The sequence below is a fragment of the Euphorbia lathyris genome, chromosome 2 (genome assembly GCF_963576675.1).
Source record: "Euphorbia lathyris chromosome 2, ddEupLath1.1, whole genome shotgun sequence".
NCBI lineage: Eukaryota > Viridiplantae > Streptophyta > Magnoliopsida > Malpighiales > Euphorbiaceae > Euphorbia > Euphorbia lathyris.
The window spans coordinates 123,131,410-123,203,498 of record NC_088911.1 but is presented as its reverse complement, the minus strand read 5'-3'; the positions used below and the strand labels follow the sequence as shown (position 1 = coordinate 123,203,498).

Genomic DNA, 72,089 nt, shown 5'->3' with positions numbered 1-72,089 from the left:
TCCGCCATGCAGATCGCGGATAACTTTTTCGCGGATGGAAGTGCAAGGTAAACAAAGTTGGTTACCCCTCATTAGATACTCATCCGTGATGTGATACGCTCCATCTCCATGCTGGGTTTTACATTTCTCCCAAATGCTACCGAAATCGGGATTCGCCAGGTACTCTCCTCTGATATGTTCGAAGCAGTCGGTCTCCAGATTGACGGTTTTTATTAGTGCAACCCTCCGACTCAAGGCGTCCGCCACTACGTTTTGTTTTCCCGCCTTATGGATAAGCTTATAGGGGAACTTATCTATGAAGGCGGACCATCGGGCATGCATGGAGCTTCGAAGTTGCTTCTGACTTTCTAGATACTTGAGGGTCTGATGGTCAGTGTAGAGAATGAATTCTTTCCCCACTAAGTAATGCTCCCATACTTTCAATGCCCTCACTATGGCATAAAATTCTTGATCATACGTTGCCCACTTTTGCCGTGCGTCACATAGCTTCTCACTGAAGTACGCAATGGGCCTTTTTTCTTGCATCAAAACACCACCAATCCCAATTCCACTAGCATCACACTCAACTTCAAACAGTTTATCAAAATCAGGATACGCCAGCACTGGCGCTGTACTCAGTTTTTCCTTGATCAAGGCGAAGCTCTCTTCTTGGGCGTCCGCCCACTCGAACCCCTTTCCTTTCTTCAAACATTTTGTCAATGGGGCCACTATGGAACTGAAGTTCTTAATGAATCTTCGATAAAATGTTGCTAGCCCATGAAAACTCCTGATGTCCCCCACATTCCTCGGAGTCGGCCATTCTCGGATGGCTCTCACCTTCTCTCCATCCACTTGGACACCGTCGCCACTAACCACGAATCCAAGGAAAACCAAACTTTCCATGACAAAGTCACACTTCTTGGTGTTGGCGAATAGCTGGTGTTTCTTTAACAGATCAAATACTGTCTGCAGGTGCTTCTCATGATCCGCCAAGGTCTGGCTATGAATCAAAATATCATCAAAATACACAACTACGAACTTCCCAATCACCGGGCGAAGCACCTGATTCATTAGCCTCATAAAAGTACTAGGGGCATTGGTCATCCCAAATGGCATCACTAACCACTCATACAATCCATCCCTAGTCTTGAAAGCAGTCTTCCATTCATCCCCAGCTCGAATATGTATCTGGTGATAACCGCTCCTGAGATCAATCTTGGAGAAGACTTTAGATCCGCCAAGCTGGTCCAGCATATCATCCAACCTTGGAATGGGGAATTTGTACTTGATGGTGATCTTGTTGATGGCCCTACTATCAACACACATCCGCCAAGACCCATCCTTCTTCGGTGTAAGTAAAGCTGGAACGGCGCAAGGACTCATACTCTCCCTAACGTATCCCATCTCGATGAGTTCCTCCACTTTCTGTCTCATGATGTCATTCTCCTTCGGACTCATTCGATAGTGTGGGAGGCTTGGTAAGCTAGCCCCAGGCACAAGATTGATATGATGTTGGATGTCCCTCAAAGGTGGTAACCCACTGGGTAGCTCTTCCGGGAACAGATCTTGATACTCGCCAAGTAGGCGGATCACTTCATTTGGCATTTCCCTCTGGCTCCTTTGTGCTGATTCGTGATTCGCCTTTATCATGACCACATATACCATCTGGCTCTCTTCGCATTCGTTGACGAATGACTTGTGTGTGGGACAGACTACCAAGGTGGACTTCTCATCGGCCTTTGATTCCCTCATCATGGGTGTGAGTACGAACTTCACCCCATCCTTTATAAATCTGTAAGTATTCCTTCTTCTGGCGTGGATGGCGTCATTATCAAACTGCCAGGGTCTGCCCAATAGTAGGTGGCAGGCATCCATATCGACCACGTCACAACAGACTTCATCCTTATATTCGCCGATTTCAATAGGTACCTTACATCTCTGGCTTACTCTGAGTTCACCCACATCCTTGATCCATCCAACCCTGTAGGGGTCAGGATGTGCCTCCGCCAGCAATCCAAACGGCGCTGCTACTCACAATGTTCTCATGACTACCACTATCAATGATTACGTTGCATCGCCCTTTGTTCACAAGGCAACGAGTCCGGAATAGTTGATGCCTCTGATCGCCCTCTAGTCGGCTGGAGACTAATAAGCGTCTAACCACATGAATGGCGTATCTCCCTTCATCCGCCTCATCATCATCCTCTCCCAAGGGTTCACAATATACTTCATCCCCTTCTTCATAGTCTTCTTCACATCTTTCCACCATGTTAGCACTCTTCCTCCTAGGACACTCGTTGGATCTATGGCCTGGTTCATTGCACCTGAAACATTTAAAAGGCGCGGGCCTCGCATATGGATTGTTGCTCTTAGGTGGTGTAGGTACCTCCTTGTATGGCCTAGTATCTCCAACAGATCCTCTTCCCACACTGTTAACCCTGACTCCACTGGCACTCGCCACTTGCTTGCCTTTGTCATAAGACTTCACGTTATCTCTTCCTCCAGGCGTATACTCAGTAGCGGCGGATCTCCGGGTTCGCCCGCTTAGTTGAGATTCAGCCTTCATGTCCAAATTCCTGGCATCTTGCACTCGAACCACCATCTGTGTGCCAATACGATCCTGGATGTTGTATCTCAACCCTTCTAGGTACCTAGAGGTCTTTTGGCTTTCAGTTTCAGACAAGTTGGCCCTAGCCGATAGCCTTAAGAATTCTGAGGTATACTCATGGACACTTCGGGCACCTTGAGAGCATCCTCTGTAGGAGCTGTAGATATACTGCTCATAATCCGGCGGTAAGAACCGCTCCCTCAACATCGCCTTCATTCGTAGCCAAGATCTAATTGGATCTCTGCCCCCTCTTCTTCTTTCTTCCCTCATCTGATCCCACCAAACTGATGCGCCACCCTTCAGGCGATACGCCACCAGCCTTACTTTCCTCTCATCAGGAATCCCAGCATATTCAAAGAAGCGCTCAACTTCCGATAACCAATCTAAGAACCCCTCTATATCCAGTTCACCACCAAAAGACGGTAAGTCTATTTTTAACTTAAAGGCATCATCCCTGTCAAAGTTTTCTAGATCTGGTTCTGCCCTAGCCATACACACACGTCTGTTATCATTCGGGCCAACACCCCTCATATTTCTAGAGGCACCATTATCCCCAATATCCTCAAACTCATCACTATCGCTATCAGCGTTATGCACAAGGACAAAGTCAGGCCTTCTTACCTCAGGATCCCTAGGACCCATTTGTGGACGTGGTTGTTCAAGGGCTCCTTCCTTTCTCTGAGTTGATCCTCCTGCTGCGGATTGGATTAAGGACCGAACCTCCATTTTGAAGTTTTCCAGGGAGGTGGTTAACTCCAGGAACTTTTGATCGGTCTGTCTCTGCCGCTCATGGCTGGCCTGAATCTGTTCCGCGAGGTGCTCCCTTAGCTCCTCATATCTCCGATCACTGGTTTCCATGGGATCTTGCGGTTGTCGGGGTTGAACCATTGCTAAAAGAAGTTTCGGGTCAGGAAACGATTGGCTCTGATACCAACTGATACGGATTGAAAGCGAGAAATGAAGGTTTTAGTCGTAAACCAACAAAGATGTTCTTCTCAAGCTTAACTTGAAGGAGTGAATCCCAATAACAAGGTATAAACCTTAATTCTCAAAGAGAAATGATATTTGATTGATAAAAGTTGTTCCATTCTTACAAAATGAGGGTATAAATACATCCCCTAATGACCGACGCTACCCTTATTAGGGTTACAAAAAGGCATAAGACAAAGGGCAAAATGGATAGTCTGCTCAGACAAGGAGTACGACGGTGCAGGTACGGAATGTCAGATTGTCTGTTGGTCGACTTCCTGAGGAAGTAATCTTGGCGATCCGCCCATGCTCATATGTGGATACGCCTTCTGGCGTACTCCTAGATCCGCCTTGCTCGCATGTCTTGGGGATCCGCCCTTCCAGGTGCATCCTCTGTGAGCTTGATTCTTGAAGACCCGCTAGAGTCCGCGCGATCAGTGTGGCCAGTTCGGATGTCCGCATCAGTCTCCAAGGGGGTGGGGAAGAGCTTTTAAAATGTTAGGAGCGGCGTTGCCCAATGAGGGTAATCAAATGGTCATAGAGATTATAGATTGTTTCTTACATTTAGCTTTATTAAAAACTGATTTTGACCTAGAGTTTTCTTTTTTAATTTAATGACTATTTGAAGGAGAATTTTAGTTCTTTAAATAAAGCTATTTGCCTAAATTTACTTCATAATTGAGTTTATGATTCACCTCTTGAAGGGAACAAATTTCTTAGCTTAAATTGTTTTGCTTCATCTTTTGGAGTCCCTGTTGATTCAGATGCTCATCAAATCAAAGAGGCTTACAAGAAGTTGCAGAAGAAGTATCATACTTATAATGGACATTTGAAATGATTTTTTAGACCAGTGCATGGTAGAACTGAGTTTGAAAATGAATTTTTTTACTGATAGGCTATGTGTGGCTTGGACAAACATGTCATATTTCTAATTACCAAACTTGAAGTTGTAGATTTTAGATTTTCCATAAATTTTCTTTTTGTTGAACCTATTGACTCTGTGTAAGGTGTTTAACATTATGAAAAATATAGGTGCACTTATATGCAGCATGCAACATATAAGGTAAATTTGGTGCTAATTTTGCTTCTTGTTTTAACCAGGTTATAAAAAATCAGGACAATAAAAAAACCTGTTCAGTTTAGTGATTATAGGTGCACTTTATATGCAGCATTGCAGCTATATTTATATTTGGCCATTATACTTCAATTTCAGCACATTTGACCGTTGTACATTATTGGTACAAAATGAGTTTTATTTGTTTTCATGTTTGATATTACTGTTTGATATGACTTTATTTTATATCTTGTTTGATATTACTGTTTGTTTTCTTGTGCCTATAATATTTGTTGGTTGTCTTTTGTTTGTTTTTATATTTTAATTCTACAGTCAAAGATTGAAGAGTTGTCATCTGCCGGGGAAAACATTGAGTAGATTGATGACATACTCAGAGGCTCATCATCCCATGGTCGTGAATATCTAGTTGGTAGGATGAGCCCAATGAAGAAAACAAAAGGTTATAGGAGCGCTGAATCTTCAGCTACTACGAGTAAAAACCCTATGTCTGAAGATGCAAAAGAGCAATTCAAAATGGAAATTAGAGGGGAAATCAAAGAGGAAATTAGAGACAAAGTGAAGAATGAGCTTAAAGAGGAAGTGAAGAATGAACTATCAGCTCATCTTGAAGTTCTTGTAAAAAAATTGAGCCTTATGAACCCATCACTCAATCTAAATCTGGATGGTGTCCTTTCTACAGTTCCTTAAAATGAACACGATGACTGATTTACTTATGCTTGTGATGGTGCTTTCAGATTCGGGATTTTATTATTTAGGTATTGTTGTTGGATTTTGATATTTAAGAACTTTTGGATTTTGTTGTTTGTGGATGTTTATTTAAACAAGTGTTGCTTTTTGGATTATAAATATCATTGTTGCCTTTATGTTATAAGCAACATTGCCTTTATGTTACAAAACATCGTTGCCATCTACTCTAAACATCGTTGCAATTGTAAATTAAAACACGGTTGCCTACTGTTCTAAATGTCGTTGCATTAGTAAATAAAAACTGTTGCCTTAATGTTACAAATCGTTGCATTAGTATGAGAAAAATTGTTGCTATAAAATATAACCGTTGCCTTTGCCAAATAAAGTCGTTGTATTTGTATAATAAATGGGTGTTGCTAAAGCTTAAAAAATCGTTGCCTATACTATAAAATATTGTTGCTTTAGGACTCGAAATAATGTTGCCTTTGGAATTAAATCGTTGCCTCTAATTTGCAATAGTGTTGCCTTTTATTACTTAAGGCAGCGATTAATAAATCTAAAATCGTTGCTGAAGGTTCATTTTTGTTGCCTTTTAATATTCCTCAACCGTTGCAATTGTTGTAAACAAAAGCAACGATATTTTCATTGTTGCATTTGAGAACATTTTCGTTACCTTTGAGAAAAAAAGGCAACCATGAATTAACCAACGAAAATAAGTGGACCAAAATCGTTGCCTTAGCCCATTTTTGGCCCTAATGCAACAATTTCGGGTGCCAAACGTAACGAATCAACATCATTGCAATAGACATTCTATGGTGTAGTGAGCGCATAGTGGCTATTTTAACCAGCGACTTAAGAAATCCTCGGCGATTCCAAAAAGAATTGGTGAGAGGGGGGTCCTATTGCCGGACCACCTATCGAGCAAGAGAAATAAATGTGACCACTCCCATGATGAAGTACAAAAATACGGGCCGAAGATAAAATGCTCAGTATCCATTCCCGGAAGATGATTGAAAACCCAATGGCATCAAACATATCAAGTAGAAAATTCCAATCCGTAGCATCAAATACCTTTCAGATGTCTAATTTGATCATCATATTCCTACCAATGCACTTCTTGCTCAAAATATTAACCCTTCCGATGCCCCTGCAATGCAATGGTGGATATTGTGCCCCTTGATGAAACCGAACTGATTAGGGGAGACAATCTTCACCACAATTTGGGCAAGATGATCTGCAATAATTTTAGAAATGATCTTCAAGCTGAAATTTCCCATTATATTCGGGAGGAATTGTTGAATCTGAATGGAATTCAAGACCTTTAGGAGAATGATCATTAAACTATAAAATCATCAATTGAGTCTTCATCCTATCCTAAAACAAGAAACTATGACTATTTGATATATATATATATATATTGTAATAATTTTTGTGTTGGTTCAAAATGAGTTTTAAAAAAAGGGTCTGAAATTGTTCAACCGAGTTATTCTCGATGAGGCCTTAGTTGATGATTTTTGTTTAGAACATGGACTCAAATTGATGTTTTTTTCTTAATTCAGTGACCTGGTTAATGATTTCGATAGTCAAATATGTATTATGCCCAAATTTAAAACACAACATTATAGCAATTGAATTTTATAATTTGCGTGACTAATTTTACCATTGATCAAGATTATCACAATAGTAATAGGTAAACTTCTGTCATAGAATTTAGAGGTGTCAAAAGTATCAACCATTCAATCAGGGCTGACCTTAGTAGGTTAGATTCCGGCTTCGGTCTTGAGTTAGAGTAGGCCAAAAAATACTAGGTCTATAAATATAAATAAAGTAAAGAAAAAATTCTACATATATTAGTAGGTTTTAAAAATAATTGATATTTTGATTCAAAAGATGTCAGATTGAGTTTTTGAATATAAATCGAGAGTTAATTTACAGAAATTGTAAAATATCCTTTTAGTTTTGAATAAAAAAAAATATTTGGTGAATATAATAACATGTACCATACGATTATTAATAAAATATTTTTTTTTGCTTATCATTTATTGGAATATACTTAAAAAAATTACATACAATTTTTTTTTTTATTTAATGGTCACGTATCTCTTATTTCCGCTAGGGACCATAAATTGTCAAGATCGGTCTTGAACTCGATTACACGATATGAAATCACACATAACTTTAGTGTTTGAGTTTAATTTAATAGGTAATGTGTCAGTTTTAGATTGACACGAAATTCACACAAAATTTTTTGGATTGTGTTAGAGTTGACATACTCACCCGAAAACGACACGAAATGACACAGATACGTAAAATTATTGTTATATAATGATGTTTTTACATGTCACGTTAATAAATGTAATAAAAATTAGTAAACTTTTGGATGAGTTTTTTTTTTTTTTGGGAAAATTACACAGAAATTCATTTTTTAAAAACTATTTACAATTATTTCAAATCATAATTTTGGATCATATCAAACTAGTAAAATCAGTACTTTTAATACATTTTAAGGATTGGAATTTATAAATTAACAGTCTAGAATATATTTTCTACGGTTTATGATTTATGAATTGAAGTCTATAATTTTTAAATTATGGTATAAAATGATAATATATGGAGACTAATTACATATTAAGAATTAAGTTTGGTTATATGACTTAGTTGTAATTTTGTACTTAATTATGATATTCATGTATTTGACCCTTTTTTTTTACTTTACCCAATATTTAAATATAGTAGCATACCCTCCTACAATTTTAAAAGTCATTATTAATATACTTACATAGTAAAATTACATGTGACCCCAAACCACGATACAAAATCGACACTAATCCAATTAAGTTAACACTACGTTGACAAGAAATTTTTTGGGTCGGGTTAGGATTGACTCATTTCATGACTAACTCGAAATTGACACATGCACGATACGAACCCGGTCATTACCACCATGAACTAATGAAAGTAATACTCTAAAAAACTTTAGTTCTTGAATTTTTAACTTTAGGGTCATTTTTTTTAAGGAAAAACAATTAATCGGCATATACTATCCACTCCTAATTTCCGATAAGAAGAGACGTCAACTCCTTTCCGCTTGAGCTAACTCTCATTTACAGTTTTTTGTGTTTATAATTGTTTGTATGGTCGTTAGCATTAAAACTTAGAAATTGTAATTTATAGATTCCATAAAAAAAATAGGGTTGAATTAATTTTGTTCAACTTTTCGGAATTGGTAATTTTATTTGAAAAACAGTATCTTACAAAAAAAAAAGGAAAAATTGAAAAACAGAAAGTACAGCCTTCATGTCCAATTTTAGAATATAATAAAATAAAAATTAGGGCAAAACAGAAATGACAAATGCAATGTATTCTTTCATTTTCATTATATAAGGTTACTGTCACCTTCATCAACCTCACTCACCATCTCTATTTCATCACTTCCATAATCTTCTTGTTTCAGATATGGCTATTTCATTCAAAAACCTTCCTGAAGAAATCATAATGGATATCTTTTCTCGTTTACCTCTGAAATACCTAGTCCGATGCAAAGCTGTGTCTAAGCCATGGCTTCACTTCCTCACCTTCTCCAGTTTCCCTCAGTGGCTCCTAAAACGCCATATTTCCTGTGATCCACTTATCCCTTGCCTTCATGACCAGAGCTTTCTCATTCTCACATCAGACACCTATGATTACATAGACAACCAACTCGAGTGCAGGTCACTCTATATGGGTGGAGGAAGCCAGGAAAGCAGTTTTACAGTTGCTTGGGAGATCAATTCGCCTGTCATCAGGGGAAAACTTTCGTACCGGATCAAAAGTGCTTGCTGTAATGGATTGTTGTGTGTGGCAATAGATGATGATAATTCTCTTGTTTTATGGAATCCAACAACAGGAGGTCATAAATCAGTACCAGTCCCTGAGGGTTCCTGCTTGCACCGCGGTGTTTGTGGCCTCGGATTTGATCCGATAACCGATGATTATAAAGTGGTAAGCATCACTCATAAGAAGGTTATGCATATTTTCTCTGTGAAAACCAACGAGTGGAAAAGAATTGAGGATTTTCCTAACTTTATTGGACTGCCCTATCTTTTATTCGATGAGGGAATTCCCATCAATGGCAGTATTTACTGGACTGGTACTAAGACATACAAATTTGAGGATCTGATTATCCGACTCAACCTCTCGGATTACAAATTAACGGAAGTCCCTCTTCCGCCATATGAATGGAAGGAAAAGAAGGAGAATAGCAAATTACTGACAGAACCGAATCTGTTAGCGTGGGGAAATTCTCTGTGTGTTCATAGTCAGTATGATCACTCAATGTGGGTTTTGAGAGAGGATGAAGACAAAGAAAATGGTGGAAGCAGATACATCTGGACACATAAAATGACTCTACCGACGATTTCAGAAGAAGGTTTGCAGTTCCCATATGATTATCGTCTTCAACCAAGGTGTTTCACCAAAAGTGGAAGACTTGTTGTGTTTGTGAAAGGACATTACGTTCTATTTGATGGAAAAAGTTATGAAGATCTTCTTGTTGAAGGTCTCAGTTATGGGTATCATAGCAGTGTTGTCTACACTGAAAGTTTGATTTCCCCTCAATTCCTTGGAGGCAATTGAAGTTGGTCTTTTTGAGTATGTTTGTTTTTTCTTTTGTTTAATTATCATATGTAACAGTCTAAATTTTTCAGTTTTATGCTTTTATCTATCTTCTCTGAATTCATAATTCTTCTAAAAAATGCTGGAGAAATTCCAATTCTCTGTGTTCTGGAAACAAAAAATTTATTCAAATCACTTGTGTTCTGGAAAAAGAAATTCCAATGCTCTGTAATTTAATCGGAATAAATTATTTTAATTAAAATAATCACATAATTAATTCAATTGGACTTGCAACAACGGCTTATATAGTTACAGGAGATTGTGTTTAACAGTCAAATTACAGCAGAAAAAAGAGGAGCGACGGCAGTGGAGTGTAAGGGGGAGGGGAAGCCGAAGAGACTACTGAACTTTTTAGGGAAAGATTGAAAAGTTTAATTTTGACTGGTTTACTGAGTTAATAATTATCGCAAAACTTACATGTGACAAGTGAAGTTATTCAAGAAATGTCTCGCTCACATTTTTACAACATATTTTGCATATCTTGGGAAAAGATATTTTATAGTTTCGAGTATATAGGAGTTGAAGGTAAATAGTAAAGGGTAATTTAGTCATAAATGGTAAAAAAATTAACAAACAGACCGAAGGACTAAAAACTCCACCGAGAAAAAGGTTAGGGACCTTACCATATGTTTTTGAAAATACAGGGACTAAATAGTGTGTTTTGTCAAAATGTAGGGACTAATAAATTAATTACATTACAAATAATGAAGTTGCTACATGATAGAATATACGTCCAACTTTTTCGGTTATAGTAACCATGTAAAAATATTTGAGTTTATACGTTTATTACAAAGTATTAGCACGTTATATCAAACGATCAGGTGATTTCATTCAATCATAAATTTTTTAGTTTTTCAAGTGCCCTCCAATTAAACTACTATTGATTGATCTTATTTGACTTTAGATTTTAATGATTTACTGGGCAGAACAATATACCAATGAACAAACTTACCATTGCAAGCCAAATATGGCAGAACGAACTATAGAAGGATTCAGGCTTTTTTTCGTGTTTTTTTTTTCCAAAAAAAAATAATATAAACAAAATCTGAAAGTGTGCCGGATTATGATCTGTTACATGGATTCAGTCTTTTTTTCTTCTTCTCAAAAAAGAAATAAAAATATAACTCAAAAGGCCAGATTAGGTATAAGATAACTGAAAGATGAGCAGAATTCAGAAGTAGAATTCCACCAGCAGAAAGGCAATCCATAATAGCATTACCCTCTTGGTAAATATGAGAAATGTGGACCATTATAGCATTCCATATGTGCCGAATAATGGGCAATCACACCAATCCAAAGATCCTGAATTTGAGTGAGGGTGCCAGAGAAACCTAACGGATTAAATTAATAAGTAAATTGGAACACAATCAAGTAGTTACCAAAATCTCTTCCAATAGTCATCCAAATTGCTTTGGAGAAAGGGCAGATAACAAGTAAATGATTAGAATACTTGTGTCTACTCGGCAAAGAAAGCACAAAAAGCCATATTTAAAACCTTCTACTACCAAAGATCATTTCGCTCGTTATTAGTTTCCTTAGAACAGAATAAATAGTCGTAGGGTTTCGACTTTCAAGTTTTTTAGAAATGGTGAACTTATACATAATAAAACACACATCAGACTTTTTCAGTTCTCATAATTAACTATGCAAAAATATTTTATTTTTATTTATTACTACTATATATTAGCATGTCATATTCCAACTAGTCAGAAGATTTTATTCGATTATAAAAAATAATAATTTTCACGTGGGCTTTAATTAAACAACTATTGATTAATATTATATGATTTTGTAAAAAAAATTCAGGTCTTAAATACAATGTCGTGAGCTAAAATGTCCGATTGTTTAAAGATATCATAATATATTTATCATGCTTTTTTATTAGTATATAATTTATTTGTGCTTTTAATGCATGCATGTGTATTTAGTTAATGACATTATTTTAATTTAGGGTAAATTCCAAAAAAAAAAAAAACTTTGTGGTTCTATGGATTTCAAAAAAAACCTATGTGGTTTGTTTTTTTTTTTTTTAAAAGGACCGTGTTATATGCTGTTACCCGAAAAACAGAAAATAACTTAACATTATTAAAAGTGATGACGTGGCACATGTTAAAATTTTTTATTTTTTTATTTTTCTTTCCCTCCTCTTCCTTCTGTTATTCTTCTTCTCCTCCTCATTTCTCTCCTTCTTCTTCCTCTTCCTCCTCCTTTCTTTTCTTCTTCTTCTTCTTCCTTTCTCTCTTCTCTTCTTCTTATTGAAATAATAAACTTATAATTAATAAAGTCTTTAATGTGGTTAGTGTATTATGCAGGAGTCATTTCTGTATCTGTATTTATAGAGTGTCCAAGAGTCATATCTGTAATCTATAAATACCTATCAATACAAAGTAGTAAGGCAAGAGAATTAAAAGAGAATTTTCTTCCATCAATTATACTCTTCCTCTATACCTCTGAAAGTTTATTTATTTGATCCAACAAATTGGTATCAGAGCCAGACATAAATTCTCCTGAAAATTGAGAATCATGGTGAAAAGAGAAATCACCATTGATTTGTGGGAAACCAAGTCCCAGATTTGGAAAGCTATGCGCTTATGCATAGATGACATCAAAGAACAAGTTGATTCTTTGACCTTCGAGGAGATCAGAAGGGTGTTGGAAAATGATTTGGGATTGGTGAAATATGCTTTGGATGAACAAAAGAAATTTGTCATGCAATTTCTAGTGGGATCCTTAGAAAATGATGATGATGATGATGAGAATTCTGAGGATTTAAGAGAAATTGGTGAAAGACATGCGAAGGTACAAGAACATGTATCTGATGATGAAGAGAAAATGGAAGATTCTCCTGTGATGGGTCTTTTTCCAGAAACTAATCCAGTCAGTAAGAAGAAAGAAGTTCCAAGTAAGTTCAACATTAGCAAGGCCATGATGAAGAGAGTTTCCTATATTAAAGCCAATTATGAGGAACTTACAACGGTCCGTCTTTGTCGACTGTTAGAGGAAGATATGGGAATTGAGAAATTTGCACTTGATCCATTCAACAAATATATAAACAATCATATAGATGACGTATTGCAATGGGCTGATGAGAATTCGGAGTCTTCAGACAGAGAGATTGATGAGGACAACGAAGATGAAGTAAAATTAGAGAATAAAGCTAGTGCAAATCAAAAGGTGCAGAATTATGAAGTATCTAATAAGAGGGAGAGGCTTGAAAAGGAAGTCAAAGCATCAGGCACGAAGCACATGAAGCTTATGGAAGAAGAAGCAAAGGACAACAGAAGTGCAGAAGGTATTGAGAAAGCCTCTGATAAAATCAAGCATGTGCCAGAAAACATATGTGAAGTGGAGTCAATGAAGGAACCGAGTGAGATGGTTTCCAAAGAAATCATGGAAGTTAAAAAGAGAAAGGAAAGAGTGAAAGAACTTGAGGGTATTGATATAAGTAATATTGTGTCAAATTCACATAGAAGATACACTAGTCATATCCCTCATCCAAACCCCAAAATACCAGTTGACGATAATAATAGTGATGTTGATGGTACTGACGAAGATGATGATGAGGAAGAAGAAAATGATGGAGATACTAATGGGGATGATGGAAGCTACCGTGAAGATGTCGATAACAATGAATTTCGAAGAAAACGTTGGAGATAATAATGGTGTTGATGGCCTCTAGAGTGAAAAGGTCAATGCCGATGAAGTTTGAAGATTTAAACAGATTACAGACTATTTTTGGTGTTACTAAGGGATAAAAAATTTATAAGTTTAAGGGGGTGTGTTGAAATAATAAACTTATAATTAATAAAGTCTTTAATGTGGTTCAGTGTATTATCCGGGAGTCATTTCTGTATCTGTATTTATATAGTGTCCAAGAGTCATATCTGTAATCTATAAATACCTATCAATACAAAGTAGTAAGGCAAGAGAATTAAAAGAGAATTTTCTTCCATCAATTATACTCTTCCTCTGTACATTTGAAAGTTTATTTATTTGATCCAACACTTCTTCCTCCTCTCTTCTCTTCTTCTTCTTTTTTTCTTCTATTTTTTTTTTAAAAATTCTGATGATGTTGGATTCTGAAAATTTCCAGAAATCTAGATTTCTGAAAATTTCCAGATCTCCGATTCTTCAACCGCCCGCATTTCTTACCGCCCCCAATTCTTCAACCGCCTCCACTTTTTCCTCCATTCATTCTCCTTTAATTCCTTTACCGCCAATTCCGTTTTTAACTCCACCGCCACTGCCGCCTCTAATTCCGTTGTTCCCTCCATTACAACCGTTTGGACCGCTTCCTCCATTCCCGCCATTTCCTTTCCCTCCATCTCCTCCTCGTGTACCCGCCATTCTAAGATACACATTTTTCTTTCTTTAAACAAGTTTTTTAAATTAACTTTAAAAATAGATACCAGCAAGCAAGCATAATGTAAGACTCACGAATGACTTGCTAATCTCACGTGTCTGCGTTCATCATTCATCTCTAACAAATTTTCTTTCCCCTTCCTTTTGCCTTCCTTTTTCCCAGTTTCTCCTTTCCAGAGGTCCCCACAATGACGGTGGCGACAGCCACGTACATCGATATTCGTATTTCTATTTACAAAGGTCGATTGGCTGTAATGGATGCTTTAAATATTTATTCGATTGCTTATTCTTTTCAGTTCAGCATACTACTTACGCCCTATGTTGTCCGGACAAGGATACAGATACGGCATCCGACACGGACACGGATACGGGAAACGTCATTTCTATAAAACACAGGACACAGATACGTGGGAGAAACTGTAAATATTAAAACTATTGGGGCACATTTATAAATATTAAAAATATATTTTTATATATGAATTTTTGTAATATAACTAAATAAATACATATAACCGAAATTATAAAACTCTTAACTAAACACGTTAGAGAGGGAGGGGAGTGAGTGGGGACCTAATTGATCAAAATTGATATATGGGGATGTATTTGAATTTTTATGTACAGAATAGGGTTAAAAGGAAGTTTAAGTGAAAAATGAATACTTTCTAATTAGGTCTTGAACCTCATCTTCTTCCTCTAATTTCCGCCGCCTCTCCTTCCTCCTCCATATCATCTTCTTCATCTAATCTCTACCGCCTCTCCTTCATCCCCCATATCACTGCTGCCTCTCCTTCATCCTCCATCTAACAGTCGACTCTTCATCTAATCTCTGTGGCCTCTCCTTCATCCCCCATATTCGCTTTGATTGAAGTTGAACCTCTGTTTTTTCACATTTGAAGAATCGACTGTTTTTTTACTGGGACATGCGTATCCTTCACTGATTCACGTGTCCAACTTTCCGATATTACGGAAACGTCCCCGACACCGTATCCCAGGCGTTTCCGGGCGTTTCCGTATTGGATACGTATCCGAAACGCGATACATTAGGTCTATCACGTGTCCGTAAGTTACGCCTGTTAAACTGATTCTCTCGCTCTAATTTTAGTTTCTCGAGTTTTAGAAGGGAAGAAGAAGAAGAAGATTTATTTATTTTAATTTTCTTTTTATTTTTGTTATTTTAATTTTTTATTTTAATTTGGACTATTTTACCCTTTGCCACATCATCAAATTAACACTGCTAAGTCATTTTCCGTTTTTCGTGTAACGGCGTATAAGACGATCTTTTTTTTTTTGTAAAAACAAACAACATGGTATTTTTTTAAATCCATAAAACCACAGCGGTTTTTTTTTTTGGAATTTACCCTTTAATTTATAAAGTATATATTTATTGCCACATACATAGTCTTTCGCTATTTGTCGACAACTATAGATGTGAGAATAATTAACACGACACTTGAAATTATGCATGGGAACTAATTGTTTGATAATTGAAATTAGGGTTAATACATCATTTGCTTTATTAATTTATTCAAAAAACTTAATTAGCTTCCTGAACTTTCAAAGTATTCTGACATCTCCATCAACTAGCTTGAAATGTGCCAATACCTCGACATTGGTTGTTTTACTTTTTCAAGGCGCGTACAACACTCTTTTCCCATATATTAAGCATTGAAATTAAGTTGGAAAATGATTTTGGGGCCAGGATTTTATAACTCAAATGAGAAGACTTTTCTTTTTTCTTTTTCGTTTTTTTAGCCAATGAGGTATCTAAATATGCATATGCATGAAAGAAAATAGGGATTTTTATACAAGGAATTTTTATTGGAGAAAACTGATTATTACATTCTTAACTTGAGGGTAAAATATTTTTAAATTAATGAGAAATCAATTGTTTTCTTTTATTGGATATTGTTTTAGTAATTTAAATGAAACTTTACAATTTAGTGATTTATTACCAATTACTAAATTGTCACTGCACCCAAACAAGGCACAATAGAAGAACTGAGACATTTTTAAAAAAATAATAAAATAACAATAGACAAAAACTGAAAATATACGTGTGTAGAACCAAATTAGAACAAGAATTGTTTAGACAATTGATATTAATAATACACTGTAGATGAAGCCTAACTCGACAGGCTTTCACCCGTGGGAGATCCGTCGTGACTACTATGGTACTGTTTGGACTCGAGGTCCACTAGAGAAAACGACTAGCTCGGTAGGGCCGGTGTCGAAGAAAGAGTCGCCATCCGGATTTTAGATCCGAAAATGTTACTAAGATTTCTTGCGGGAGGCAAGTGGGTTCGGGAAGTTAGGTACGCTTGTGGAAGGTTAATATCTCCTTGAAAGGAAATATTAAACACTCCCAAAATCGCCCGGTGAACACAACAGCCTCCTACTTAGCATTTCTAAATAGAATGATATTAATAACTCTTTTAAACATTTTAAATTCGTTTTGAATGTGATTTGTTTGGAAAAAATCATTTTTTTTCATGTCATATTGCACAATTGTATACAAAAGAAAATAAACAATAAAATATTACAACCCAAAAACAATGAAATAGGTACAAACTTAAATACAATTATATCCGGGCATTCCCGGGTCTTCAATCCACACCAAAACAATATCGGCATATACTCATATCCACCAAAATAAAAGGTTAGAAAGAAATAACATAACTATATAATTAATTATGGTGTAAAAATGGATAAACGATTAAACTGAAAACTTAAAAAGTTTATTTAGGGACTCAATTAAAAGAAAGTGAAAAACTTCAAATTAAGGACCAAAGTGAATAAAATATAAAGTTCCAAAATAGACACTAAAATGAATAAAATAAAAAGTTCTAAATTAGAGACTAAAACTAATAAAATAAATACGTTATTAGGTTAGGAATCAAATTGATTAGAAATAAAGTTATTAAGTTAGAAATAAAAATAAATAGAAAAGAAAGTTTTATTATACCTATTGATACCTAAAGATTATGAGATAAAATTTATTTCAAGTTGGCTCATTTATCCCAAACCATCTTTATGAACAAAAAGAGACAATTAGATCAATAATATTAACTTGTAATATTATTAATATCATATTCAAAAATAAAAGTATAAAAAGAGCAGATTAATTAAAATAAATAAAAAGACTCAAAACAAATGATTTAACTGGTAAATCATTGCTTTAGAGTTAAATTAGATCAATTTAGGGATGATTACAAAAGACAAACAAAAAGGTCAAAATATAATGAAAAATCAAATCATTATTAGGGCCATGCTTTATACTAAGGGAAATAACTAAAGCCATTGTATGAGGTTTGTTTGAGACATGGGGACCATTGTAAAAAGATGAAACTATTCATTCCGAATGGAGTTAGAATAGTCCAAAACTTTTTACAAGGGGCATTGACACTAGGTAGGCCCTAAGTATTGAATGGATCTTAGAGAACTTTCGTGAGAATTGCCCAAAAGGTTTTCTTTTGTACGCAAATGCTATGCGAGCTTAAAAGAGAATAAGAATAGTTCAAAAAGTACAAAAGAAATTGTTTTTCGGAATCAGCTTCTCTATATCCCCAGCAGAGTCACCACTGTAGACGAAGCCTACCTCGACAGGCTTTTACCTACGGGAGGTCCGTCATGACTACTACGGTACTATTTCAACTCGAGGTCCACTAGAAAAAATGACTAGCTCAGCAGGGCCGGTGTCGGAGAAAGAGTCGCCACACGGATTTTAAGTCCCAGAATGTTACTGAGATTCCTTGCGGGAAGCAAGTGGATTTAGAAAGTTAGGTACGCTTAGTGAAGGTTAATATCTCCTCGAAAGGAAATATTACGCACCCCCAAAATCGTCCGGTAAGCCCACCGACCTCCTACTCTTTTAAATTTTTTAAATTCGTTTTGAATGTGATTTGTTTGGAAAAAATCATGTTTTTATGTCATATTGCACAATTGTATACAAAAGAAAATAAACAACAAAATATTACAATCCCAAAAGCAATGAAATAGGTACAAAATTAAATACAATTGCATCTGGGTATTCTCGGGTCTTCAATCCGTACCAAAACAATATCGTCACATACTCATATCCACCAAAATAAAAGGTTAAAAAGAAATAACATAACTATATAATTATTTATGGTGTAAAAATGGACAAAGGACTAAACTGAATAAACCTAAAAAGTTTATTTAGGGACTCAATTGAAAGAAAGTGGAAAACTTTAAATTAAGGATCAAAGTGAATAAAATATAAAGTTCCAAAATAGAGACTAGAATGAATAAAATGAAAAGTTCTAAATTAGGGACTAAAACGAATAAAATAAAAAAGTCATTAGGTTAGGAAACAAATTGAATAGAAATAAAGTTATTAGGTTATAAATAAAAATAAAAAGAAAATAAAGTTTTATTATAACTATTGGTACCTAAAGATCGTGAGATAAAATTTATTTCAAATTGGTTCATTTATTCCAAACCATCTTTATGAAAAGAGACAATTAGATCAATATTATTAATATCATATTTAAAAATAAAAGTATAAAAATAGTAGATTAATTGAAATAAATAAAAATGCTCAAAACAAATGATTTAACTGGTAAATTATTGTTTTAGGGTTAAATTAGATCAATTTAGGGATCAAATATATATAGAAAATACATTTGACAGCTTATTGACAATAAAAATCAACTATGAAAAATAAAATAAGAAAAAAGGATGAACAATCAATATTTTATAGTACCAAATATTAAATAATAGACAAGATTTGTCCCTCAGAAATCTTTACCTAGATTGTGGGATGATTGGAAAAATCACAAATACGGAACACGGATGATGAACGCAAAAAAACTAGAACTTATTCAAAGTGATTTGGTGGAATTTTGGCTATTTGGAGTCTAATTTTCGTCCTCCTAAAGCTGTGTAAATGACCGCTATTCATAGACTTAAATTAGGGTTCAGGGTTAAACTTGAAATTAGATATATAGAATAGGGATTAAATGGGAACTTTAACCTACTTTTATTAAATGTTATGGCAACCCTAAAGTGGGAAAAGAGGCGTGTGCAGATGGTGATGCGCCTGCCACGTGTTAGGCGCGTGCCTGTCACGCGCCAACACGTGACACCCTGTTTCGTCCCTTTCTCAAATGTATTTTAGCCCCGAAACTGCCTTTAACGAGCTCTGATTTCGATAATTTTTGTTCTGTTGGACTTGTTTCGACGAGATGGATATTTTTGTGTTTAATGGTCTAAGGCTAAAAATGATATGAACTAAGGTTATTACTCATTTTATCCCGAATTCCTCCCAAAAACTTCAACTAGTCACATATTATTCGTTAGACCTCCGAATTGAATCCGAAAAAGTGAGTTATGATATTTTCGAGGGACATGACTCACTTAGATATCCAAAAGTTCTATTTGGTGCTGTAACAAATTTGGTTTTGAATGGAAAATGGTTGACTTTGACTTTCTAACGAGAGATTTTTCCGTGATCCATTTTCGATCATATTTACAATCATCTTTAAAAGGTTTTCATCATAGAGTTCTGACTCGAATGTCTACAGATTGATATTAATAGTACACCTAGACCAATGAGAAAACTTCATTCAAACAATAACCCAGTTAAATAGAGTCGTAAAGAAGACATATTTTGCATTTATTTATTGTCGAATAAGTGGAGCAACATATACATTTGAATGTAACTGCAGATTTATTAGCTAAGGGATCACCATGTGCTAATCTACTAAAATATAGGACACCACTTATGTAACGTCTGTGTCCAAAAGTTTCAATCTTTATATCCCGATATAGATTATAATATATAGAATATTAATTAATTAATTATAAGTTTAAATATATTATTGGGTTTTATTGAGTTTAATTTAATGTTTTTATGAGTTAATTAAAAGTTTGAGATAAGTTTAAAAAAAAATTATAAATTAAAGGGACCTTGACTGATATTTTCTTAATTAGTTATGTTAATAGTTTTATTTACGGGTTAAAAAAATAAAGTAAATTAAAGTTTCATGTATTATATTATTATATATATGAAATTATGATCAAGTGGTTAATTAATGTCTACTTTTTACTCTTTCTAATAAAAATGTTTATAATTAGTTATGGGTCTTTTCTTAATTAATAGTTATTAAATATTACAAAAAGAAAAACCAATGTGGGATGAAAACTATGACTAAAACCCTTAATATAATAATAATAATTTATAAATATATATGTATATTTGTGACATGTAGCAAACATGTGTCTTATATCTTGTTGCTTTTATTACTATGTTAACATGTGTCAATATTAGTTACCATGTGTCATATTTAAATAGATATTATATTTACCATATTCTTAAGGATTATAAACTTAATACATATTATATATTTACCATATGAATCTTATGAATTCTAGAGAGGAAAAAGAAGAAAAAAAATACTTTTAAGTTCTCATATATCAAATTTTGGGTGAAGAGGTTTTTGGAGGAAAAACGTTTTCTTTGGCTGATAACGGATCGCACCGATTAATTTTCAGTGACTGACGATCATATTTCGGTAACTGTATTTTATATCTAAATAACTGTATTTTATATCTAAATTATTTTCAAGTACTCTAGGTATGATTTTGAGTAAGTTCGGTTTCGATAGTTTCATCAAAATATAATAGAATTATTTAACGTCTATCAATTACTAATAAAAATTGATAAAAATATAAATTTTAGACTAGTTGTCCTTTAGATTTATTAAAGTGAAATTCGGTATTAGTGGGCTTTTAGTAACATCACCGATTTAAAGATATAATCGGTCCAAATTAGTTATGTCGGCTCAAAATTACTATCTCAGTGATTGAAAAGAATCCAATAAGTAAAGTTGTTAATGTTAATAAATAAAAGGACCAATACTAATATTTACCAAGTAGAGTCGGTATCGAATATAAAATTAGTATAAGACTTTGGAATATAAAATTAGTATAGATAGACTCCTAGTAGTGTTACGAATCTAACTGAACCTTCGGTATGAACTAACGATACCGGTTTAGTATTACACGCAACTAATCCGGTGAAAGATAAAAATAAGTTTAAATCTTAAATTGTTTAAGTGGTTTTAAATATGTTTTATTAAATTGTTTAAAATATATTGTTTAAAATATTTATATACTTTTGATTTTGATTATTTGAAGAATAATTATTTATTATCGTGAAATCTTGAAGGTTGGGTTGGAAAATGAATTTCACTGTATTATGTGAATTATTGAATTATTTTTGGATTGAGAAAAATATTGCGGCTGTTATTGTTATTATGTCTGTGTATGATTTTTATGTTGTGATATTTTGAAAGATCGATAAAACGGTTTTGTCCATCTAGGATTGCTCGGGGTAGGGATAGTAGTTGTAAGACCATACCTAAGGGCGGTATGACCAGAGTGCACGGCTGGTAGTCCCAACGTTAGGCAAGGCAAGATATGAATGAGATATCTCGATTATTGATATGATTGATGTTATGATAAGCTACACGGGTGGAATTCGAGGATGGACACACACACAAATTTTGTATTACGTTTTGATAATGTTTGATGATTTGAATTATAATGTTTTACGTTTGTTTGATTACGAGTTGATTTGTTAAAGCGATTTATTTGATTACGAGTTGGTTTGTAAGCGATTTATTTGATTATGAGTTGGTTTGTTAAAGCGGTTTATTCGATTTGATTCGTTTTGATAAAGTGATTTATATATATTAAATTATATAATAATAAAGTGAAATATACAATTAAGTTATTAGCGAATCAATCAACATGTCAATAAGTTAAAATGAGTTCATAAGTTAAGAGAACTACCTAAAATAGGTACAACTACGTGGCTTTGATTCCCGCTTTAAAGATTAAAAGAAGTTCGGGATACGTAGGAAGCTCGATAGAATTATCGAGTCCAAGCCAAATAATTAATAAAACTTTAGGTAGTCCAAATAAATATTTATCTATTGGAAAATAGATTCATGTTTCAGACCAATAGACGTTCGTTATCCTATTTTCCATTCATACCCGATGCCTATTTGAGTCGGGTGTGACAACCTACTATTATAATATATATCAAGTACAATACTCAAAAGGTAATTTACTCGCCTAAGCTCACATGCTTCGTCGTATTTATTACTTACTTAAGCATTGGAGTATGGTTGCTAGTTTTCAGTCCCTTCTTTGACCACTTTTCTGTCTTAGCTCAAATAATCAATATGTCCAGTATGATCAATTTGGAAATCAATACATCAAGTGGTGCAGTGAGTGTAGAAGAATAGAAGTCCCTAATGCTATGAATAGCTTCGTAATCTAGCCAACCTTTGACATTCCTTATTTTTCAGAGCCATTGATAAGAAATTGAGACCTGCATGCAAGCAACAACTTGATTAGAAATCATCTAGCATTAGATCATCAGATAGAAACTTTGTTGATTTGTGTAGTTTAGGATGTTAATTGATTTTGAGCTTATTAAGGGTGAGATGGCCTTTATACGTTGTCGCTACCGGATTTTTCAGGGGCACGAACGCCGGAAGCTAAATCGGTTAATAGTTGTTCCTAATTAAAACTATTTTTTAGAGTCGCCACCAATCAGAATTAAGGCGTGATTGGACACCGAAAATGGTGGAATTTTAACGGATAAGGGGGTCTGCGAAATAGAGATTTTTGGTCCGTTTGTCGGTTACGTGTAGGGAAGAAAAACTTGATTAATCACCCTACCCCGCCCAAATATTGGTACTAAAAAAATGTGGTTTTTGTGTTAAATTTATTTGATTTATCTCAATTTTATTTGTACTTTCATAATATAATAAAGGCATATAATTTAATTAATTACATGATTAATGTCGTAGGTATTTAATATTTATGTAACGTTAAATCATTAATTGTATCCTTTTAATTTTAATAATTTGGACAACATTTAATTCGCATTTCTATAACATATAACTACGAATTAAAACGTTTAATTTTATATAATTTGGGTAATGGTTAATTCATATTCCTATAACATACTAGAACTGTGAATTAACTCATTCAGTTTTTGTTTATTTAGTAACGTTTAATTCTTATTTCTATAACATAGAAATAACGAACTATCTCGTTACCCTTTTTTATTTTTTATACCCTTGTAGCACATACATATAAATTGAAACATTCCACGTTAATTAAGTTTTTATTTTTTTTTATTATCGTTTTCATACCTCTATGACATAAAAATATAAATCGATTCATCTTAACTTTATAGTGTACACGTTTGGTTTATATCTCTATGACATAGAGCTATAAATCAAATCGTTTATTTTTTCGTAAAAGAAAAAGGTAGATTAAATTTAACCATATGAAAACAAATGATATTTTACTAATGATATAACACATATGTTACGTGAAAATAAATTGGTTGAACTATGTAAGTAATATGAAATTAAGTGATGAAGAGTCCAAATTAGAAATGAATTAAAAGGGATTGGAAAGTTAAATTAGAATTTTAGACAATTAAAAAAGGGCCTAATCTAGCTTAACTCAAATAATTAGGGACCTAATTAAAATATGAGGGATTTAATTACAATTTGGATTATCAAAGGAAATTAAAGGTAACATGGGGGGGATTAAATTGCAGAATAAAAAATGAAAAGAGTCGAATTGGAGAATTAAATAAATAGGGAGGGGGCGAAATGTAATTAGGAGGGGCTAAATTGAAACAAACAAAAATGAAAAGAGTCGAATTGGAGAATTAAATAAACAGGGAGGGGGTGAAATGTAATACGGAGGGACTTGATCTAAACAGTTAGAATGATGTGGGGCCGAATTCACAAATTATAGAAAAGGAAGGTATCAAAACGAGATTTCGCGGGGGTAATTTGGGAATCTAAAATAGTAGGGTATATATTTGAGTTTTTAGGGTTTTATCTTTAGATTGCCAGCCACCTATCTCCTTATTCTTCCTCTTCTCTCTTCTTTTCTCGGATACCCTAAGCCTGGAAGCTCAAAGCTTCGACAATGGCGTCCCTTTCCCTCTCGTTCACTTGCTTCTCCGACTTCCCTCCACCTTTTTCTCCTTTTCTTCTCTTTTCCAGAACCCTAACACCTTCTCCCATGGCAGCCTCTATTTCTGAATCTTCTTCAACCTTCGAGAAGATCTAAAGCTTCTTTACTATCCATGGCTTCTTCCATCTTCATCCTTCAACTTCCTTTTCGAAGACCCGTGAGCCACGGCCGCCATCCTTCTTTCCTTCTCTGTTGATCCCACGATCTGCGATGGCTTTCCTAGCGGAGGGAGATCAGTGGTGGAGGTTCAGTCGGTGAGTTTTTTTTTCTTTAATCTTTTCTCTGCTTGGTTCGGCTCAAGTCCGACGTCCCGGTGACTAAACTTCCTCGGTTTTTGCAGGTGAAACGGAGCTAAACTTCTCCGATCTACCTTGTCCGTAGGGTTTACAGACGGGCGGCCCTTACAGAGGGCGGACGGCCATCGTTCGGCTCCCTAGAGGTCCGATCTACCCCTGATCTGGTTTCTCCTGAGGTAAATAATGTTTATTGCGTTTTTTCCTTTTCGTATTTTCGTCGTTAACGGAAATGTCACTGATTTATTTCGTTTCTTGTTCGTTGGATCCGCACTGCAGGTTGGTGGTGACTCATGGGTTTACTACAGATTAAAGAAAACAAAGACCCTTATTTGTGACATTCTGTGTTTTTCCTTAGAAAAAGGACTTGCTGTTGATCTGAAACGGAGATGCCGTGTTTTACTCTTTTCAGAAACCTTTTTATCTTTTGGTTTTGGTTTAGTTGCAGATTCTGTTTTTTTCTTATTTTTTTGGTCTGGATCTGAGGAAGAGTATAACCTCATTTTTTTTGTTGCATTGTAAATGTATTTTTAATGTGAAACAAAAGAGTCGAACAGTGAATGAATGAAAGAAGATGAAGATGAGATACAATGGCTAAGAAAATAAGAAAAAAAGATAAAAAGGAGTGAAATAACAAATGATATGATTTTTCTAAAGCAGGGGATTTCCAGATCTGGAAAGTATAACCTATCTATATTCCAGATCTTTTGGAATCCCTTGCATCTTTAATGTTTTTTTTAAGAAAATGAGATAGATGAATGAGAAGAGGATTGCAATAAAAAAAAAGGCTGAATTTTTCAAAGCTGGGATTTCCAGATCTGGAAAGTAGAACCTATTTTCCAGATCTGTGAATCCCCTTACATCTTTAACATTTTTAAGGAAAATGGGATGAAAATGATATACACTAGATCAGAAAAAGATAAGAAAAATATTGAAATAATAAGAAAGATAGAACTAGATCTTTGTATTTGGATACTGGCTTCTTAAAAACTTAGCCTTTAAAAGCTTAAAAGAAGAAAATAAATTTTATTGTTATTTTAAAAATGGTAGAAGTAGATGAATAACTGAGTTTGAAAACAGTAGAGGAAAAGAACTAATAAAGACAAAGAAGATGGCTTACATGATCTTATTTTTCTGCTTCTTTTTGACATATCCCACATGCTTTTTTTGACCCTCTCCTTCCTCTCTTTTTTCTTTTCTTCTGTCTCCCTTTTTTTTTGTCTTATGCTTGGCCCCTTTCTTTATATAGAGAATTTTCTAATTAATTAAGGACTAATAAAGTGTTAATACAGCCTAATTAGAGTTGATTTGGATTTGTGCTTGATTGGGCTTGAGTTCTGGATTTGGGCTTATTGGAATAGGTTTTGACCCCCTGAAATCTTATAATTTCTGAAGTTATTTAACAAGATATTCTGTTTATTATTATTTAAACATTTTAGATTTTGTTTGTAACTACATCAATAAAATTAAACATCATTTCATGCATATCTAATTAAAATAAATAACGTTCATTTAATTAATAATGGTCGTTTTAATCAATCGATTTAATCCTTATAACATAAACATTCAACCGATTTTAGGGATTATATATATAATTTCAATTCTTTTTTACAAATATTAGTTTATTAAGTAAATATCTACAATAAAAATATTTATGAAATAAATTGGTTTAAAAATGTAAAATTATAAGAAAAAATGAGAAATTACCCCGGACAAAATGGGTATCTACAGTTGCCCCCCTTTATATAGCTTTATGCAATAAAGATATATAAAGTAGCTCTAGATATACATTTTGCACGCTTTCAAAGTAGCCTTATCGTAAACAGTCATTGATTCCGAGACTTGATCTCAGGAGATCGATATAATTAGGGTTCGAATCCTGGAGACTTGATCTTAAGATATTCGAGGGGAACGAACATTTCTATCTTGAATAGAAATGAATTGCGAGACTATATATGGAAGGATTAAGGATTTGAATCATGAGGCTTGATCTCAAACGATCCAACAGTTTGGATGAACAAATCATGACCCTTTTTGGATTCGTCCCCAGCAGAGTCGCCAGCTGTCGCTACCGGATTTTTCAGGGGCACGAACGCCGGAAGCTAAATCGGTTAATAGTTTTTCCTAATTAAAACTATTTTTTAGAGTCGCCACCAATCAGAATTAAGGCGTGATTGGACACCGGAAATGGTTGAATTTTAATGGATAAGGGGGTCTGCGAAATTGAGATTTTAGGTTCGTTTGTCGGTTACGTGTAGGGAAGAAAAACTTGATTAATCACCCTACCCCGCCCAAATATTGGTACTAAAATATGTGATTTTTATGTTAAATTTATTTGATTTATCTCGATTTTATTTACTTTAAATATAAACGTATAATTTTATTAATTTTCGATAGCGTCTAATTTATATTTCTATAACATAGCCACATAAATTAGTTCGTTTACCGCTCTCATACCCCTATAACATAGACGTATAAGTTGAGATACTCCGTTTGAATTAATTTTTTTATTTTTTTGAATCACTTTCATACCTTTATGACATAAAAGTATAAATCGATTCGCGTCAACTTTGTTAGTTTCGTACATGTTTAACTTATATCCCTATAACATAGGGTTATAAATCAAGTCGGTTAATTTTAGTTAATTTTTATCTTAAACCGATTTTTTTTTACACCCCCATGACATGGACGTATGACTCGGGTTGTTCGTTTTATTAATTTTGTTTTAGACCAATTTTACATCTCTAAACGTAGACGCATGGATGAAGCGGATAATTATCGGACGGACTAATTAGTACGCAAAAAGACCAATCAGTATGAAAACCATTTAATTAAATCGAATTGGTCACATTGAAGCATGATGTAGTAGTAATCATTAAGATAGGTAAAGAATAAATTATACAGGACTTAATTAATTCCAACAAGCTTATTATTTATTAATTTGAACCTATGCAAACTAAGCCCATGAATCCAATTAAATTGAGAATGACCCGTCTAATTAATATGTGAAGGAGAAGTGGGACATTAAAACAAAATCTATCAATTTGTTTTCACTATTATCTAGGCCCAAATAACTGATTTCCGGATTCTTTTTATTTAGCCCAACCTTTAACCCTAATTTACCCTAATATAAATACCACTATACTAACCATTTTTGACCTGGCCTCCCTCTTTTACTCTTTGGTCGACAGACAAGCCTCTTCCCCTTATAGACTCCTGCTATTCACCCCTCTCAACCCTAGTCTTTTCCCTCTGCTCTTTCTCTTTTCTCTTTCGCAAAGAGTTGCGAACTCCACCGCCTAGGCTTGCTCTGCTGCCCCCTTACTCGGCCGACGATGGAATCGCTGCTGTCCCGACAGCAACGGAGCGTCCCCCTCCTTCTCTCCGTCTTCCGTTTCGAAGCCGGAGCGCAGGGTCTCCCTTGCGTTTTGCACAGATCCGTTCAGATCTGTCCGTCCGCGGCTATATCCTTGGTAAGTCCTCGCTTTTTCCCCTATTCCCTTTCTTTTCTTCCTAGTTTCGAGCGTGTCGGTCTGATGGCCATTTCTTTTGGCGTTTGCAGGCGAAACAGAGCTGATCCGCCTCTGATCCGCGCCGCTTAGGGAGTTTATAGGCGGACGGCAGTCGCTCGACTCCTTTGGAGTCCGACCCACCCCCGATCTGGTCTCTCCTAAGGTAAATCATGTCTGAGGTATATTTCTTTTATTTATGTTCGTTCCTTCCCCATTTTTTAACTTTTTCTCGTGTTCTCTCGAGTTCCTAGAGTTCGGGATGCAGGTCTTGGCGACTCATTAACTTATTACGGACCAGAGGACGCGGGGATGGTTTTTTTGTTACGAATATTGTGCTCAACTTGTATTCTGATGACATTTATGGGGTTTTCCAGATTCGTTAATGAAGAAATTTGTCTCCTGATAATTTGTAATGCGTTTTTTGTCTATGGTTGTGAAAAAGGGTCTTCTTTTTTATAAAGTTGGTGTCTTTATCTTTGGTTTTTGGAGTGAAAGCGCTGAATCTGGTGTTATTGTGAAAAAAGGGTCTTCTTTTTTATAAAGTTGGTGTTTTTATCTTTGGTTTTTGGAGTGAAAGCACTGAATCTGGTGTTATTGAGAAAAAAGGGTCTACCTTTTTTTACAAAGTTGGTGTCTTTATCTTTGGTTCTTGGACTTTTAGGGCTTTCACTGTAATAAAAATGTCATCTTTTTTTTTATAAAGCTTCTGTCTTTATAGGTCTTAGGGTTTTCATTGTAATAAAAGAGTCATCTTTTTAGGATCCTGTGTGTTTTTCGAAAAAAAAGGCTCTACCTTTGTAAAGTCTCTATTTTTATTTTGTATGGTTTAGTTAAAGAAACCAGAGTGGTGTAAAAGATAAAAGGAGTAGACTTTAGTGTTTAGACATCTCAAAGGGTTCTTTCAGATCTGGAAAATAGGTATATTTTCCAGATCCTTTGATCTTAGGCATTTCTGAGGCCTTTTGTTTGGCTTCCAGAACCTGGAAACCAGAAAAATGTCTTTAAATGCCTTTCCCTTGATGTTTAGACATTAAAGCCTCCTCCTTTTCTTTATTAAAGACATGGATCTGAGACCATTAATGGAAACTTTAATGATTTTTGTCTTTAGAACCTAGAGACAGAACCATTAAGGTTTTAATGGTCAAGAATTTCTACTTTTGGAAAGGAAAAAAAAACAGAGATGAATATCACAAGAAGAGATGAAATAGGTTGATAAAAAAAACAAAAAGGAAATATACAACAATAAATATAACAGAAAGTGACAAAGGAACAGAACAGAAAGTGACAGGAATAGAAAGGGAAAGGGTGATCTTACCTTTTTGGAAGACCAGCAAGAGAGAAGGAGCTGCAGATTTTCCTAAATGACCTTCTCCTTTTGTTTTTTCTGTCCCTTATTTTGGGTCCACAAGCCTCTTTATATAGGCAGATTCTTCAATTATTTAGCATAAAGTACTTATTAATTAGTGTTAAACTCCATTAGTTAGTTTAGTGTATTGCAAATATTAATGGATAGCTTATGGGCTTTGGATATGGATTTGGGCTTTTGGACCCTTATAATTTCTCAAACCATTTAATAAGATATAATGTTCATTCATATTTGTTATTTTCATTACATAAACATTTAGTATATAGATTTTATTCTGTTTTTTAACCACTGAACCGAGAATTTACAACTAAAAATTAATTACTATTTTACAATTTGATCGTTTCGTATTTTTGCTATAACTCTATTAATACAATTAAACATTATTTCATTCATATTTAATCAAAGAAATAACATTCTTTTAATTAATAATGAACATCCTGATTAATCGATTTAATCTTTATAACATAAACATTTAATCGATTATAGGGATTATATACATAATTTCAGTTTCCTTTTGCAAATATTAATTTATTAAGTAACTGTCAACAATAAAAATATTCACGAAATAAATCTGCTTAAACTAGTGAAATCAGAAAAAACATGATAATTTATCCCGGACAAAATGGGTATCTACAGTTGCCCCCCTTTGTATAACTTTATGGAATAAAGATATGCAAAGTATCCCTAGATATACATTTTGCACGCTTTTAAATGTTGTTTATCTTAAATAGATGTCGGTTCCAAGACTCGATCTCAGGGGATCCATGTGATTAGGGTTCGAATCCCGATGACTTGATCTCAGGAGATTCGGAGGAAATAGACATTTCTATCTTGAATAGAGATGAAACTGCGAGGCGAGATCTCGAAAGAATATCCTGATCGAAAATAAACAGAATTGAATCCTGAGGCTTGATCTCAGAGGGTTCTACGGAACAAATGTTTCCATCTCGAATAGAAACGAATTGCGAGACTAGATCTCAACGGAATAACAAGATTGAAAATAAAAGAATCGAATCGTGAGGCTTGATCTCAGAGGATTCTACGGAACAAATGTTTCCATCTCGAATAGAAACGAATTGCGAGACTAGATCTCGAAGGAATAATAAGATCGAAAATAATAGAATCGAATCGTGAGGCTTGATCTCAGAGGATTCTACGGAACAAATGTTTCCATCTCGAATAGAAACGAATTGCGAGACTAGATCTCAAGGAATAATCAGATAATAACAGAATCGAATCGTGAGGCTTGATCTCAGAGGATTCTATAGAAGGAGGTTTAGATGGGATGCTGAAATTTCCACTTCGCGACTACATCGTGAGCATCCATCTTCTTGCGAAGAACTAAATAGTCCTTTTGGCCCAATGGGTTACACCGTCGAGCAAGGACGGTTTTGATCGAGGATGATTTTCACAAGGACCTATACATTTGTGAAAGTATGGCGTGGTGGATACATGCGGACTCGACATTTCTTTAAGTTCTATATTTATCATGCATTCTATACACCATAAAAGAGGCAACTAGTGCGTGCAGTGACTCTGAGGAAAAAGACGCACATATGTTTTATTCTGTGCGGTATGATGCATGGCAAGCAAATTTACTTCATTTTTGTTTATCTCCTTTTTTCAGTTTCTTCAAACGCCCGAAGGAATGCCCCGAGCAGGGATCATTCACCCCGGACTCATTTATCCGAAACCCCGATTGTTCTAAGAAGTAAGTTTGATTCCCTCCATACTATTGGCAAGTGTTTGTTTATGTTGCACAAAGCGGTCCCTATTGACCCTCGTCTTCTCCACTTCATCATCCTTCTAGAGTTGGGGCTATCGTGGGAATATGGTCCTGTATGAACGTTCTTTCTTTCATTATGGCGCAATACAATTTTCGAGGCTCGATCGCTGCTAATTCATTATTCAAACTTCATCCTTCCGGGCTGTTAAGGCAGGAGCGAAATCTCTTACAATCTTCCCCTTTTGTGTAATAATATTCGTTAGCATCATGCTCCCCTTTTTTTCATAAAAATTCGTCAGTATTATGCGAGAGAAAAGAAAACAAGAGTATAAAGAAAAGACTTCTTTTAAGTGAGCGTAATTACATATTAAAAGTATATACGTATATAGGGCGTATTCATGGTTGACAGAGGATCAGAGATATTTTATTTTTTATAGAATCATGCGTTATTCAAATACCAGGATAAGATGTTTGACAATCGTTTGACAATCCTAAGCACAATTATGCAAAATATTTCTTGACAGAATCAGAATTTACGGGGTTCGGCAACTCGTTGCCATCCATGTTTGTCAACGTCAACGCCCCTCCGGTGAACGCCCTCTTCACCACATAGGGGCCTTCATATTTTGGGGTCCATTTTCCCCGAGGATCTAGGTTCTTTAAAATAATCTTCTTAAGCACCAATTCCCCCTCTCGAAACTGTCTGGGTCTCACCTTTTTACCATACGACTTTATCAGTCTTCTTTGGTATAGTTGCCCGTGGCATATTCCTGTCAACCTTTTTTCTTCAATGAAATTCAGCTGGTCATATCTTTTTTGAGCCCATTCTGAATCCTCTATCCCTGCTTCCATCATAATCCTTAATGACGGAATCTCGACCTCTACGGGTAAGACAGCTTCCATACCGTATACTAGAGAGAAGGGAGTTGCACCAGTGGAAGTCCTAGCCGTGGTTCTGTACCCGTGCAACGCGAATGGTAACATGTCATGCCAATCTTTGTAAGTCAAGGCCATCTTTTGCACGATTTTTTTGATGTTTTTGTTTGCGGCTTCAACAGCGCCATTCATTTTCGGTCTGTAAGGCGTGGAATTGTGATGTTTAATTTTGAAATGCATACACATTTCTTCCATGGTTTTGTTGTTGAAGTTTTTCGCGTTATCCGTAATGATGCGCTCGGGTAATCCATATCTGCAGACGATGTTATTTTTCATGAACTTCGTTACCACTGTTCTGGTTACACTAGCGTAAGATGCAGCTTCAACCCATTTGGTGAAATAGTCAATGGCGACGAGGATGAAACGATGGCCATTCGAAGCCTTTGGTTCGATAGGCCCAATGACATCCAAACCCCACATTGAAAAAGGCCAAGGTGCCACCATTACATGGAGCTGTTCGGATGGCGCGTTCATGTCATCTGCGTAAATTTGGCATTTGTGGCACTTTCGAACATATTTGATGCAATCAGATTCCATCTTGATCCAATAGTACCCCATCCTTAAGATCTTCCTAGCCAAAGCATGTCCTCCGAGGTGGGTTCCGCAGAACCCTTCATGTACCTCTTCCACTAGCTGCTGATTGTAAGGAAAGCATACACATCGGATTAAAGTGGTATCGTGATTCCTTTTATATAAGATGTCTCCGCTTAGGAAGAAACTTGTAGCCAATCTTCTTATCGCCCTCTTATCATTATTAGTTGCCCCCTGGGGGTAGATCTGTTCCTGTATGTAGTTCTTGATATCATGATACCATGGTTTCCCATCGGCCTCCTGTTCTATATTCCCACAATAGGCCTGGTCTTCATGCAACTTAATCTCGATGGCCGGTAGTTTTTGACATTTCTCTAGTTCAAATGCGGAGGCTAAGGTTGCTAATGCGTCTGCCATTTGGTTTTCCAATCGGGATACATGTTCAAATTTGATGAAATGGAAACTTTTGATCATTTCTTGTATATGCTCTTGATATGGGATGAGTTTACTATCTCGAGTTTCCCACTCCCCATTAAGCTGGTTGATGACTAAAGCCGAATCTCCATAAACTTTCAAATTTTTTATTCCCATTTCTAACGCAGCTCGGACTCCTAAAGCGCATGCTTCATACTCAGCCGTATTGTTGGTATTCTGAAAACATAGTCTTGCTGTGATAGGGAAGTGTTGACCTTTTGGTGATACCAAAACTACCCCTATCCCATGACCCATGGCGTTGGATGCTCCATCGAACCTCATTGTCCACACGTTAAGGGGATTTTCATCTATCTCGACAGCCACAATGTCTTCATCTGGGAAGGACACCTCCATCGGGTGGTCATGTTCCACGGGGTAATCATTGAGAAAATTCGCGATCACCGAGCCCTTTATTGCCTTTTGAGCCACATATACAATGTCATATTCAGACAATAAGACTTGCCACCTGGCCAACCTTCCCGTTAATGCAGGTTTTTCGAAGATGAACTTAACCGGGTCCATCCTGGAGATCAAACACGTAGTATTATTTAGCATGTAATGTCTCAATCTCTGAGACGCCCAGGCTAATGCCGCACAAGTCTTTTCTAGAGGGGAATATCTGGATTCGCAGTCGGTGAATTTTTTACTGACATAGTAAATGGCATGCTCCTTTTTCTTTGTTTCGTCATGTTGTGCCAAGAGTGCACCCATGGAATTATCGTGCGCCGTTAAGTAGAGCAACAACGGCTTATCCGGATTAACGGGCTGCAATATCGGTGGATTTTGCAAGTATTCTTTTATCTTGTCAAGGGCTTTTTGACAATCCGGATTCCATTTGGAAGGATTGCACTTCCTTAGTAACTTGAAGATCGGCTCGCAGGTCGAAGTTAATTGAGCTATGAAACGAGCTATATAGTTCAACTTCCCTAGGAAACCTCTCACTTCTTTTTCCGATTTTGGGGGAGGCATCTCAAGTATCGCCTTGATTTTGTCTGGGTCAACTTCAATCCCTCTTCTACTCACAATGAATCCTAGGAGCTTTCCAGAAGTAATGCCGAACACGCACTTCGAAGGGTTTAGTCGTATTTGAAATTTCCGGAGCCGCTCAAAGACTTTCCTTAGTACGACCACGTGATCTTCATTTGCTCGCGATTTTGCTACCATATCATCCACGTATACCTCCATTTCCTTATGCATCATGTCATGGAATATAGTGACCATCGCCCTTTGGTACGTTGCCCCTGCGTTCTTTAACCCAAACGGCATCACCTTGTAACAGAAGGTTCCCCACAGGGTTACGAAAGTTGTTTTTTCTCTATCTAGCATATCCATCAAGATCTGGCTGTAGCCTGAAAATCCATCCATCAAGGATAACATATGGTACCCGGCGGTGTTATCCACCAATACGTCAATGTGGGGTAACGGAAAGTTATCTTTCGGACTGCCTCGATTCAAATCCCTGTAATCTACGCACATCCTTACCTTTCCATCCTTTTTTGGAACTGGTACCACATTTGCAACCCATTCTGAATAATTAGATACCGCTAAAAAGCCAGCATCAAATTGCTTCTTCACCTCCTCTTTTATTTTTAACAATGTTTCCGGCTTCATTTTTCTCAATTTTTGTTTCACCGGTTTGGATTCAGGTTTTAGCGGTAACTTATGCACCACAATGTCTGTATTTAGACCGGGCATATCTTCATACGACCATGCGAACACATCCTTATATTCCTTTAATAAGCTTGCTAGCCTTTCTTTGATGTCTTGGTCCAAAGTTCCATTTATCTTAACTTCTCTAGGCTCCTTTTCCGTCCCTAAGTTTACTACTTCTAGGGCCTCAGCTTGTGGTTCCATGGTTTTCTTTTCTGCTTCTAACATCCTTTCAATTTCTGTAGGGATTTCTTCCTCAATTTCTCCTTCAAAGTCCATTTCATAGACCGAATTATCGGAATTGCAAATTGGTTCATAATTATCGTGATTGTCAAATACCTCATCACTGCTCCTGAATGCACACATCATAAAAGGAAGAAGAAAGAAAAAAAGAAATAATAAATATTGGTATAGATATATGAAAAGACAAGAAAGATGGTCGTAGGTGTGAAAACTTGCACTTTATTGAATAACTTTTTATTGAAAAAGAAAAGGGCGCCAGATAACATTTCATTCTTTAAACCTTAGGCATAATTTAAAGAAATTAACGCTTATTATTACTTTTTTACAGGAAGATCATAAGTTTTCCAATTCTGGAGCTCTCCTTCACAAACAGACACCCAGTCACTTGGTCCTGGATCACCCTCGTCTTTCCCTATCACTGAAATGACCATCGTCCCGTCATTTAGCGAGAACCTCCCCTTACTTATGAAAGCACTGCTTATGGGAGGAAACTCCCTTTTATCTTCATTGACCTCCCTATTTTCCAACCTAGCAAGGCGGGCTTCTCTTTTTTGTTGTTGTATCTTCCACCTTTCGTGCCTAGTAGCGTGGTATCCCAATCCTACTCGAAAGTAGTTTGCCAAAGGTTCCAAACAATCAGCCCTTCCTTGATTATCCTTTCCTAAACCTCTTTGCGCCTGATAATGGCTTCTTATCATTTCCCTGGCCATTTCCATTACTGTCTTAGAGTGTCGGGGCATAAAAATTTGCGGCCCTTTGGTAGTATAGGCTGCGCTTGTAACCTCGAAGGTCTGAAATGAGCTTTCGATTGACTCTTCGGCGACGTCGATGTAAGGCATCGAAGGGCATTTGCTTATCAAGATATCCTCCTCCCCAGATACCTCTATTAGCTTCCCATTCACTATGAACTTGATCTTTTGATGTAACGAAGACGGGATTGCTCCTGTAGAATGGATCCAGGATCTTCCGAGCAACAAACTATATGCAGGGGTGATGTCCATGACTTGAAAGGCGATGTTGAATGTCACTGGTCCAATTTGAATTGGCAACTCCACATCACCTATCACCTCTCTTTTAGTTCCATCGAAAGCCCTGACTAGAACGTTGCTAGGCTTTATGTATGAACTATCCACGGGCAGTCGAGCTAAAGTCGATCTGGGCATGATATTGAGGGATGACCCATTATCAATCAACACCCTTGCAACAGCGTGATCCTTGCATTTAACAGAGATATGCAGCGCCTTGGTGTGCCCCGTACCCTCCATCGGTATTTCATCATCTGTAAAGGTGAGATAGTTGGATGCTACCACATTACCTACTATATTATTCAGGTTCTCCACCGATATATCGTGGCATACATATGCCTGGTCCAAAATCTTGAGTAAAGCTGCTCTATGGGATGTTGACGACATTATCAATGACAATAAGGATATGCGAGCCGGTATTTGGTTCAATTGTTCAATCACTCTGTACTCGCTTTGCTTTACCAACTTTAGGAATTCACAAGCTTCATCCTCCGTAACAATTTCCTTAGTGGATGACTTATCTGAGGTATCGAATTCTTTCTCCAAAGGGTCCTCTACCGTATCACCCTCTTTTGCTTTTCCTTTTCTACGCCTTTCTGTATTTTCTCGACGTCTCTTTTCTACTTCCTCTGATGTGAAACACCGGCCACTCCTAGTCATTCCCGTCGTTCCAAAAATGTCAGCCAAACCCTCCACGTGACTGGTACTACAATTTTGTGGTACTACCATACTATCATACTTCCAAGGTACTGCCCGTGTACTCTCAAATGGAAAAGGAGTTGGAGCCTGAATGATCAACTTTGTCATGAAAGTAGATTCAAGATCCCCAACGAGAGCTTGTTGCCTTCTATTATAGTTAATCACTATAGGAACCGGCAATGATGATTCCTCCCTTTGCACCATGTTCACACCTGCTACTCTCTGACTCGATGCCTCAAAAATTAACATCTTCACATCCATACATTCTTGGACCTTTTGCTTGAACTGATCGCATTCCGTGATTAGGTGTCCCACTTTCTCCGCGTGATAGCTACATGTGGTTCTCCCTTCAGGATGTTCCTCGAGTAGTCCTATTTTGCACATTATGCGGTATAAGTGTTCCATTGGCATCATTATTTCCTCTACTTTGGTCTTGACCAAGCAACGATCATCATTCGTCACCGGATTTTTCAGGGGCACGAACGCCGGAAGCTAAATCGGTTAATAGTTTTTCCTAATTAAAACTATTTTTTAGAGTCGCCACCAATCAGAATTAAGGCGTGATTGGACACCGGAAATGGTTGAATTTTAATGGATAAGGGGGTCTGCGAAATTGAGATTTTAGGTTCGTTTGTCGGTTACGTGTAGGGAAGAAAAACTTGATTAATCACCCTACCCCGCCCAAATATTGGTACTAAAATATGTGATTTTTATGTTAAATTTATTTGATTTATCTCGATTTTATTTACTTTAAATATAGACGTATAATTTTATTAATTTTCGATAGTGTCTAATTTATATTTCTATAACATAGCCACATAAATTAGTTCGTTTACCGCTCTCATACCCCTATAACATAGACGTATAAGTTGAGATACTCCGTTTGAATTAATTTTTTTATTTTTTTGAATCACTTTCATACCTTTATGACATAAAAGTATAAATCGATTCGCGTCAACTTTGTTAGTTTCGTACACGTTTAACTTATATCCCTATAACATAGGGTTATAAATCAAGTCGGTTAATTTTAGTTAATTTTTCTCTTAACCGATTTTTTTTTACACCCCCATGACATGGACGTATGACTCGGGTTGTTCGTTTTATTAATTTTGTTTTAGACCAATTTTACATCTCTAAACGTAGACGCATGGATGAAGCGGATAATTATCGGACGGACTAATTAGTACGCAAAAAGACCAATCAGTATGAAAACCATTTAATTAAATCGAATTGGTCACATTGAAGCATGATGTAGTAGTAATCATTAAGATAGGTAAAGAATAAATTATACAGGACTTAATTAATTCCAACAAGCTTATTATTTATTAATTTGAACCTATGCAAACTAAGCCCATGAATCCAATTAAATTGAGAATGACCCGTCTAATTAATATGTGAAGGAGAAGTGGGACATTAAAACAAAATCTATCAATTTCTTTTCACTATTATCTAGGCCCAAATAACTGATTTCCGGATTCTTTTTATTTAGCCCAACCTTTAACCCTAATTTACCCTAATATAAATACCACTATACTAACCATTTTTGACCTGGCCTCCCTCTTTTACTCTTTGGTCGACAGACAAGCCTCTTCCCCTTATAGACTCCTGCTATTCACCCCTCTCAACCCTAGTCTTTTCCCTCTGCTCTTTCTCTTTTCTCTTTCGCAAAGAGTTGCGAACTCCACCGCCTAGGCTTGCTCTGCCGCCCCCTTACTCGGCCGACGATGGAATCGCTGCTGTCCCGACAGCAACGGAGCGTCCCCCTCCTTCTCTCCGTCTTCCGTTTCGAAGCCGGAGCGCAGGGTCTCCCTTGCGTTTTGCACAGATCCGTTCAGATCTGTCCGTCCGCGGCTATATCCTTGGTAAGTCCTCGCTTTTTCCCCTATTCCCTTTCTTTTCTTCCTAGTTTCGAGCGTGTCGGTTTGATGGCCATTTCTTTTGGCGTTTGCAGGCGAAACAGAGCTGATCCGCCTCTGATCCGCGCTGCTTAGGGAGTTTATAGGCGGACGGCAGTCGCTCGACTCCTTAGGAGTCCGACCCACCCCCGATCTGGTCTCTCCTAAGGTAAATCATGTCTGAGGTATATTTCTTTTATTTATGTTCGTTCCTTCCCCGTTTCTTAACTTTTTCTCGTGTTCTCTCGAGTTCCTAGAGTTCGGGATGCAGGTCTTGGCGACTCATTAACTTATTACGGACCAGAGGACGCGGGGATGGTTTTTTTGTTACGAATATTGTACTCAACTTGTATTCTGATGACATTTATGGGGTTTTCCAGATTCGTTAATGAAGAAATTTGTCTCCTGCTAATTTGTAATGCGTTTTTTGTGTATGGTTGTGAAAAAGGGTCTTCTTTTTTATAAAGTTGGTGTCTTTATCTTTGGTTTTTGGAGTGAAAGCGCTGAATCTAGTGTTATTGTGAAAAAAGGGTCTTCTTTTTTATAAAGTTGGTGTTTTTATCTTTGGTTTTTGGAGTGAAAGCACTGAATCTGGTGTTATTGAGAAAAAAGGGTCTTCCTTTTTTACAAAGTTGGTGTCTTTATCTTTGGTTCTTGGACTTTTAGGGCTTTCACTGTAATAAAAATGTCATCTTTTTTTTTTATAAAGCTTCTGTCTTTATAGGTCTTAGGGTTTTCATTGTAATAAAAGAGTCATCTTTTTAGGATCATGTGTGTTTTTCGAAAAAAAAGGCTCTACCTTTGTAAAGTCTCTATTTTTATTTTGTATGGTTTAGTTAAAGAAACCAGAGTGGTGTAAAAGATAAAAGGAGTAGACTTTAGTGTTTAGACATCTCAAAGGGTTCTTTCAGATCTGGAAAATAGGTATATTTTCCAGATCCTTTGATCTTAGGCATTTCTGAGGCCTTTTGTTTGGCTTCCAGAACCTGGAAACCAGAAAAATGTCTTTAAATGCCTTTCCCTTGATGTTTAGACATTAAAGCCTCCTCCTTTTCTTTATTAAAGACATGGATCTGAGACCATTAATGGAAACTTTAATGATTTTTGTCTTTAGAACCTAGAGACAGAACCATTAAGGTTTTAATGGTCAAGAATTTCTACTTTTGGAAAGGAAAAAAAAACAGAGATGAATATCACAAGAAGAGATGAAGTAGGTTGATAAAAAAACAAAAAGGAAATATACAACAATAAATATAACAGAAAGTGACAAAGGAACAGAACAGAAAGTGACAGGAATAGAAAGGGAAAGGGTGATCTTACCTTTTTGGAAGACCAGCAAGAGAGAAGGAGCTGCAGATTTTCCTAAATGACCTTCTCCTTTTGTTTTTTCTCCCCCTTATTTTGGGTCCACAAGCCTCTTTATATAGGCAGATTCTTCAATTATTTAGCATAAAGTACTTATTAATTAGTGTTAAACTCCATTAGTTAGTTTAGTGTATTGCAAATATTAATGGATAGCTTATGGGCTTTGGATATGGATTTGGGCTTTTGGACCCTTATAATTTCTCAAACCATTTAATAAGATATAATGTTCATTCATATTTGTTATTTTCATTACATAAACATTTAGTATATAGATTTTATTCTGTTTTTTAACCACTGAACCGAGAATTTACAACTAAAAAATTAATTACTATTTTACAATTTGATCGTTTCGTATTTTTGCTATAACTCTATTAATACAATTAAACATTATTTCATTCATATTTAATCAAAGAAATAACATTCTTTTAATTAATAATGAACATCCTGATTAATCGATTTAATCTTTATAACATAAACATTTAATCGATTATAGGGATTATATACATAATTTCAGTTTCCTTTTGCAAATATTAATTTATTAAGTAATTGTCAACAATAAAAATATTCACGAAATAAATCGGCTTAAACTAGTGAAATCAGAAAAAACATGATAATTTATCCCGGACAAAATGGGTATCTACAGTTGTCGCTACCGAAATTTTCAGGGGCACGAACGCCGGAAGCTAAATCGGTTAATAGTTGTTCCTAATTAAAACTATTTTTTAGAGTCGCCACCAATCAGAATTAAGGCGTGATTGGACACCGGAAATGGTGGAATTTTAACGGATAAGGGGGTCTGCGAAATAGAGATTTTTGGTCCGTTTGTCGGTTACGTGTAGGGAAGAAAAACTTGATTAATCACCCTACCCCGCCCAAATATTGGTACTAAAAATGTGGTTTTTGTGTTAAATTTATTTGATTTATCTCAATTTTATTTGTACTTTCATAATATAATAAAGGCATATAATTTAATTAATTACATGATTAATGTCGTAGGTATTTAATATTTATGTAACGTTAAATCATTAATTGTATCCTTTTAATTTTAATAATTTGGACAACATTTAATTCGCATTTCTATAACATATAACTACGAATTAAAACGTTTAATTTTATATAATTTGGGTAATGGTTAATTCATATTCCTATAACATACTAGAACTGTGAATTAACTCATTCAGTTTTTGTTTATTTAGTAACGTTTAATTCTTATTTCTATAACATAGAAATAACGAACTATCTCGTTACCCTTTTTTATTTTTTATACCCTTGTAGCACATACATATAAATTGAAACATTCCACGTTAATTAAGTTTTTATTTTTTTTATTATCGTTTTCATACCTCTATGACATAAAAAATATAAATCGATTCATCTTAACTTTATAGTGTACACGTTTGGTTTATATCTCTATGACATAGAGCTATAAATCAAATCGTTTATTTTTTCGTAAAAGAAAAAGGTAGATTAAATTTAACCATATGAAAACAAATGATATTTTACTAATGATATAACACATATGTTACGTGAAAATAAATTGGTTGAACTATGTAAGTAATATGAAATTAAGTGATGAAGGGTCCAAATTAGAAATGAATTAAAAGGGATTGGAAAGTTAAATTAGAATTTTAGACAATTAAAAGAGGGCCTAATCTAGCTTATCTCAAATAATTAGGGACCTAATTAAAACATGAGGGATTTAATTACAATTTGGATTATCAAAGGAAATCAAAGGTAACATGGGGGGATTAAATTGCAGAATAAAAAATGAAAAGAGTCGAATTGGAGAATTAAATAAACAGGGAGGGGGCGAAATGTAATTAGGAGGGGCTAAATTGAAACAAACAAAAATGAAAAGAGTCGAATTGGAGAATTAAATAAACAGGGAGGGGGCGAAATGTAATACGGAGGGACTTGATCTAAACAGTTAGAATGATGTGGGGCCGAATTCACAAATTATAGAAAAGGAAGGTATCAAAACGAGATTTCGCGGGGGTAATTTGGGAATCTAAAATAGTAGGGTATATATTTGAGTTTTTAGGGTTTTATCTTTAGATTGCCAGCCACCTATCTCCTTATTCTTCCTCTTCTCTCTTCTTTTCTCGGATACCCTAAGCCTGGAAGCTCAAAGCTTCGACAATGGCGTCCCTTTCCCTCTCGTTCACTTGCTTCTCCGACTTCCCTCCACCTTTTTCTCCTTTTCTTCTCTTTTCCAGAACCCTAACACCTTCTCCCATGGCAGCCTCTATTTCTGAATCTTCTTCAACCTTCGAGAAGATCTAAAGCTTCTTTACTATCCATGGCTTCTTCCATCTTCATCCTTCAACTTCCTTTTCGAAGACCCGTGAGCCACGGCCGCCATCCTTCTTTCCTTCTCTGTTGATCCCACGATCTGCGATGGCTTTCCTAGCGGAGGGAGATCGGTGGTGGAGGTTCAGTCGGTGAGTTTTTTTTCTTTAATCTTTTCTCTGCTTGGTTCGGCTCAAGTCCGACGTCCCGGTGACTAAACTTCCTCGGTTTTTGCAGGTGAAACGGAGCTAAACTTCTCCGATCTACCTTGTCCGTAGGGTTTACAGACGGGCGGCCCTTGCAGAGGGCGGACGGCCATCGTTCGGCTCCCTAGAGGTCCGATCTACCCCTGATCTGGTTTCTCCTGAGGTAAATAATGTTTATTGTGTTTTTTCCTTTTCGTATTTTCGTCGTTAACGGAAATGTCACTGATTTATTTCTTTTCTTGTTCGTTGGACCCGCACTGCAGGTTGGTGGTGACTCATGGGTTTACTACAGATTAAAGAAAACAAAGACCCTTATTTGTGACATTCTGTGTTTTTCCTTAGAAAAAGGACTTGCTGTTGATCTGAAATGGAGATGCCGTGTTTTACTCTTTTCAGAAACCTTTTTATCTTTTGGTTTTGGTTTAGTTGCAGATTCTGTTTTTTTCTTATTTTTTTGGTCTGGATCTGAGGAAGAGTATAACCTCATTTTTTTTGTTGCATTGTAAATGTATTTTTAATGTGAAGCAAAAGAGTCGAACAGTGAATGAATGAAAGAAGATGAAGATGAGATACAATGGCTAAGAAAAAAAGATAAAAAGGAGTGAAATAACAAATGATATGATTTTTCTAAAGCAGGGGATTTCCAGATCTGGAAAGTAGAACCTATATTCCAGATCTTTTGGAATCCCTTGCATCTTTAATGTTTTTTTTAAGAAAATGAGATAGATGAATGAGAAGAGGATTACAATAACAAAAAAGGCTGAATTTTTCAAAGCTGGGATTTTCAGATCTGGAAAGTAGAACCTATTTTCCAGATCTGTGAATCCTCTTACATCTTTAACATTTTTAAGGAAAATGGGATGAAAATGATATACACTAGATCAGAAAAAGATAAGAAAAATATTGAAATAATAAGAAAGATAGAACTAGATCTTTGTATTTGGATACTGGCTTCTTAAAAACTCATCCTTTAAAAGCTTAAAAGAAGAAAATAAATTTTATTGTTATTTTAAAAATGGTAGAAGTAGATGAATAACTGAGTTTGAAAACAGTAGAGGAAAAGAACTAATAAAGACAAAGAAGATGGCTTACATGATCTTATTTTTCTGCTTCTTTTTGACATATCCCACATGCTTTTTTTGACCCTCTCCTTCCTCTCTTTTTTCTTTTCTTCTGTCTCCCTCTTTTTTTCTTTTTTTTTTTGATAAAAAAATATTTATTTAAGTGTTGAAAAAAAAACTGCAAATATTAAAAATAATGTCAAAATTTTTTTTTTTTGAAGAATTCCTCAAGAGTTTTTTTTGAATAATAGTTGGGAGAAAAAAAAAAAAAAAAGAATTGAAGTTTCAACCACTTTGTATTAGAGATCTAGACTAGACTAATAGAAGATAATTTTTCATCAATCAGAACCTGACCGATAATGAAGTATATATATATGATGAATCTAATTAAGCTTATATGATTTTTTATAAAACAAACAAAAATAAAAAAAAAATGCTTTTTCCTTGAGAATATGACATATACGCATATTTACTAATATGAAAGTAAAATTAATTTGATTTTTTTTATATATTTAATAACCACAATTGTAAGACCAAATTTTTTCAATCTCACCAGAAATTTAATCAGTGTATTAATTAATAAATTTGAAATAAAAGTGAATTTTTTTTAACAACCTAGAAAAGTAATAACATATTTATTTCAAAAAAAATTATACAACAATTAAATTAAATAACCAATATTTAAATAGATAAATGGGTAATTATTGTATCAGTGAGATATACTATAATTATATTAAAGATCCGAGGTTAAAGTAATGTTATTATAGAAAAATGTATTCCTAAAAGGTATTATTGAAGACAAATGGGTAGCTTTTGATCTAATTCTAACGGGTGGGTTTTCAAACCATTTTTTATACTAACTCTCGAACCGAGTTTAGTAAAATCTTTCCCACCAAAACTTGGAAGAAAGCGGTTTGAGTTGAGAACGTTTCACGGGCCTAACCAGGTTTCCCATGGCGGCACCCCTACTTTGTTCTCACCTAAAATCCTAAAAAAGGTAAGACCAGAACCTGGCCTTTGAGTGTTCGTGTGATAGTGAGGATTATGACATGTACTAAATAATGTGATAAATATAAAATAAGATAATAATAATAAAAATACATCGCATATATTAAAGAAATAAAACAAATAAAACAAACAAGCAACTTAATACAAACCACATCTTGGATTAGCTTGATTATCCCCAGCAGAGTCGCCAGCTGTCGCTACCGGATTTTTCAGGGGCACGAACGCCGGAAGCTAAATCGGTTAATAGTTTTTCCTAATTAAAACTATTTTTTAGAGTCGCCACCAATCAGAATTAAGGCGTGATTGGACACCGGAAATGGTTGAATTTTAATGGATAAGGGGGTCTGCGAAATTGAGATTTTAGGTTCGTTTGTCGGTTACGTGTAGGGAAGAAAAACTTGATTAATCACCCTACCCCGCCCAAATATTGGTACTAAAATATGTGATTTTTATGTTAAATTTATTTGATTTATCTCGATTTTATTTACTTTAAATATAGACGTATAATTTTATTAATTTTCGATAGCGTCTAATTTATATTTCTATAACATAGCCACATAAATTAGTTCGTTTACCGCTCTCATACCCCTATAACATAGACGTATAAGTTGAGATACTCCGTTTGAATTAATTTTTTTATTTTTTTGAATCACTTTCACACCTTTATGACATAAAAGTATAAATCGATTCGCGTCAACTTTGTTAGTTTCGTACACGTTTAACTTATATCCCTATAACATAGGGTTATAAATCAAGTCGGTTAATTTTAGTTAATTTTTATCTTAACCGATTTTTTTTACACCCCCATGACATGGACGTATGACTCGGGTTGTTCGTTTTATTAATTTTGTTTTAGACCAATTTTACATCTCTAAACGTAGACGCATGGATGAAGCGGATAATTATCGGACGGACTAATTAGTACGCAAAAAGACCAATCAGTATGAAAACCATTTAATTAAATCGAATTGGTCACATTGAAGCATGATGTAGTAGTAATCATTAAGATAGGTAAAGAATAAATTATACAGGACTTAATTAATTCCAACAAGCTTATTATTTATTAATTTGAACCTATGCAAACTAAGCCCATGAATCCAATTAAATTGAGAATGACCCGTCTAATTAATATGTGAAGGAGAAGTGGGACATTAAAACAAAATCTATCAATTTGTTTTCACTATTATCTAGGCCCAAATAACTGATTTCCGGATTCTTTTTATTTAGCCCAACCTTTAACCCTAATTTACCCTAATATAAATACCACTATACTAACCATTTTTGACCTGGCCTCCCTCTTTTACTCTTTGGTCGACAGACAAGCCTCTTCCCCTTATAGACTCCTGCTATTCACCCCTCTCAACCCTAGTCTTTTCCCTCTGCTCTTTCTCTTTTCTCTTTCGCAAAGAGTTGCGAACTCCACCGCCTAGGCTTGCTCTGCCGCCCCCTTACTCGGCCGACGATGGAATCGCTACTGTCCCGACAGCAACGGAGCGTCCCCCTCCTTCTCTCCGTCTTCCATTTCGAAGCCGGAGCGCAGGGTCTCCCTTGCGTTTTGCACAGATCCGTTCAGATCTGTCCGTCCGCGGCTATATCCTTGGTAAGTCCTCGCTTTTTCCCCTATTCCCTTTCTTTTCTTCCTAGTTTCGAGCGTGTCGGTCTGATGGCCATTTCTTTTGGCGTTTGCAGGCGAAACAGAGCTGATCCGCCTCTGATCCGCGCCGCTTAGGGAGTTTATAGGCGGACGGCAGTCGCTCGACTCCTTAGGAGTCCGACCCACCCCGATCTGGTCTCTCCTAAGGTAAATCATGTCTGAGGTATATTTCTTTTATTTATGTTCGTTCCTTCCCCGTTTCTTAACTTTTTCTCGTGTTCTCTCGAGTTCCTAGAGTTCGGGATGCAGGTCTTGGCGACTCATTAACTTATTACGGACCAGAGGATGCGGGGATGGTTTTTTTGTTACGAATATTATGCTCAACTTGTATTCTGATGACATTTATGGGGTTTTCCAGATTCGTTAATGAAGAAATTTGTCTCCTGCTAATTTGTAATGCGTTTTTTGTCTATGGTTGTGAAAAAGGGTCTTCTTTTTTATAAAGTTGGTGTCTTTATCTTTGGTTTTTGGAGTGAAAGCGCTGAATCTGGTGTTATTGTGAAAAAAGGGTCTTCTTTTTTATAAAGTTGGTGTTTTTATCTTTGGTTTTTGGAGTGAAAGCACTGAATCTGGTGTTATTGAGAAAAAAGGGTCTTCCTTTTTTACAAAGTTGGTGTCTTTATCTTTGGTTCTTGGACTTTTAGGGCTTTCACTGTAATAAAAATGTCATCTTTTTTTTTTATAATGCTTCTGTCTTTATAGGTCTTAGGGCTTTCATTGTAATAAAAGAGTCATCTTTTTAGGATCCTGTGTGTTTTTCGAAAAAAAAGGCTCTACCTTTGTAAAGTCTCTATTTTTATTTTGTATGGTTTAGTTAAAGAAACCAGAGTGGTGTAAAAGATAAAAGGAGTAGACTTTAGTGTTTAGACATCTCAAAGGGTTCTTTCAGATCTGGAAAATAGGTATATTTTCCAGATCCTTTGATCTTAGGCATTTCTGAGGCCTTTTGTTTGACTTCCAGAACCTGGAAACCAGAAAAATGTCTTTAAATGCCTTTCCCTTGATGTTTAGACATTAAAGCCTCCTCCTTTTCTTTATTAAAGACATGGATCTGAGACCATTAATGGAAACTTTAATGATTTTTGTCTTTAGAACCTAGAGACAGAACCATTAAGGTTTTAATGGTCAAGAATTTCTACTTTTGGAAAGGAAAAAAAAACAGAGATGAATATCACAAGAAGAGATGAAGTAGGTTGATAAAAAAACAAAAAGGAAATATACAACAATAAATATAACAGAAAGTGACAAAGGAACAGAACAGAAAGTGACAGGAATAGAAAGGGAAAGGGTGATCTTACCTTTTTGGAAGACCAGCAAGAGAGAAGGAGCTGCAGATTTTCCTAAATGACCTTCTCCTTTTGTTTTTTCTGTCCCTTATTTTGGGTCCACAAGCCTCTTTATATAGGCAGATTCTTCAATTATTTTGCATAAAGTACTTATTAATTAGTGTTAAACTCCATTAGTTAGTTTAGTGTATTGCAAATATTAATGGATAGCTTATGGGCTTTGGATATGGATTTGGGCTTTTGGACCCTTATAATTTCTCAAACCATTTAATAAGATATAATGTTCATTCATATTTGTTATTTTCATTACATAAACATTTAGTATATAGATTTTATTCTGTTTTTTAACCACTGAACCGAGAATTTACAACTAAAAATTAATTACTATTTTACAATTTGATCGTTTCGTATTTTTGCTATAACTCTATTAATACAATTAAACATTATTTCATTCATATTTAATCAAAGAAATAACATTCTTTTAATTAATAATGAACATCCTGATTAATCGATTTAATCTTTATAACATAAACATTTAATCGATTATAGGGATTATATACATAATTTCAGTTTCCTTTTGCAAATATTAATTTATTAAGTAACTGTCAACAATAAAAATATTCACGAAATAAATCGGCTTAAACTAGTGAAATCAGAAAAAACATGATAATTTATCCCGGACAAAATGGGTATCTACAGTTGCCCCCCTTTGTATAACTTTATGCAATAAAGATATGCAAAGTATCCCTAGATATACATTTTGCACGCTTTTAAATGTTGTTTATCTTAAATAGATGTCGGTTCCAAGACTCGATCTCAGGGGATCCATGTGATTAGGGTTCGAATCCCGATGACTTGATCTCAGGAGATTCGGAGGAAATAGACATTTCTATCTTGAATAGAGATGAAACTGCGAGGCGAGATCTCGAAAGAATATCCTGATCGAAAATAAACAGAATTGAATCCTGAGGCTTGATCTCAGAGGGTTCTACGGAACAAATGTTTCCATCTCGAATAGAAACGAATTGCGAGACTAGATCTCAACGGAATAACAAGATTGAAAATAAAAGAATCGAATCGTGAGGCTTGATCTCAGAGGATTCTACGGAACAAATGTTTCCATCTCGAATAGAAACGAATTGCGAGACTAGATCTCGAAGGAATAATAAGATCGAAAATAACAGAATCGAATCGTGAGGCTTGATCTCAGAGGATTCTACGGAACAAATGTTTCCATCTCGAATAGAAACGAATTGCGAGACTAGATCTCAAGGAATAATCAGATAATAACAGAATCGAATTGTGAGGCTTGATCTCAGAGGATTCTATAGAAGGAGGTTTAGATGGGATGCTGAAATTTCCACTTCGCGACTACATCGTGAGCATCCATCTTCTTGCGAAGAACTAAATAGTCCTTTTGGCCCAATGGGTTACACCGTCGAGCAAGGACGGTTTTGATCGAGGATGATTTTCACAAGGACCTATACATTTGTGAAAGTATGGCGTGGTGGATACATGCGGACTCGACATTTCTTTAAGTTCTATATTTATCATGCATTCTATACACCATTTATGAAATTTTGGATTAGTCGAGATCAAGTCTCATTTTGTCCGGGATAAATTATCATGTTTTTTCTGATTTCACTAGTTTAAGCCGATTTATTTCGTGAATATTTTTATTGTTGACAATTACTTAATAAATTAATATTTGCAAAAGGAAACTGAAATTATGTATATAATCCCTATAATCGATTAAATGTTTATGTTATAAAGATTAAATCGATTAATCAGGATGTTCATTATTAATTAAAAGAATGTTATTTCTTTGATTAAATATGAATGAAATAATGTTTAATTGTATTAATAGAGTTATAGCAAAAATACGAAACGATCAAATTGTAAAATAGTAATTAATTTTTTAGTTGTAAATTCTCGGTTCAGTGGTTAAAAAACAGAATAAAATCTATATACTAAATGTTTATGTAATGAAAATAACAAATATGAATGAACATTATATCTTATTAAATGGTTTGAGAAATTATAAGGGTCCAAAAGCCCAAATCCATATCCAAAGCCCATAAGCTATCCATTAATATTTGCAATACACTAAACTAACTAATGGAGTTTAACACTAATTAATAAGTACTTTATGCTAAATAATTGAAGAATCTGCCTATATAAAGAGGCTTGTGGACCCAAAATAAGGGGGAGAAAAAACAAAAGGAGAAGGTCATTTAGGAAAATCTGCAGCTCCTTCTCTCTTGCTGGTCTTCCAAAAAGGTAAGATCACCCTTTCCCTTTCTACTCCTGTCACTTTCTGTTCTGTTCCTTTGTCACTTTCTGTTATATTTATTGTTGTATATTTCCTTTTTGTTTTTTTATCAACCTACTTCATCTCTTCTTGTGATATTCATCTCTGTTTTTTTTTCCTTTCCAAAAGTAGAAATTCTTGACCATTAAAACCTTAATGGTTCTGTCTCTAGGTTCTAAAGACAAAAATCATTAAAGTTTCCATTAATGGTCTCAGATCCATGTCTTTAATAAAGAAAAGGAGGAGGCTTTAATGTCTAAACATCAAGGGAAAGGCATTTAAAGACATTTTTCTGGTTTCCAGGTTCTGGAAGCCAAACAAAAGGCCTCAGAAATGCCTAAGATCAAAGGATCTGGAAAATATACCTATTTTCCAGATCTGAAAGAACCCTTTGAGATGTCTAAACACTAAAGTCTACTCCTTTGATCTTTTACACCACTTTGGTTTCTTTAACTAAACCATACAAAATAAAAATAGAGACTTTACAAAGGTAGAGCCTTTTTTTTCGAAAAACACACAGGATCCTAAAAAGATGACTCTTTTATTACAATGAAAACCCTAAGACCCATAAAGACAGAAGCTTTATAAATAAATAAAAAGATGACATTTTTATTACAGTGAAAGCCCTAAAAGCCCAAGAACCAAAGATAAAGACACCAACTTTGTAAAAAAGGAAGACCCTTTTTTCTCAATAACACCAGATTCAGTGCTTTCACTCCAAAAACCAAAGATAAAGACACCAACTTTATAAAAAAGGAAGACCCTTTTTTCACAATAACACCAGATTCAGTGCTTTCACTCCAAAAACCAAAGATAAAGACACCAACTTTATAAAAAAAGAAGACCCTTTTTTCACAATAACACCAGATTCAGCGCTTTCACTCCAAAAACCAAAGATAAAACACCAACTTTATAAAAAAGAAGACCCTTTTTTCACAATAACACCAGATTCAGCGCTTTCACTCCAAAAACCAAAGATAAAGACACCAACTTTATAAAAAAGAAGACCCTTTTTCACAACCATAGACAAAAAACGCATTACAAATTAGTAGGAGACAAATTTCTTCATTAACGAATCTGGAAAACCCCATAAATGTCATCACAATACAAGTTGAGCACAATATTCGTAACAAAAAACCATCCCCGCGTCCTCTGGTCCGTAATAAGTTAATGAGTCGCCAAGACCTGCATCCCGAACTCTAGGAACTCGAGAGAACATGAGAAAAAGTTAAGAAACGGGGAAGGAACGAACATAAATAAAAGAAATATACCTCAGACATGATTTACCTTAGGAGAGACCAGATCGGGGGTGGGTCGGACTCCTAAGGAGTCGAGCGACTGCCGTCCGCCTATAAACTCCCTAAGCGGCGCGGATCAGAGGCGGATCAGCTCTGTTTCGCCTGCAAACGCCAAAAGAAATGGCCATCAGACCGACACGCTCGAAACTAGGAAGAAAAGAAAGGGAATAGGGGAAAAAGCGAGGACTTACCAAGGATATAGCCGCGGACGGACAGATCTGAACGGATCTGTGCAAAACGCAAGGGAGACCCTGCGCTCCGGCTTCGAAACGGAAGACGGAGAGAAGGAGGGGGACGCTCCGTTGCTGTCGGGACAGCAGCGATTCCATCGTCGGCCGAGTAAGGGGGCGGCAGAGCAAGCCTAGGCGGTGGAGTTCGCAACTCTTTGCGAAAGAGAAAAGAGAAAGAGCAGAGGGAAAAGACTAGGGTTGAGAGGGGTGAATAGCAGGAGTCTATAAGGGGAAGAGGCTTGTCTGTCGACCAAAGAGTAAAAGAGGGAGGCCAGGTCAAAAATGGTTAGTATAGTGGTATTTATATTAGGGTAAATTAGGGTTAAAGGTTGGGCTAAATAAAAAGAATCCGGAAATCAGTTATTTGGGCCTAGATAATAGTGAAAACAAATTGATAGATTTTGTTTTAATGTCCCACTTCTCCTTCACATATTAATTAGACGGGTCATTCTCAATTTAATTGGATTCATGGGCTTAGTTTGCATAGGTTCAAATTAATAAATAATAAGCTTGTTGGAATTAATTAAGTCCTGCATAATTTATTCTTTACCTATCTTAATGATTACTACTACATCATGCTTCAATGTGACCAATTCGATTTAATTAAATGGTTTTCATACTGATTGGTCTTTTGCGTACTAATTAGTCCGTCCGATAATTATCCGCTTCATCCATGCGTCTACGTTTAGAGATGTAAAATTGGTCTAAAACAAAATTAATAAAACGAACAACCCGAGTCATACGTCCATGTCATGGGGGTGTAAAAAAAATCGGTTAAGATAAAAATTAACTAAAATTAACCGACTTGATTTATAACCCTATGTTATAGGGATATAAGTTAAACGTGTACGAAACTAACAAAGTTGGCGCGAATCGATTTATACTTTTATGTCATAAAGGTATGAAAGTGATTCAAAAAAATAAAAAAATTAATTCAAACGGAGTATCTCAACTTATACGTCTATGTTATAGGGGTATGAGAGCGGTAAACGAACTAATTTATGTGGCTATGTTATAGAAATATAAATTAGACGCTATCGAAAATTAATAAAATTATACGTCTATATTTAAAGTAAATAAAATCGAGATAAATCAAATAAATTTAACATAAAAATCACATATTTTAGTACCAATATTTGGGCGGGGTAGGGTGATTAATCAAGTTTTTCTTCCCTACACGTAACCGACAAACGAACCTAAAATCTCAATTTCGCAGACCCCCTTATCCATTAAAATTCAACCATTTCCGGTGTCCAATCACGCCTTAATTCTGATTGGTGGCGACTCTAAAAAATAGTTTTAATTAGGAAAAACTATTAACCGATTTAGCTTCCGGCGTTCGTGCCCCTGAAAAATCCGGTAGCGACAGCTGGCGACTCTGCTGGGGACCTGTCAAACTAATTTAATATGTGATTTGTGTTAATTTGTTTGTTTGTTTTGTATGTTTTTTTTTTTTTTTTGTTTTATTAATATATGCGATGTATTTTCATTTTCACTATTATGTCATTTTTTTTATTTATCACATTGTTCAATACATATCATAATCCTCACTATCACACGAACACTCAAAGGCCAGGTTCTGGTCTTACCTTTTTTAAGATTTTAGGTGAGAACAAAGTAGGGGTGCCGCCATGGGAAACCTGGTTAGGCCCGTGAAACGTTCTCAACTCAAACCGCTTTCTCCCCAAGTTTTGGTGAGAAAGATTTTACTAAACCCGGTTCGGGGGTTAGTATCAAAAAGTGGTTTGAGAACCCACCCGTTAGAATTAGACCAAAGCTACCAATAGCAATTACCCTCTAGGAAAAACGTTTAGGTACTCACTCATGCATATATATATCAATAGAAATATGGTACAATACAGTCTTGCGTGATATTTTGCCACCCGTATGCTACCTCATGTGTACATACATATGCATGACCCCTTATTAAAATTAAAGATATAACAAACACATTTCACCAGGAAAATGGATCACCCGATAGGGAACGTTCCTATGGACAATGAGCTACCCCCTGACGTTATGATAAACATCACCCGAGCTGTTTTAGAAGATAGGGCCAGAGAGATGGTCGAAACTCACCAGAACATCCTACTTCATCATTATGGGATACATAATGCCCCAGTCAAGTTCACGGATTGGCACCCTACTTTCCCACACTTGAACTGCTTTTATACGGCAGCGGAGGATATGCTGGGATTTCCGCATGAAGCTTATTCACTACTATGGTACCTCTCTCGAGCTGGGAAAATGGGGTTCATTTTAGATAAGGCATGGACGATACATTGTATTCACTACTGGATTGAAAACCCCTGGGCCGTCTCTTATTTTAATGATTGGCTTTTGAAGTACGGGGACTATGAGGAGTGGCTCGAGATCCTCCATGTCGCCCCGAAACTCCCATACGGGCTTCTTGTATTTGACATCAGGGAGGAGCTAGAAATGCGGGAGGATGGGATTCACATCCTAAATCGATATGTAGTCCATCTGGAGAGCAACTATGCCATCAACCCCATGCAAGACCCGATTAGGAACAGGCATGCTTGGCTGGATGTCAAGCAAAGGTTGATGATGTATAACAATTACCATATTGATGAATCCCATAAACTACCATTTTGATGGTAGGGTCAAGCTTCTCCCCTCAGTCATCCCATTGGGGGCGATAAATTCGCAAAGGCACGCAGCAACTCATTACTACACGGCCCCGCTAGCTATGAACGGTTTAGACCTAATCCAAGATGAGAACATACTCCAACACGACCAGCCAATGAACGCAGGGGAGCCGATCCCATTTGATTATGACAGTGGGGAGGATGATGAAGAAGGGGGATCCCAATCAGAAGAGGACAGTGAAGAGGGAGAAGATGATGAGGAAGGAGGATCCCAGCCAGAAGAGGATAGCGAAGAAGAGGACGAAGAGGGGGATCCGAGAGAGCAAGAGGTGGCGTCTTCAGAGTCCACTAATCAGGAACCCATGGAAATGGGTGATGGTAGCCAACCTTTGGGAGTTGAAATCAATCAGAATGTTGAGCCTTTGATGGCTCCGATAGGCCAAGCAGCACCAGGACAAGTCATGCAAGAACTCGACATGGAGCGTCACGAGCAGTTACCCGAGGATATTTTCGAATTCCTCAATGATGATATGGTGATCGGAGGGCTTCAAGAAGCCCTTGAGGCAGATTGGTAGTGTCCTCCCAGCAGGGTGAAGATGACAAAGGGGAATACAGCCTTGAACAAGAAAGACGAGCCTTCATCCTTCTTTTTTTGTTATATATATAAATTAGGAGCCTTGTAAAGCGAGATGATAGTGGATTGATCTTCATAGAGAAAATGATGAAGATAGCCATCTATCATTTCATTCTAGTAGATGCATATATTAGTAGATATTTTGTAAAGGAAAGGTTGAAGCCAGCCGATTACTTCTTAGGGCCATATCATTTTGTCGAAGTCCCCTTTGGAATGTAGGATTTTGTAAAAAATGAAACAATGGGTGATGAGTTCCAAAAAAGAAAAAAGAAAAAAAAGGGGGACCAATCACCCTTGTTTCATTCAGATAGATGCACATGATGGGGCAAATATTTTGTAAAGATAACTTTTGGAGGAGGATGACACGTCTTAGTATCAGTTCTGTTCAAACGTTATCGATTAGGGCCCATTACCACAGGGGTAAAGTGTAAAAAGGGATTAGTCTAGATGAAGGAACAGTCATCCTTCACATGTTCTTCAAAAAATATGTGATACCTTATCGTTATGAATGATATCCTTTTCCTGGGAAATCTGTTTGTCATATCTTAATCGTAATAAGAGGCGCATATCATTCAACCATGCATAATCATCACTTATACATTTTTTTTATTTTTTTTTATTTGTTTTTATATAACCCTTTATCTGAAATATGCATAACACAGGATATTCAATAAAATCTCAATGGAATTACCTACTTACGAAATATTCGAAGAAAGGGCAGTGGAGACATGGTCAAGAGAGAGCCAACAAAGGCTAGGAGATGTTGCGGCTGTAAATGTGACTCCCGACCGGGTAAAAACAGATTTCAACCAAAATGATTTAGAGGAGTTAAAAAACATATTTGGGATGTTACCAGCTGCAGTGGTGAGGGCTTTCTCCCATGAGTATGGGTGGATACGACACTTGATATATGTACCAACTCACCCCACTATGCTTAAGGCATTGGTCCAATTCTGGAATCCTAGCATCAGATGTTTCATGTTCGGTATGAACGATTTGACTCCCACCCTAGAAGAGTACCACTGTTTAACTCATATCCCGCTGACCAAGGAAAGCAGACTCTTCGCTTATAATAACAATGAAAAGGCAAAGAAACAGCTAGCCAGATTGATAGGGCTTCAAGCCAAGGATATAGAAGGGTGGGAAACAGATCGAGAATTCAGTGTACCTAAGATGATGGCGTTTGCAGTAGATAATCTTTGCAATGACAATGGAACTCGGATGCTGGCTTTATTACTTTATGGTCTAGTGCTATTTCCAAGATGTTTAGGAAGGGTAGACTCAGCGGTTGTTGTCTACTTCTCAAAGGTGGTTCAGGGTGCTAAAGGTGTAAACCCTGTAATAGGGATATTAGCGGAAACCTTCCGTTCTTTAGATTATTGCAGAATCAATAGAGGTGGAAGGTTCGTGGGGTGCGCGCCACTGCTATGCATATGGGCTCTAAGTCATTTTCACTGCCCGGAGCGCTTTGGCTTCCCAGAAATAAAATACAATAAGAGTTACAACCAGTACAAGAACTATGTCACAGATTTTGGGGAAGCTATATGGCCAAAGAAACGTCCATCGAAAAAAGAATGGTCTAGAATCCTTCAGAAAATAGACTCGTCCGACATCGTGTGGTTACCGGCTTGGAAGGAAAAGCTTCACACCATATATCGCTGTGGCGAATTCCTTTGGGTACCTTTGTTAGGTCCATGGGGAGGAACCGGATACGCCCCTTGCTTAGTAAGAAGACAGGCCGGATCTCGTCAATTTGTTCCAACTACGTACGGTCTGGATCAAGCCCACTTCACTTATGGAGAAACAAACACGAGGGACAAAGTCAATGCCGTAATAAAAGCTTGGGAAAACTTGAAAGTTATCTCAAATCGGGACCAGACCGGGGGCATTAGCGGAGAATATATTTCATGGCACCAAAGGTTTGCGGCTGAACTCACTCTATGTTTGCAAGAGGATGAAGTCTTTGAATCTAACGAGTTGCCTCGATCCACCAACCTAGATGAAGTTGTTGACGCTCAGCCTATGGCAATTGATGGGTTTGAAGCACTTGAGGAACGGATGATGGGAATGAGGATAGAGGAGTTAGAAAGGAGAATAGCTTATGTAGAGCATGAAAGAGACTCGGCAATCCACGAGAGGAACTTGGTAATCCATGAGAGGAATGCAGCGATTTATGAAAGGGATTTAGTAATCCATGAACGAGATGAGGCAGCTCTTAAACACCAACTTTGTGTTGAGGAAGCAACTGGAAAACTTCGAGAGAATGAAGACCAGATCCGGGAACTCAGAGCTTTATATCAGTCTAGCCAGCAACAAGTGAATAGCATATGGGACGATGTGCAGCGGCTGTATGATCAGGATAAACTCCATCAAGAACAAGGAGACTTGACGAAGGAACAAATTAAGAGGGCCATGACCATTCTCAGGGAAACTGCGGCACGAGCTCGATGCATAGCACAAGAGTTAGCACAACTCAAAGACCAGCTAGTGATAGCCGATGCTAGTGGAGTTAGTTTATCATGTTATCTTGACGGACTCATCAGAGAACTAGAGTTCTATGGCAATCACGGATGAAGATTCTGATCGAGATTTTATTGAATATTATCTGTTATGTCATATTTTGGATATTGTGTGAGAAAACTTGTTTTGATGTATTGTAATCTTCATATAAGTATTTGTCTGCATGTCATTGGTTTTTCTTTCTTCTCTCCTTGCTATACATAAATCATGAAAATAAAGATTTTAATTAACAATTCATTTTAACGCCAGCAGTTCGCCAAGAACGATATAATCACCCCTGGCTCATTTTTACGAAACCCGGGCGAGAGTAAGAATGATGAACGAAGAGGCATATGAAGAAATGAGGAAAGAAATGGAAGAGTTAAAGGAACAAATGGCTAAGTTGGCTGGGCTAGCAGATCTAAAGGGTCAAATGACTCAACTAATGGATATTGTGAAAGGAAAATCAACAACAGAGACTCAAAAAGCGCCTGAATCACACGGCGCTGGGACCTCTTCTTCCTCTCACGGGAAAAAGAAAGATACTATTTTTATTGAAATACCGAGGAATGAAGAGGTTCATCAAGAAGCACCCGTCGTCCCAGATCTTGATGATGTAAAAATAAGGGATGAATTGAGAAAGTTTGCTACTGAAAGGAGTCTGCTGGAAGAAAGGTTGAAGGCCATCGAAGGGGTCAATGGAACCACAGACGCTACGACACTTTGTCTGGTTTCAGATATCGTGATACCCTACAAATTCAAATCTCCCGAATTTGAGAAGTTTAGAGGGGCTTCTTGTCCACAAACTTATATGACAATGTACTGCAACAAGATGGCAGCCTAAGCCAGCAATGATAAGCTTTTAATGCATATTTTTCAAGAAAGCCTTAAGGGGCCGGCATTAAGGTGGTATACCCAACTTGATCGAGCTCATATTCGCAAATGGAAAGACTTAGCAGACGCTTTCATGAAGCAATACAAACACAACATGGATATGGCCCCTAATAGAGAGGATCTGAGGACCATGGAGAAAAAAGATTCTGAAACCTTCAAGGAGTATGCCCAGAAATGGAGAGACAAGGCGGCAGAGGTGATCCCACCTTTGTCCGATAAAGAAATGATATCTAGCTTTTTGGATACTCTTAAACCACCCTTTTACAACATGATGTTAGCCAACACAACTGGGAGCTTTTCTGATTTTGCTGTGGCGGGAGAAAGGATAGAGCAGGCCATACGAAAGGGAAAATTAGAGAGTAGTTCGCCAGACAAGAATGCTTTTCGGAAGGGTATCGTAGGAAAAAAGAAAGAAGAGGAGACACATATGATTCACGGGTATCCATCTACAGAATATTCTAACTTCTCTCAGGGACCAAGCGCTTTCACCCCAAACATACCTCAAAATGGGTTTGTTGCACACGCCGCAGGGGGTTCGCAACAAAGGAATTGGAACAATACTTCCAATCAGGGGAATAACTTTTCCCAAAACACCATGGCCAGGAGACCCCAGGAGTCGATTGATCCAATTCCTATCACGTATGCTGAACTGCTTCCCCAACTACTCCAAAGCAGACAGGTGTCAATTAGTCCTATAGAACCCATGGCACCGCCATATCCTAAATGGTACGATGCTAATGCCAAGTGTGAATACCATGCGGGAGTGTTAGGGCATAATATCGAAAATTGCACTGCTTTTAAGAGAAAAGTTCAGCAACTGGTCAAAGCGGGATGGTTAAAGTTCAATCAACGAGATCAGAAACCAGACGTGAATAAGAATCCACTTCCTAACCATGATGCAAAGGTAGTGAATGCGGTGACGAATGATGATCATTGCTTGGTCAAGACCAAAGTAGAGGAAATAATGATGCCAATGGAACACTTATACCGCATAATGTGCAAAATAGGACTACTCGAGGAACATCCTGAAGGGAGAACCACATGTAGCTATCACGCGGAGAAAGTGGGACACCTAATCACGGAATGCGATCAGTTCAAGCAAAAGGTCCAAGAATGTATGGATGCGAAGATGTTAATTTTTGAGGCATCGAGTCAGAGAGTAGCAGGTGTGAACATGGTGCAAAGGGAGAAATCATCATTGCCGGTTCCTATAGTGATTAACTATGATGGAAGGCAACCAGCTCTCGTTGGGGATCTTGAATCTACTTTCATGACAAAGTTGATCATTCAGGCTCCAACTCCTTTCCCATTTGAGAGTACACGGGCAGTACCTTGGAAGTATGATAGTATGGTAGTACCACAAAATTGTAGTACCAGTCACGTGGAGGGTTTGGCTGACATTTCTGGAACGACGGGAATGACTAGGAGTGGCCGGTGTTTCACATCAGAGGAAGTAGAAAAGAGACATCGAGAAAATACAGAAAGGCGTAGAAAAGGAAAAGCAAAAGAGGGTGATACGATAGAGGACCCTTTGGAGAAAGAATTCGATACCTCAGATAAGTCATCCACTAAGGAAATTGTTACGGAGGATGAAGCTTGTGAATTCCTAAAGTTGGTAAAGCAAAGCGAGTACAGAGTGATTGAACAATTGAACCAAATACCGGCTCGCATATCCTTATTGTCATTGATAATGTCGTCAACATCCCATAGAGCAGCTTTACTCAAGATTTTGGACCAGGCATATGTATGCCATGATATATCGGTGGAGAACCTGAATAATATAGTAGGTAATGTGGTAGCATCCAACTATCTCACCTTTACAGATGATGAAATACCGATGGAGGGTACGGGGCACACCAAGGCGCTGCATATCTCTGTTAAATGCAAGGATCACGCTGTTGCAAGGGTGTTGATTGATGATGGGTCATCCCTCAATATCATGCCCAGATCGACTTTAGCTCGATTGCCCGTGGATAGTTCATACATAAAGCCTAGCAACGTTCTAGTCAGGGCTTTCGATGGAACTAAAAGAGAGGTGATAGGTGATGTGGAGTTGCCAATTCAAATTGGACCAGTGACATTCAACATCGCCTTTCAAGTCATGGACATCACCCCTGCATATAGTTTGTTGCTTGGAAGACCCTGGATCCATTCTGCAGGAGCGATCCCGTCTTCGTTACATCAAAAGATCAAGTTCATAGTGAATGGGAAGCTAATAGAGGTATCTGGGGAGGAGGATATCTTGATAAGCAAATGCCCTTCGATGCCTTACATCGACGTCGCCGAAGAGTCAATCGAAAGCTCATTTCAGACCTTCGAGGTTGCAAGCGCAGCCTATACTACCAAAGGGCCGCAAATTTTTATGCCCCGACACTCTAAGGCAGTAATGGCAATGGCCAGGGAAATGATAAGAAGCCATTATCAGGCGCAAAGAGGTTTAGGAAAGGATAATCAAGGAAGGGCTGATTGTTTGGAACCTTTGGCAAACTACTTTCGAGTAGGATTGGGATACCACGCTACTAGGCACGAAAGGTGGAAGATACAACAACAAAAAAGAGAAGCCCGCCTTGCTAGGTTGGAAAATAGGGAGGTCAATGAAGATAAAAGGGAGTTTCCTCCCATAAGCAGTGCTTTCATAAGTAAGGGGAGGTTCTCGCTAAATGACGGGACGATGGTCATTTCAGTGATAGGGAAAGACGAGGGTGATCCAGGACCAAGTGACTGGGTGTCTGTTTGTGAAGGAGAGCTCCAGAATTGGAAAACTTATGATCTTCCTGTAAAAAAGTAATAATAAGCGTTAATTTCTTTAAATTATGCCTAAGGTTTAAAGAATGAAATGTTATCTGGCGCCCTTTTCTTTTTCAATAAAAAGTTATTCAATAAAGTGCAAGTTTTCACACCTACGACCATCTTTCTTGTCTTTTCATATATCTATACCAATATTTATTATTTCTTTTTTTCTTTTTCCTTTTATGATGTGTGCATTCAGGAGCAGTGATGAGGTATTTGACAATCATGATAATTATGAACCAATTGGCAATTTCGATAATTCGGTCTATGAAATGGACTTTGAAGGAGAAATTGAGGAAGAAATCCCTACAGAAATTGAAAGGATGTTAGAAGCAGAAAAGAAAACCATGGAACCACAAGCTGAGGCCCTAGAAGTAGTAAACTTAGGGATGGAAAAGGAGCCCAGAGAAGTTAAGATAAATGGAACTTTGGACCAAGACATCAAAGAAAGGCTAGCAAGCTTATTAAAGGAATATAAGGATGTGTTCGCATGGTCATATGAAGATATGCCCGGTCTAAATACAGACATTGTGGTGCATAAGTTACCGCTAAAACCTGAATCCAAACCGGTGAAACAAAAATTGAGAAAAATGAAGCCGGAAACATTGTTAAAAATAAAAGAGGAGGTGAAGAAGAAATTTGATGCTGGCTTTTTAGCGGTATCTAATTATTCAGAATGGGTTGCAAATGTGGTACCAGTTCCAAAAAAGGATGGAAAGGTAAGGATGTGCGTAGATTACAGGGATTTGAATCGAGCCAGTCCGAAAGATAACTTTCCGTTACCCCACATTGACGTATTGGTGGATAACACCGCCGGGTACCATATGTTATCCTTGATGGATGGATTTTCAGGCTACAGCCAGATCTTGATGGATATGCTAGATAGAGAAAAAACAACTTTCGTAACCCTATGGGGAACCTTCTGTTACAAGGTGATGCCGTTTGGGTTAAAGAACGCAGGGGCAACGTACCAAAGGGCGATGGTCACTATATTCCATGACATGATGCATAAGGAAATGGAGGTATACGTGGATGATATGGTAGCAAAATCGCGAGCAAATGAAGATCACGTGGTCGTACTAAGGAAAGTCTTTGAGCGGCTCCGAAAATTTCAAATACGACTAAACCCTTCGAAGTGCGTGTTCGGCATTACTTCTGGAAAGCTCCTAGGATTCATTGTGAGTAGAAGAGGGATTGAAGTTGACCCAGACAAAATCAAGGCGATACTTGAGATGCCTCCCCCAAAATCGGAAAAAGAAGTGAGAGGTTTCCTAGGGAAGTTGAACTATATAGCTCGTTTCATAGCTCAATTAACTTCGACCTGCGAGCCGATCTTCAAGTTACTAAGGAAGTGCAATCCTTCCAAATGGAATCCGGATTGTCAAAAAGCCCTTGACAAGATAAAAGAATACTTGCAAAATCCACCGATATTGCAGCCCGTTAATCCGGATAAGCCGTTGTTGCTCTACTTAACGGCGCACGATAATTCCATGGGTGCACTCTTGGCACAACATGACGAAACAAAGAAAAAAGAGCATGCCATTTACTATGTCAGTAAAAAATTCACCGACTGCGAATCCAGATATTCCCCTCTAGAAAAGACTTGTGCGGCATTAGCCTGGGCGTCTCAGAGATTGAGACATTACATGCTAAATAATACTACGTGTTTGATCTCCAGGATGGACCCGGTTAAGTTCATCTTCGAAAAACCTGCATTAACGTGAAGGTTGGCCAGGTGGCAAGTCTTATTGTCTGAATATGACATTGTATATGTGGCTCAAAAGGCAATAAAGGGCTCGGTGATCGCGAATTTTCTCACTGATTACCCCGTGGAACATGACCACCCGATGGAGGTGTCCTTCCCAGATGAAGACATTGTGGCTGTCGAGATAGATGAAAATCCCCTTAACGTGTGGACAATGAGGTTCGATGGAGCGTCCAACGCCATGGGTCATGGGATATGGGTAGTTTTGGTATCACCAGAAGGTCAACACTTCCCTATCACAGCAAGACTATGTTTTCAGAATACCAACAATACGGCTGAGTATGAAGCATGCGCTTTAGGAGTCCGAGCTGCGTTAGAAATGGGAATAAAAAATTTGAAAGTTTATGGAGATTCGGCTTTAGTCATCAACCAGCTTAATGGGGAGTGGGAAACTCGAGATAGTAAACTCATCCCATATCAAGAGCATATACAAGAAATGATCAAAAGTTTCCATTTCATCAAATTTGAACATGTATCCCGATTGGAAAACCAAATGGCAGACGCATTAGCAACCTTAGCCTCCGCATTTGAACTAGAGAAATGTCAAAAACTACCGGCCATCGAGATTAAGTTGCATGAAGACCAGGCCTATTGTGGGAATATAGAACAGGAGGTCGATGGGAAACCATGGTATCATGATATCAAGAACTACATACAGGAACAGATCTACCCCCAGGGGGCAACTAATAATGATAAGAGGGCGATAAGAAGATTGGCTACAAGTTTCTTCCTAAGCGGAGACATCTTATATAAAAGGAATCACGATACCACTTTAATCCGATGTGTATGCTTTCCTTACAATCAGCAGCTAGTGGAAGAGGTACATGAAGGGTTCTGCGGAACCCACCTCGGAGGACATGCTTTGGCTAGGAAGATCTTAAGGATGGGGTACTATTGGATCAAGATGGAATCTGATTGCATCAAATATGTCCGAAAGTGCCACAAATGCCAAATTTACGCAGATGACATGAACGCGCCATCCGAACAGCTCCATGTAATGGTGGCACCTTGGCCTTTTTCAATGTGGGGTTTGGATGTCATTGGGCCTATCGAACCAAAGGCTTCGAATGGCCATCGTTTCATCCTCGTCGCCATTGACTATTTCACCAAATGGGTTGAAGCTGCATCTTACGCTAGTGTAACCAGAACAGTGGTAACGAAGTTCATGAAAAATAACATCGTCTGCAGATATGGATTACCCGAGCGCATCATTACGGATAACGCGAAAAACTTCAACAACAAAACCATGGAAGAAATGTGTATGCATTTCAAAATTAAACATCATAATTCCACGCCTTACAGACCGAAAATGAATGGCGCTGTTGAAGCCGCAAATAAAAACATCAAAAAAATCGTGCAAAAGATGGCCTTGACTTACAAAGATTGGCATGAGATGTTACCATTCGCGTTGCACGGGTACAGAACCACGGCTAGGACTTCCACTGGTGCAACTCCCTTCTCTCTAGTATACGGTATGGAAGCTGTCTTACCCGTAGAGGTCGAGATTCCGTCATTAAGGATTATGATGGAAGCAGGGATAGAGGATTCGGAATGGGCTCAAAAAAGATATGACCAGCTGAATTTCATTGAAGAAAAAAGGTTGACAGCAATATGCCACGGGCAACTATACCAAAGAAGACTGATAAAGTCGTATGGTAAAAAGGTGAGACCCAGACAGTTTCGAGAGGGGGAATTGGTGCTTAAGAAGATTATTTTAAAGAACCTAGATCCTCGGGGAAAATGGACCCCAAAATATGAAGGCCCCTATGTGGTGAAGAGGGCGTTCACCGGAGGGGCGTTGACGTTGACAAACATGGATGGCAACGAGTTGCCGAACCCCGTAAATTCTGAATCTGTCAAGAAATATTTTGCATAATTGTGCTTAGGATTGTCAAACGATTGTCAAACATCTTATCCTGGTATTTGAATAACGCATGATTCTATAAAAAATAAAATATCTCTGATCCTCTGTCAACCATGAATACGCCCTATATACGTATATACTTTTAATATGTAATTACGCTCACTTAAAAGAAGTCTTTTCTTTATACTCTTGTTTTCTTTTCTCTCGCATAATACTGACGAATTTTTATGAAAAAAAGGGGAGCATGATGCTAACGAATATTATTACACAAAAGGGGAAGATTGTAAGAGATTTCGCTCCTGCCTTAACAGCCCGGAAGGATGAAGTTTGAATAATGAATTAGAAGCGATCGAGCCTCGAAAATTGTATTGCGCCATAATGAAAGAAAGAACGTTCATACAGGACCATATTCCCACGATAGCCCCAACTCTAGAAGGATGATGGAGTGGAGAAGACGAGGGTCAATAGGGACCGCTTTGGGCAGCATAAACAAACATTTGCCAATAGTATGGAGGGAATCAAACTTACTTCTTAGAACAATCGGGGCTTCGGATAAATGAGTCCGGGGTGAATGATCCCTGCTCGGGGCATTCCTTCGGGCGTTTGAAGAAACTGAAAAAAGGAGATAAACAAAAATGAAGTAAATTTGCTTGCCATGCATCATACCGCACGGAATAAAACATATGTGCGTCTTTTTCCTCAGAGTCACTGCACGCACTAGTTGCCTCTTTTATGGTGTATAGAATGCATGATAAATATAGAACTTAAAGAAATGTCGAGTCCACATGTATCCACCACGCCATACTTTCACAAATGTATAGGTCCTTGTGAAAATCATCCTCGATCAAAACCGTCCTTGCTCGACGGTGTAACCCATTGGGCCAAAAGGACTATATAGTTCTTCACAAGAAGATGGATGCTCACGATGTAGTCGCGAAGTGGAAATTTCAGCATCCCATCTAAACCTCCCTCTATAGAATCCTCTGAGATCGAGCCCCATGATTCGATTCTGTTATTATCTGATTATTCCTTGAGATCTAGTCTCGCAATTCGTTTCTATTCGAGATGGAAACATTTGTTCCGTAGAATCCTCTGAGATCAAGCCTCACGATTCGATTCTTTTATTTTCAATCTTGTTATTCCGTTGAGATCTAGTCTCGCAATTCGTTTCTATTCGAGATGGAAACATTTGTTCCGTAGAATCCTCTGAGATCAAGCCTCACGATTCGATTCTTTTATTTTCAATCTTGTTATTCCGTTGAGATCTAGTCTCGCAATTCGTTTCTATTTCGAGATGGAAACATTTGTTCCGTAGAATCCTCTGAGATCAAGCCTCACGATTCGATTCTGTTATTTTCGATCTTATTATTCCTTCGAGATCTAGTCTCGCACTCCGTTTCTGTTCAAGATAGAAACGTTTTGTTCTGTAGAACCCTCTGAGATCAAGCCTCACGATTCGATTCTTTTATTTTCAATCTTGTTGTACCTTTTGAGATCTAGTTTCGCAATCTTTTTCTATTCAAGATAGAAATGTTTGTTCCTTTCGGATCCCTTAAGATTAAGCCTCAGGATTCAATTCTGTTTATTTTCGATCAGGATATTCTTTCGAGATCTCGCCTCGCAGTTTCATCTCTATTCAAGATAGAAATGTCTATTTCCTCCGAATCTCCTGAGATCAAGTCCTCGGGATTCGAACCCTAATCACATGGATCCCCTGAGATCGAGTCTTGGAACCGACATCTATTTAAGATAAACAACATTTAAAAGCGTGCAAAATGTATATCTAGGGATACTTTGCATATCTTTATTGCATAAAGTATATCTAGGGATACCCCGTCCGATAATTAGTCCGTCTGCGAAATAGAGATTTTTGGTCCGTTTGTCGGTTACGTGTAGGGAAGAAAAACTTGATTAATCACCCTACCCCGCCCAAATATTGGTACTAAAAAAATGTGGTTTTTGTGTTAAATTTATTTGATTTATCTCAATTTGATTTAACGTTACATAAATATTAAATACCTACGACATTAATCATGTAATTAATTAAATTATATGCCTTTATTATATCCATGCGTCTACGTTTAGATGAAGCGGATAATTATCGGACGGACTAATTAGTACGCAAAAAGACCAATCAGTATGAAAACCATTTAATTAAATCGAATTGGTCACATTGAAGCATGATGTAGTAGTAATCATTAAGATAGGTAAAGAATAAATTATACATGACTTAATTAATTCCAACAAGCTTATTATTTATTAATTTGAACCTATGCAAACTAAGCCCATGAATCCAATTAAATTGAGAATGACCCGTCTAATTAATATGTGAAGGAGAAGTGGGACATTAAAACAAAATCTATCAATTTGTTTTCACTATTATCTAGGCCCAAATAACTGATTTCCGGATTCTTTTTATTTAGCCCAACCTTTAACCCTAATTTACCCTAATATAAATACCACTATACTAACCATTTTTGACCTGGCCTCCCTCTTTTACTCTTTGGTCGACAGACAAGCCTCTTCCCCTTATAGACTCCTGCTATTCACCCCTCTCAACCCTAGTCTTTTCCCTCTGCTCTTTCTCTTTTCTCTTTCGCAAAGAGTTGCGAACTCCACCGCCTAGGCTTGCTCTGCCGCCCCCTTACTCGGCCGACGATGGAATCGCTGCTGTCCCGACAGCAACGGAGCGTCCCCCTCCTTCTCTCCGTCTTCCATTTCGAAGCCGGAGCGCAGGGTCTCCCTTGCGTTTTGCACAGATCCGTTCAGATCTGTCCGTCCGCGGCTATATCCTTGGTAAGTCCTCGCTTTTTCCCCTATTCCCTTTCTTTTCTTCCTAGTTTCGAGCGTGTCGGTCTGATGGCCATTTCTTTTGGCGTTTGCAGGCGAAACAGAGCTGATCCGCCTCTGATCCGCGCCGCTTAGGGAGTTTATAGGCGGACGGCAGTCGCTCGACTCCTTAGGAGTCCGACCCACCCCGATCTGGTCTCTCCTAAGGTAAATCATGTCTGAGGTATATTTCTTTTATTTATGTTCGTTCCTTCCCCATTTCTTAACTTTTTCTCGTGTTCTCTCGAGTTCCTAGAGTTCGGGATGCAGGTCTTGGCGACTCATTAACTTATTACGGACCAGAGGATGCGGGGATGGTTTTTTTGTTACGAATATTGTGCTCAACTTGTATTCTGATGACATTTATGGGGTTTTCCAGATTCGTTAATGAAGAAATTTGTCTCCTGCTAATTTGTAATGCGTTTTTTGTCTATGGTTGTGAAAAAGGGTCTTCTTTTTTATAAAGTTGGTGTCTTTATCTTTGGTTTTTGGAGTGAAAGCGCTGAATCTGGTGTTATTGTGAAAAAAGGGTCTTCTTTTTTATAAAGTTGGTGTTTTTATCTTTGGTTTTTGGAGTGAAAGCACTGAATCTGGTGTTATTGAGAAAAAAGGGTCTTCCTTTTTTACAAAGTTGGTGTCTTTATCTTTGGTTCTTGGACTTTTAGGGCTTTCACTGTAATAAAAATGTCATCTTTTTTTTTATAATGCTTCTGTCTTTATAGGTCTTAGGGTTTTCATTGTAATAAAAGAGTCATCTTTTTAGGATCCTGTGTGTTTTTCGAAAAAAAAAGGCTCTACCTTTGTAAAGTCTCTATTTTTATTTTGTATGGTTTAGTTAAAGAAACCAGAGTGGTGTAAAAGGTAAAAGGAGTAGACTTTAGTGTTTAGACATCTCAAAGGGTTCTTTCAGATCTGGAAAATAGGTATATTTTCCAGATCCTTTGATCTTAGGCATTTCTGAGGCCTTTTGTTTGGCTTCCAGAACCTGGAAACCAGAAAAATGTCTTTAAATGCCTTTCCCTTGATGTTTAGACATTAAAGCCTCCTCCTTTTCTTTATTAAAGACATGGATCTGAGACCATTAATGGAAACTTTAATGATTTTTGTCTTTAGAACCTAGAGACAGAACCATTAAGGTTTTAATGGTCAAGAATTTCTACTTTTGGAAAGGAAAAAAAACAGAGATGAATATCACAAGAAGAGATGAAGTAGGTTGATAAAAAAACAAAAAGGAAATATACAACAATAAATATAACAAAAAGTGACAAAGGAACAGAACAGAAAGTGACAGGAATAGAAAGGGAAAGGGTGATCTTACCTTTTTGGAAGACCAACAAGAGAGAAGGAGCTGCAGATTTTCCTAAATGACCTTCTCCTTTTGTTTTTTCTGTCCCTTATTTTGGGTCCACAAGCCTCTTTATATAGGCAGATTCTTCAATTATTTAGCATAAAGTACTTATTAATTAGTGTTAAACTCCATTAGTTAGTTTAGTGTATTGCAAATATTAATGGATAGCTTATGGGCTTTGGATATGGATTTGGGCTTTTGGACCCTTATAATTTCTCAAACCATTTAATAAGATATAATGTTCATTCATATTTGTTATTTTCATTACATAAACATTTAGTATATAGATTTTATTCTGTTTTTTAACCACTGAACCGAGAATTTACAACTAAAAATTAATTACTATTTTACAATTTGATCGTTTCGTATTTTTGCTATAACTCTATTAATACAATTAAACATTATTTCATTCATATTTAATCAAAGAAATAACATTCTTTTAATTAATAATGAACATCCTGATTAATCGATTTAATCTTTATAACATAAACATTTAATCGATTATAGGGATTATATACATAATTTCAGTTTCCTTTTGCAAATATTAATTTATTAAGTAACTGTCAACAATAAAAATATTCACGAAATAAATCGGCTTAAACTAGTGAAATCAGAAAAAACATGATAATTTATCCCGGACAAAATGGGTATCTACAGTTGCCCCCCTTTGTATAACTTTATGCAATAAAGATATGCAAAGTATCCCTAGATATACATTTTGCACGCTTTTAAATGTTGTTTATCTTAAATAGATGTCGGTTCCAAGACTCGATCTCAGGGGATCCATGTGATTAGGGTTCGAATCCCGATGACTTGATCTCAGGAGATTCGGAGGAAATAGACATTTCTATCTTGAATAGAGATGAAACTGCGAGGCGAGATCTCGAAAGAATATCCTGATCGAAAATAAACAGAATTGAATCCTGAGGCTTGATCTCAGAGGGTTCTACGGAACAAATGTTTCCATCTCGAATAGAAACGAATTGCGAGACTAGATCTCAACGGAATAACAAGATTGAAAATAAAAGAATCGAATCGTGAGGCTTGATCTCAGAGGATTCTACGGAACAAATGTTTCCATCTCGAATAGAAACGAATTGCGAGACTAGATCTCGAAGGAATAATAAGATCGAAAATAACAGAATCGAATCGTGAGGCTTGATCTCAGAGGATTCTACGGAACAAATGTTTCCATCTCGAATAGAAACGAATTGCGAGACTAGATCTCAAGGAATAATCAGATAATAACAGAATCGAATCGTGAGGCTTGATCTCAGAGGATTCTATAGAAGGAGGTTTAGATGGGATGCTGAAATTTCCACTTCGCGACTACATCGTGAGCATCCATCTTCTTGCAAAGAACTAAATAGTCCTTTTGGCCCAATGGGTTACACCGTCGAGCAAGGACGGTTTTGATCGAGGATGATTTTCACAAGGACCTATACATTTGTGAAAGTATGGCGTGGTGGATACATGCGGACTCGACATTTCTTTAAGTTCTATATTTATCATGCATTCTATACACCATTTATGAAATTTTGGATTAGTCGAGATCAAGTCTCATTTTGTCCGGGATAAATTATCATGTTTTTTCTGATTTCACTAGTTTAAGCCGATTTATTTCGTGAATATTTTTATTGTTGACAATTACTTAATAAATTAATATTTGCAAAAGGAAACTGAAATTATGTATATAATCCCTATAATCGATTAAATGTTTATGTTATAAAGATTAAATCGATTAATCAGGATGTTCATTATTAATTAAAAGAATGTTATTTCTTTGATTAAATATGAATGAAATAATGTTTAATTGTATTAATAGAGTTATAGCAAAAATACGAAACGATCAAATTGTAAAATAGTAATTAATTTTTTAGTTGTAAATTCTCGGTTCAGTGGTTAAAAAACAGAATAAAATCTATATACTAAATGTTTATGTAATGAAAATAACAAATATGAATGAACATTATATCTTATTAAATGGTTTGAGAAATTATAAGGGTCCAAAAGCCCAAATCCATATCCAAAGCCCATAAGCTATCCATTAATATTTGCAATACACTAAACTAACTAATGGAGTTTAACACTAATTAATAAGTACTTTATGCTAAATAATTGAAGAATCTGCCTATATAAAGAGGCTTGTGGACCCAAAATAAGGGGGAGAAAAAACAAAAGGAGAAGGTCGTTTAGGAAAATCTGCAGCTCCTTCTCTCTTGATGGTCTTCCAAAAAGGTAAGATCACCCTTTCCCTTTCTATTCCTGTCACTTTCTGTTCTGTTCCTTTGTCACTTTCTGTTATATTTATTGTTGTATATTTCCTTTTTGTTTTTTTATCAACCTACTTCATCTCTTCTTGTGATATTCATCTCTGCTTTTTTTTCCTTTCCAAAAGTAGAAATTCTTGACCATTAAAACCTTAATGGTTCTGTCTCTAGGTTCTAAAGACAAAAATCATTAAAGTTTCCATTAATGGTCTCAGATCCATGTCTTTAATAAAGAAAAGGAGGAGGCTTTAATGTCTAAAGATCAAGGGAAAGGCATTTAAAGACATTTTTCTGGTTTCCAGGTTCTGGAAGCCAAACAAAAGGCCTCAGAAATGCCTAAGATCAAAGGATCTGGAAAATATACCTATTTTCCAGATCTGAAAGAACCCTTTGAGATGTCTAAACACTAAAGTCTACTCCTTTGATCTTTTACACCACTCTGGTTTCTTTAACTAAACCATACAAAATAAAAATAGAGACTTTACAAAGGTAGAGCCTTTTTTTTCGAAAAACACACAGGATCCTAAAAAGATGACTCTTTTATTACAATGAAAACCCTAAGACCCATAAAGACAGAAGCTTTATAAATAAAAAAAAAGATGACATTTTTATTACAGTGAAAGCCCTAAAAGCCCAAGAACCAAAGATAAAGACACCAACTTTGTAAAAAAGGAAGACCCTTTTTTCTCAATAACACCAGATTCAGTGCTTTCACTCCAAAAACCAAAGATAAAGACACCAACTTTATAAAAAAGGAAGACCCTTTTTTCACAATAACACCAGATTCAGTGCTTTCACTCCAAAAACCAAAGATAAAGACACCAACTTTATAAAAAAAGAAGACCCTTTTTTCACAATAACACCAGATTCAGCGCTTTCACTCCAAAAACCAAAGATAAAACACCAACTTTATAAAAAAGAAGACCCTTTTTTCACAATAACACCAGATTCAGCGCTTTCACTCCAAAAACCAAAGATAAAGACACCAACTTTATAAAAAAGAAGACCCTTTTTCACAACCATAGACAAAAAACGCATTACAAATTAGTAGGAGACAAATTTCTTCATTAACGAATCTGGAAAACCCCATAAATGTCATCACAATACAAGTTGAGCACAATATTCGTAACAAAAAACCATCCCCGCGTCCTCTGGTCCATA

General features: G+C 36.6%; 1 protein-coding gene, 1 long non-coding RNA gene and 1 pseudogene across 2 annotated transcripts; 2 read left to right on the top strand and 1 right to left on the bottom strand.

The window, feature by feature from the left end:
* The first annotated feature begins 24,090 nt into the window (after positions 1-24,090).
* LOC136216670 (uncharacterized) lies at positions 24,091-25,044 on the top strand. The gene is made up of 3 exons (XR_010683360.1): positions 24,091-24,622; positions 24,709-24,840; positions 24,941-25,044. It is a non-coding gene; the product is annotated as an uncharacterized lncRNA (long non-coding RNA).
* A 6,722-nt stretch (positions 25,045-31,766) lies between these two features.
* On the bottom strand, positions 31,767-37,207 carry LOC136217427 (uncharacterized). The gene is made up of 3 exons (XM_066004019.1): positions 35,418-37,207; positions 33,030-35,208; positions 31,767-32,978 (listed from the first exon to the last, which is right to left on the bottom strand). The coding sequence occupies exons 1-3, from the start codon at positions 37,205-37,207 to the stop codon at positions 31,767-31,769; spliced, it is 5,181 nt and encodes a 1,726-aa protein (XP_065860091.1).
* Positions 37,208-57,502: 20,295 nt separating this feature from the next.
* LOC136217426 (uncharacterized) lies at positions 57,503-64,493 on the top strand (annotated as a pseudogene).
* Positions 64,494-72,089: the final 7,596 nt, after the last annotated feature.

Bases quoted from the DNA above. Each gene is read 5' to 3' on its own strand.
- LOC136217427 (XM_066004019.1), bottom strand. From the start codon at position 37,207: ATGTGCAAAATAGGACTACTCGAGGAACATCCTGAAGGGAGAACCACA. The intron at 35,209-35,417 runs GTAATAATAAGC...GTGTGCATTCAG, and splicing joins TATGATCTTCCTGTAAAAAA to GAGCAGTGATGAGGTATTTG. The intron at 32,979-33,029 runs GCCGATGGGAAA...ATACAGGAACAG, and splicing joins GTGGGAATATAGAACAGGAG to ATCTACCCCCAGGGGGCAAC.